The sequence below is a fragment of the Alosa sapidissima genome, chromosome 14 (assembly GCF_018492685.1).
Source record: "Alosa sapidissima isolate fAloSap1 chromosome 14, fAloSap1.pri, whole genome shotgun sequence".
In the NCBI taxonomy this organism is placed as follows: domain Eukaryota; kingdom Metazoa; phylum Chordata; class Actinopteri; order Clupeiformes; family Clupeidae; genus Alosa; species Alosa sapidissima.
The window spans coordinates 23,837,476-23,908,256 of record NC_055970.1 but is presented as its reverse complement, the minus strand read 5'-3'; the positions used below and the strand labels follow the sequence as shown (position 1 = coordinate 23,908,256).

Sequence of the window (70,781 nt, the reverse complement as noted above, 5' to 3'; positions counted from 1 at the left end):
GTGGAGAGCATTACCCTCTGATCCACTCTGTACGCCGGGGCTGCTGAACGATGCCTGTCTGCCTGTTTCTTGAAGGCATCTACTGAGCGCAAAAGCTGGGTCCTGGCCCGAGACCAAGTCTTCTTGCATCGACGTACAAAAGCCCGGGCTGAATGGACTGCCACTTCCTCCTCTTGGGTGGGGAACAGGGGAGGCTGATAACCCAAACAGCAGTGGAATGGGGAGAGACCAGTGGCAGACGTGGGCAAAGAGTTGTGTGCATATTCCACCCAGGGAAGAGCCTTGCTCCAAGGTCATGCACCTGAGAGCTACTTCCAGCTTCTGGTTTGCACGCTCGGTCTGTCCATTTGTCTGGGGGTGAAAACCTAAAGACAAGCTGGGAGAAGCACCAATCAATTTGCAAAACGCCTTCCAGAATTGAGCAGAGAACTGTGGGCCCCGATCAGATACAATGTCAACAGGAAGGCCATGCAGACGGAACACATGAAGGGCCAGCAACTCAGCTGTCTGCTTAGCGGAGGGTAGCTTAGGCAAAGGGACAAAGTGAGCTGCTTTAGAAAAGCGGTCCACCACAGTCAAGATGCATGTATTACCATGAGAACTAGGGAGCCCTGTTACAAAGTCAATGGCAATATGTGACCAGGGATGGTGAGGGATGGGAAGGGGCCTTAGGAGGCCAGCAGGAGGCCTGTTACCTGTCTTGTTCCTGGTGCAGATGTCACAGGCTGCCACAAAACTCTGGACATCCCTCTTCATGGACGGCCACCAGAAGCGCTGTCTGACCAGTGCCAGGGTTCGAGAAGCCCCAGGATGGCAAGCAATTTTGGAGCTATGCCCCCATTCCAACACCTGAGACCGAATAGAGAAAGGTACAAACAGGCAGTTAGCTGGTCCTTTACCTGGTCCTGGTTCCTGATCCTGAGCCTCCCGGACCAGGGTCTCAACGTCCAATAAGGCTGCTCCCACCAGGCAATGGGAAGGAAGGATTGTTCCCGAGGAGGGCGTGTCCTGAACAGAGAACTGTCGAGAAAGAGCATCTGGCTTGGTGTTCCTGGATCCTGGACGATAAGAGAGGGAGAAATTAAAACAGGAAAAATACAAGGACCACCTGGCCTGTCGCACATTGAGGCGCTTGGCTGTTCGCAGGTACTCAAGATTCTTGTGGTCGGTCCACACCAGGAAAGGAGGGTCAGCTCCCTCCAGCCAATGCCTCCATTCCTCTAGAGCCGGTTTAACAGCCAGCAGCTCCCAATTTCCTATGTCGTAGTTTCTCTGCTGGTGAAAGACGGCGAGAAAAAAAAAGAACATGGGTGAAGCTTGTTGTCCTTAGATGATCTCTGAGACAGAATGCCCCCTACCCCAGACTCAGAGGCATCCACCTCAACCACGAATTGGAGAGTGGGATCGGGAACAGCGAGAATAGGGGCCGTAGTAAATCTCCAGATCAGCAAAAGCCTTCTCTGCCCTCTCATTCCAGTGGAAAGGGGAAGTGAGAGCAGTGAGAGGGCCAGCAACCAAACTATAATTCCTGATAAACCGCCTGTAAAAATTAGCAAAACCCAGGGAACGCTGGAGTTCTCGCCGTGTGGAAGGAGTGGACCAGTCAACCACTGCCTTCAGTTTCGAGGGATCCATCTGGATCCAGGAGGGAGAGATGATGTAGCCCAAAAAAGAGACCTTGTGGAATTCACACTTCTCTGCCTTGACAAAAAGTTTGTTCTCCAGAAGCCGCTGGAGAACCTGCCTGACATGGATCCTATGGTCAGCAAGAGAGCGTGAAAAAAATTAAATATCGTCAAGGTACACAAAAACAAAAATATTCAAGAAATCTCTCAATACATCATTTACCAGAGCCTGAAAAACAGCTGGAGCGTTGGTTAATTCGAAAGGGACCACAAGATACTCATAGTGGCCTGTCGGGGTGTTGAAGGCTGTTTTCCACTCATCCCCCTCCCTAATCCTCACAAGGTGGTAGGCATTTGTGAATTTGTGTTGTCAAGCTTTGTGAACATCTGGGCCCCCTGGAGCAGCTCAAACACCGTTGACATGAGAGGTAGGGGATATCTGTTCTTAACAGTGATGTCATTCAGTCCACGGTAGTCGATGCAGGGGCGCAAGGAACCATCCTTCTTCCCAACAAAAAAGAAGCTAGCACCAGCAGGGGATGATGACGGACGAATGATGCCAGCCGCCAGTGACTCTGAAATGTACTTGCTCATGGCCTCCCTTTCTGAGGGAGGAAGGGAGTAGAGTCTACCCTTAGGTGGAGAGGTGCCTGGAAGGAGCTCAATAGCACAGTAATATGGCCTACTTACTGAATTCAGGCTTGAGATCCAAGTACTCGTGGGGAACCTCTGACAGGTCAGGGAACTCCTCAATAGCTGGGGGCAGCTAGGAGAAACAGGAGCGAAAGCAGACTTGAGGCAGGAGGACAGACAGAAGGGGCTCCATCCCAAGATTACATTACATTACATTACATTTGGCTGACACTTTTTTAGCCAAAGCGACAAACAACATGGTAAACAGTTTAAGTTTTAGAGCAATTCTCAACAATTTTAGGACAATTTAAAAAACATTAGAGTACAGTAAAAATAAGTGCATCAGTGAGTGCTGTTTTTAACAGTTACGTGTCAGTTTAAGACAGCTGGTGAGTGCTAGGATCAGCAAGACTTGTTGTAAGTGTTGCTATGAGAGGAGATGTTCTCTAAAGAGCTGGGTCTTCAGGAGTTTTTTGAAAATGGAGAGGGATGTCCCTGCCCTTGTAGGAACTGGCAGTGTGTTCCACCAACGAGGAACAACAGATGAGAAAAGTTTGGATTGGCCTGAGCGTACTGGTGGTAGAGCTAGATGTCGCTCGTCTGAGGAGCGCAGCGGTCTGGAGGTAGCGTATGTCTGTATGAGGGCATTCAAGTAGGTGGGAGCAGAACCAGAGACTACTTTGTAGGCAAGCGTTAGAGCCTTGAATTTGATGCGGGTCGCCATAGGTAGCCAGTGTAGCTGGATGAGCAGCAGGGTAACATGTGCCCTTTTGAGTTGGTTGTAGACCAGGCGCGCCGCCGCGTTCTGGATCATCTGAAGTGGTTTCACTGCGCAGGCTGGGAGACCTGTCAGGAGGGCGTTGCAGTAGTCGAGTCGTGAGATGACTATTGCCTGAACCAGAAGTTGGGTAGCATCAAGATGGTGTTATCTGACCAGTTAACATGGGGATTATGCAAGGACAGTCAGGGGAATCCAAGAACAATAGGGACATGGGGTTTCTCAATGACATGAAAAAATATTATTTCAGAATGGTTTCCTGAAATCCTCAACAAAACAGGAACTGTTCTGTGGGTGATCGAACTCAAACAGCTACCATCAAGGGCCTGGACAGTAAGGGGCTGATCAAGAGCAACTACAGGAATGCCAAAACAGTAGGCCGCAGCTAAACAAATTAAATTCCTATCGGCACCTGAGTCAATGAGGGCATTAAGGACATGGGACTGATTCTCATGAATGAGCGTGACTGGAAGATAGGAGCGCTTAATAGGAGAGTGATGCTGGACTGTGCCCGCCAGGCCCCCTACTCTCACTGGTGGGCATTTACTTTTAACCCTTAAGGCGAGACACGGCAGGTGAAAACATCGTTTTTTCATGCACTGGTCAATTTCGAGATTTTGGGCTAATTTGCTACCTTAGCATGTTTTCTTTCACACTACTACAACAACAAAGCCCGATTTACACATTTAGGTGTTTATTTCATTACATTTTGTCTACATTTTGTCGCGCCTGTATATTTCTCCTAAATTCACCAAAAGTTAGTCTTCTAACGTTTCATGCTCTACCGCGACCGTGCTACAAAACATAACATGTGTAGTACCGTTCGAAAGCTCTGTTTTTCCTGCATGACGTTGTGCTATCCAAATATGGACACTTCCTTTGTAACCGCAACCAATCGCGAAAGTTCAAAGGCGAGTCTAGGCTGAAAACAGAATCTCTTGGCTGTGTTCCAAGGCTGTTTTCTCAAATTGAGTTTCTCATTTTCCAGTAGAAACATCTCAGCCTATGTAGCACCTATGTACACCAAACTTTCCAGATATACACTTAGCAGTGTTCTGAAGATATTTACAGAGGGATTTGTTAATAAATCATTCCTGGCCTGATTTATGTGACATTTTAATCAAAAATATATGGCAAAAATCAATTTTTTAAGGCTATGGACAGTATATTCTGATTTCCTAGGTAATGAAAGCAGATATCCTGAAATCCCTCTGTAATTTTATTTTTATCTTGTATGCAAACAAAAGGAAAAAATAATTTTGTACCTGGCTTTATCATATGTTCAGATCTATCTACCGAAAATATATGCAAATGTGCGCATATTTAATGAGATAATGCCTAATTTGCATAATTAGACATTCGAATTTCAAAAACTTCTAATACATTTTTTGTTCATACTTGTGTAAGTAATCAACTGAGGAAGTTTCATGGTGATGTCTATTATTTTAAAATTTTACCCTATTCACCTGTAGTGTCTCGCCTTAAAGGTGTAGGTTTTTGAACATTCTAAGTTCCGCAACAATTGAAGGTTCTAAAATTCTATGTTGAATTCAATGAACCCAGATATTCTTTAGAATGTTAATTTCCCAATTTAAGGGTTAAAGGACATGCCTGACAAAAATGGCCCACCTTCCCACAGTAGAAGCATGCCTTCATGTCCCGCCGGCGTTGACGCTCCTCTGCTGTAATCCGGGCACGGTCACCCTGCATGGGCTCCACAGGTGGAGCAGTGAGTGAAGGAGAGGCAGGAGATTGAAACCGGAGAGGAGCGGGAGTCCTTTCCCTCACTCTCTGCCTGATGCGGGCATCGATTCGACCAGCCAAATCCATTAGACTAGAGAGATCTGAGGGCAATTCTCTTGAGACCAGTTCATCCTTGACAGGATCAGACAAGCCATTTAAAAAAGCATCCAACAGGGCGTTATCATTCCACCCGCACGACGCTGCCAATGTGCGGAACTCTATGGCATAATCATCAACTGACCGTGTCGGAGTCCCATGATCTCCCTCGCTGCTTCTCTTCCGGAAAAAGAGCGGTCAAAAACTTTCCTCATCTCCTCAGGTACCTGGATCTCCATCATATGGCTGGGCAGCAGGGAGCCTTGGTTCTCTGAAAGGTGACGGAGAGGGAGCTGGACCAGGAGCTGGAGGTGCAGGACTAAGTGGCACTGGAGCCTGAGGAGGGTTAAGCAGCTGCTGCACTTGACCAGCGAGGGTGTTGAATCTCTCGAGGAATGTCACGAGGTTCTGATTCACCTGTACGAGCTTCTGCTGATGAGTGCCTAGCATCGCACCTTGCTTCTCCACAGCGACCCTCAGCTGTTCCATCTCTGCTGGTTCCATGATGGCCAGATCGACTGTCAGGGCCGGTGAGGCCAGGTAAGGGACTGTGGAAAGCACAGTCCAAAAGCAGACTCAGAAGCTGATTAAAGGTTAATTAGGTTTTAATGTTGAAGAACACAAAAATAGGCAGCCAGGCAAAACCACTTGGTAGGCAGTCAACTTAGTAGGCGAAAAAAGCACAGGCAGCAGTACAGGCAAGGCTCAAGCAGATCTCCAGAGTGGCAAAAAACAGGCAGAGTTCGGTACACAGGTAGGCCGCAGGCAGTTAAGCAAAGGGGCTAGGCAAGACTCACGTGTCAGAACAGGCAGAGGTCGGTAAAAAAAGCACGCAAAGTCCAAGCAAAGGTTTCCAAAAAGGTTCAGGCAAAATCACAAAGTCCAAAAACAATCCTTGGTCAAAAAACAGTAAATCCAGCAAGAACATGAGACAACACAAGAATCCACACTGAAAGACGTGACGATCTGGCAAAGAGTGTTCCACATGGCATGGCTTAAAAGCCATGGCTGACGAGGAGAGTCAGGTGTAGCAGAGCAAACACAGGTGATTGGACGCCTCCCTTGTCAGTCAACCAAAAGCCAAGGCAGAAGGAAACCCCGGACCGGAGCAGCAAAGGCATCTCAAGTCACAGGCTAGGAAACGAGGCTTCTGGACCGGGTTGTGACATTTTCTGGTTGGAAAAATTACACCGAGAGCGTACAAAAGTTAATGAGATGCATGAACGGGAGAATGATATGACAGTTGTCCTGTAAAAATGGCAGAAATTAGCTGTGTAAAATGCTAGTTAATGTCTGCAGACTAGTGCTAGCTGACTAGTTTCGTTTACTCATGGCAACAGTTGATAAGGAGGAAAAATGCATGGTTTAAGCCAGAGGTGGGACCAAGTCACTGTTTGGCAAGTCACAAGTAAGTCCCAAGTCTTAGCAGTCAAGTCCAAGTCAAGTCCCAAGTAAATACAGAGAAGGGCAAGTCGAGTCCAAGTCCAAGTCACATCAAAGCCAAGTCGAGTCCAAGTCTAAGTCCCAATCTTTTTCAAGTCCTGAACAAGTCATCAGGTACTCTTCACTTAATAATGCCATTATTAGACTATCGATCATAATTTTAGCACTTCCATCTAATCCACAGTATTTTTTCTATAAATACAGATTAAAATATGTTCAATGTTTCTGTCTTGTAATCTTTTACGACATATGCATGTGCATACCTGTGTAATATACACATGTGCATACCTGAGTAATCTCTACAAAATGGATAGCTACATGACACTCAGCACAGCTGCAAATATATATAATGTTTTTCCAAATTGCGGAGCCCACTGTAAGGACGAGTAATAATTTGACTGATGGTATTTCACTGCGCTAGGCCACAGATTTGCCTGCAAACAATTTATTAGGCTGTCTGCCAGTGGTGACTCATAAGGGAAGTGTCAGACACCAAACAGGACGAGGACCACAATTGCGTCACGTTCAAAAGTTTATTTAAGGGTTGGGGGTTTCAGGGGTTCCGGGGGGGGTACAGGAGTTCCAAGAGTCTGCGTGTGTGTGTTCCCCCAGTAGCCGAACAGCGAAGGCAGGAGCTGGATGATCCGGGAAGTCCTGGGGGAAACACACACACAACAGCAATTGAAACGAAGCAGCAGTACAGTCAAGGACTAGGCGGTATTCGTAGAAGAGGGACGGAAGGCAGGTCAAGATTACCGGGGCTGGAGAACACAGAAGTAGTCGAGCGGGTCCGGGATCACAGGCAAAGAGTCAGAGGCGTTTTCAATAAACAGGCAGGTAACTGGTGCTGGTTGCAGACGATCTGACAAGTGTGGACTGAAAAGCAAGGCTTTATATAGAGGGCATGATGAGTGGTGAATGCAGTGCAGCTGGTAGGTAACGAGGGTGAGGCAGAGCAGAGCAGGAACAGGTGGAGGTCATCAGACTTCAATCAGCACGTGTTACCAGGCAGAGAGAGAGCTCATGACAGAACCCCCCCCCTAAGGGACGGCCCCAGAAGTCCCCAAGAGTGACACCACGTCGGGAGGGCGGAGGGGAGCCGGTGGAGGGCTAGAATTCCTCCGAGCGGTCCGAGTGAACATCCTCATCCTCGGAGGGAGCTGGAGGGTCGTGGACAGAAGACGGGACAGGTACCGAGACAGGGTCAGGGTCAGGCACATGACAGGAAGCCGGGCGGGCAGGACGGTTAGGGACCCCTCTGGGGCGGCCCCTACGGATTGCAGGTTGATCAGGATGCAGACGGTGGAAGTCGGCGATGAGTGTCCGGTCCACAATCCGACTGGCTGGCACCCAGGTTCTCTCCTCAGGTCCATAGCCCTCCCAGTCGACGAGATACTGGAGGCCCCTACCTCGCCGTCTGGACCGAAGCAGGCGTCGAACGGTGTACACCAGCCCACCGTCAACGAGGCGAGGAGGAGGAGGAGGAAGCGGCACGGGGACCAGCGGGCTTTCATGCGTTGGCTTGACTTTCGAAACATGGAAAGTAGGGTGCACCCTCATGGAGGTTGGCAACTGGAGCCGGACTGCGGTTGGGCTGATGACCCTCTGGATAGGGAACGGGCCGAGGAATCGAGGTGCCAGTTTACGCGATTCCACCCGCAGTGGGAGATCCTTGGCTGACAGCCACACCTTCTGGCCAACACGGTAGGCGGGTGCCGGCGATCTTCGGCGGTTAGCCCCAGTGGCATAGCTGACAGCTGACTTGAGTAGCGTGGCACGAGCTTGTGACCAGGTACGACGGCAACGGCGGGCATAGGCGAGGGCAGACGGGCAGGACACATCTCCTTCCTGGCTGGGGAACAGGGGGGGCTGGTAGCCATACACACACTGGAAAGGTGACATACCAGTGGCAGAGCAGGTGAGGGAGTTGTGAGCATACTCTATCCACATCAGTTGTTGTGCCCAAGCCTGGGGTTTGCGAGAAACCATGCACCGCAGCGCCTTCTCCAGCTCCTGGTTTGCCCGCTCGGATTGACCATTGGACTGGGGGTGGAACCCAGAGGTGAGACTCACTGTGGCCCCTAGAAGACGGCAGAACTCCTTCCAGAATGTAGAGGTAAATTGCGGGCCTCGGTCAGAGACAACATCCCTGGGCAGCCCGTGTAGACGGAAGACATGATCAAGAACAGCCTGGGCAGTCTCTCTGGCAGATGGCAGTTTAGGGAGGGGAATGAAGTGTGCCATCTTGCTAAACCGGTCAACCACAGTGAGAATGACAGTCATCCCACCTGATGGTGGGAGGCCAGTTACAAAGTCCAAGGAGACGTGGGACCAGGGTCGTGTGGGCACAGGCAAGGGCTGGAGTAAACCAGCGGGGGGCCGAGTGGAGGACTTGTTCTGATTGCAGGTGGGGCAGGCACGGACGAATTCTCGGACATCCCTTCTCAAAGACGACCACCAAAAGCGCTGGGCAAGGAGATGGCAGGTGCGGGCGGAGCCCGGGTGGCAGGCAAGGCGGGAGTTGTGTCCCCACTGTATGACCCGGGACCTCAAATTATCTGGGACGAAGAGACGACCGTCTGGGCATGCACTGGGACTGGGATGGTCACGGAGGGCCTCTTGAATTTCCTCCTCAACATCCCAGGTCAGGGCAGCTACGACGCAGGGATCGGGCAGAATTGATGCAGGTTCCTGGGAAGGGGTGTCATCCTTATGAAACTGACGGGAGAGAGCGTCCGGCTTGGTGTTCCGAGAACCTGGGCGGTATGACAGGGTGAAGTTGAATCTGGTGAAAAACAAGGCCCAGCGGGACTGTCTGGGGTTAAGACGTTTGGCATTGCGGATGTATTCGAGGTTTTTGTGATCGGTCCAGACCAGGAACGGAACTGTGGACCCCTCCAGCCAGTGACGCCACTCCTCCAGGGCAAGCTTGACAGCCAACAGCTCACGGTTTCCAACATCATAATTGCGCTCTGCAGGTGAAAGCCGGCGAGAGAAAAATGCACAGGGGTGCAACTTGTTGTCCTCCTCTGCCCGTTGAGAGAGTATGGCCCCGACTCCCACGTCTGAGGCATCCACCTCGACAACGAACTGCCGGTCTGAATCCGGCATCTGGAGGATGGGGGCAGTGGTGAACCGGGCCTTGAGGGTATGAAAGGCTGTGTTGGCCTCTGGGGTCCAGGAAAAGGGGTGTTTGATGCTGGTCAGAGCTGTGAGGGGAGCGGCGACGGAGCTGTAGTTCCGGATGAATTTCCGGTAGAAATTGGCAAAACCGAGGAATTGCTGCAGCTTCTTCCTATTCCCCGGAACTGGCCAGGAGGTAACTGCCGAGACCTTTGCGGGGTCCATCTGGATATTGCCTTCAGCGACGATGTATCCCAGGAATGACACAGTCTGAGCATGGAACTCGCATTTCTCCGCCTTGACATAGAGAGAGTTCTCCAGGAGCCGTCGAAGAACCAGCTGGACATGACGGGTGTGTTCGGACAGAGTTCTGGAGAAAATTAAGATGTCGTCCAGGTACACGAAGACGAATTTATTCAGCATGTCCCGCAGCACATCATTCACCAGCGCCTGGAATACCGCTGGGGCGTTGGTGAGGCCAAATGGCATTACCAGGTACTCATAATGGCCGGTGTGGGTGTTGAATGCTGTCTTCCACTCGTCACCCTCCCTTACTCGCACTAGGTGGTAAGCATTTCTAAGGTCCAGTTTGGTGAAAATAGTGGATCCCTGGAGCAATTCAAAAGCAGAGGTGAGTAAAGGCAGAGGGTACCGGTTCTTCACTGTGACATCATTCAGACCTCGATAATCAATGCAGGGGCGAAGAGAACCATCTTTCTTTCCCACAAAGAAGAACCCGGCACCAGCAGGAGAGGAAGACGGGCGGATGAGTCCAGCTGCCAGGGAGTCCCTGATGTAATCCTCCATAGTTTTTCTTTCAGGAGGGGATAGTGAGTAGAGGTGACCTTTGGGTGGAGCAGTCCCAGGGAGGAGATCAATGGCACAGTCGTACGGACGGTGTGGGGGCAGAGATGTGGCTTTGGTCTTGTTGAACACCTCTCGGAGCCCATGGTAACATTCAGGAACATTAGAAATGTCGTGGGCAATGCTGGGGGGTACTGAGCCGGGGGGCAGCGAGGCAGCACGCAAACAGGTCAGGTGGCAGGCATTTCCCCACTCTTTCACAGTTCCGGAGGCCCAATCGAGGTGAGGATTGTGGAGACGGAGCCAAGGGTAGCCCAGGATTAGGGGTTGGCCTGGAGAGCTGAGCAGGTGGAAGCGGATGGTCTCTCGGTGGTTTCCTGACACCATCATTGAGATGGGGGCTGTGATGCTGGTAACTGTGCCAATTGCGTGACCGTCCAGGGCCCGGGCTGGAACAGGAGTGGACAAGCGATGGCTTTCCAAGCCCAGCTGACGAGCAAGTCCTGTGTCAATAATGTTTGCTTCTGCGCCAGAGTCCACCAGGGCTGCCAGGGTGTGGGTGGAATCAGACAGGTGAAGACAGACTTGGATGAGGGGTTTACGGCTGATGGAGGGCTGAATGTTCATTGAGCTCATCCGGATTCCTCCTACATCTGGTGAGCTCCGGCTTTTGCTGGACAGGTGGCGACTCGATGACCATCACCACCACAGTACAGGCACAAGTTGGAGGTGATGCGTCGCTGGCGCTCTGCAGGGGTTAGGGAGGTGCGGCCGATCTCCATCGGTTCAGACTGGTCCGGCTGGCTAGATGGTGTGGCAGGTGCGGACAGAAGGGCAGTTGGGACACTCCGTGTGCTGGTGGATGGACTCTGGCGCCCTCTCTCATGACGGCGGGCCTGGATCCTGCGGTCGATGCGGACAGCCAGAGCAATGGCTTCATCAAGAGTGGGGGGTTGATCATGGGAAACCAGCTCGTCCTTTATGTAGTCCGCCAGGCTGTGGAGGAAAGCATCCACCAATGCTTCCATGTTCCAGGAGCTCCGACTTGCCACGGTTCGAAAGTCGATGGAGTAATCCGCAACAGTCCTTCTGCCTTGGCGAATACTCATCAGGATCCGAGATGCCTCGGCTATTGTGGGTTCCAAATCGAATACCTTGAGCATCTCCTCTGCGAATAGGTTGAAGGTTGCACATGCTGGGGTCTGGCGCTCAAACTCCGCCGTTCCCCAGAGTCGAGCTCGGCCCGTCAGGTGAGTGATCACGTAACCGACCCTCGCCCCTTCAGTGGCAAAAGTCCTGGGTTGCAGGGTAAACTGGACACGGCAGCTCGTCAGGAACGCCCGTACCTGGGTTGGGTCGCCGCTGAACCGCTCTGGATTGCCGATCCTGGGTTCTGGGGCTCCGGCAGCCACGGTAGCAGTGGACTGGGCAGGAGACTCGGGTGCTGGGCCGGTGAGCAGGCTGGCTGGGGCTGGGCCGGTGGGAGCAGGCAGAGGAGAAAGGTTGGTGAGAAGTTGAATGATCATTGCAAGTTGTTGCTGTTGCTGCTGGAACTGCTGACGCTGGCTCAAGCCGGCTTGAAGTAGGGAGGCAATGTCAGCAGTGTTGCGGTTTACCTCTCTCTCTGTCTCTTCCAGGCGTTGCATGGCGGTGGGTGGTTCTGGTTCGTCGGTTTCCATGCTGGTTCGACCGTGCGCTGGGTCCATGTTTGGTCAGATCGTACTGTCAGACACCAAACAGGACGAGGACCACAATTGCGTCACGTTCAAAAGTTTATTTAAGGGTTGGGGGTTTCAGGGGTTCCGGGGGGGGTACAGGAGTTCCAAGAGTCTGCGTGTGTGTGTTCCCCCAGTAGCCGAACAGCGAAGGCAGGAGCTGGATGATCCGGGAAGTCCTGGGGGAAACACACACACAACAGCAATTGAAACGAAGCAGCAGTACAGTCAAGGACTAGGCGGTATTCGTAGAAGAGGGACGGAAGGCAGGTCAAGATTACCGGGGCTGGAGAACACAGAAGTAGTCGAGCGGGTCCGGGATCACAGGCAAAGAGTCAGAGGCGTTTTCAATAAACAGGCAGGTAACTGGTGCTGGTTGCAGACGATCTGACAAGTGTGGACTGAAAAGCAAGGCTTTATATAGAGGGCATGATGAGTGGTGAATGCAGTGCAGCTGGTAGGTAACGAGGGTGAGGCAGAGCAGAGCAGGAACAGGTGGAGGTCATCAGACTTCAATCAGCACGTGTTACCAGGCAGAGAGAGAGCTCATGACAGGAAGCCAAGGTCAACAGTTTTATATTATTTAAAAGATAATAATGACAGTAATTTTGTTTTAAAGTATTAATTTCTTAAGAAATACTAGACATTTGATGCTGTTTATCTAATTTGTAAATGGTGCACGGTCACTTTAAGCCCATTGTGTGCCACTGTCCACACGTTCTCATAATGATCTTTTTTTACCAGCTCCGTTCAAATATAGCCTATGGCTAGTCCACAAACTTGTTTGTGCCACATGTATAGCACAATTTTAACAATGATAAGCATGATATTAAGTTGGCACAAACAGCTTTCATTCCTTTGGAAAGAGAAGCATGTATGACATGATGCTTGCTTGACATTTTCTGTTTGCAATTAAAAGTGAATTATGAGCCTGGTAGCCAGTAGCCACCTAGCTACAGTAGCTGAGTGGAATGCGTTTCAATCGGCATATCATGTGCTTCATGTAAATAAATTATTGAATACTTCAAGACTCACCAGTTCCATTACACAAGGCAAAGACAACTCTTCATAATATTCTTGTCCACTTTCCAAATCACAGTGAGTGCAGCTATGTCATAGTGACCTGGATCTCATAGTTTATAACAGTATAGTAGGCTAGTGAGAAACGGATAAATTCACAATCTCCTCTAATCTCGTATTTTTTTGCCTCCACGATTTCTTTTTATATGTTTCTTATATTTAAAAGAAGATATCAATCATCATCAACAATGACAAGCCAGCTGGAACCTACTCGTTTTCTCTCCCTCTCGTGCGTGCTTAGATGTGTTCTCAATTAAATGCAGTAGCTTAGCATAAGTTTAAGTTGGATCTTAATGGAGAGGACTCGAAAAGTATCATCTTTATGTAACATGCTGTTGGTGCTTTTTGACAAACGTTCTCTAACAAGAGTGCAAATCAGTTTGCAGTAAAGCTACTAGCGATTGGCTAAATGTTGGTCCTTCCTCTGTCTCTTGGTGCCCTACACACAGTGCGTAACGCGTGTGGGGGTAGTGGCAGTAATCTACTGAACTGTGCTCTGGCCGCTTGTCTCCGCTATTTTTTATTTTTATTTTTTTTTAGTCGCGGGAAAGCGTCTCTGGGTTGACTGGTACACGATCAGGAAATTTAGTTTTTGATTCGAGACATGTCAAGTCATCACAAGTCAAAGAGGCAAAGTCCGAGTCAAGTCTTGAGTGAATAGTATTCAAGTCCAAGTCGAGTCGCAAGTCATGCCGCATTTTATCAAGTCAAGTCTGAAGTCATTAAAATCATGACTCGAGTCTGACTCGAGTCCAAGTCATGTGACTCGAGTCCACATGTCTGGTTTAAGCCTTCTCCCCTCTGAACGGTAAAGTGACACGCCCACTTTGGTATGCAGGAAAAAACAACTATTTTCTTGTTCAAGCTCCGAACCAAAGTGCCACGATCCGAACCGTGTTTAGTTTGGTCGAAAATGCTCCAACCGGTTCAAATGTTGGTTCGCTAATGGGAACAAAGCTGTTTTTCTTTTGGTGGAAAGTACCTATATGAGAGCTGTCTTAGCTGATCCAATCACTGACAATACTGTCTGATTTGAGGTTCAGTTGATACATATCTGGCCCAATGTGAATCATATGGGTCAGATCAAGACCGTAACAAAATTAATTGAAAATGGGATGCAATATCACTATCGAAGTCCTCGGAGTGATTAGACCTTTGTTTATGTGTGTGTGTGTGTGTGTGTCTGTCAGAGGTGGACATCCCGGTTCCAGAAAGTAAAAGCCATATATTCATGTGATATCACTAATTATCTGATCTACCTGGCTGCTAATTAGCATGAGCTGGTTTACTAAATGGTTGGATCAAATACTTGGCAGGACTTTTACTTTCTGAACCCGGGATGTCCGCCTCTGTGTGTGTGTTCTACAGGCATAATTTTGTCAGTGAATACTGAGAGGCACATGTCTCAGTTTGGCATGTGGAAATGCTAGAATTAACCTCCAATATGAAAAGAGTCTTATGAGATCTTTTGAAAATGGGTTTACCTTATTGGCTATGTTTGTTTAATTGTGCAGAGTTCGGTTGTCCACTCAATCAATGTTTGAGTTGAGACCAATACACTCCCTCTGATACCATTTCACCAGAGGGGGCACTATTACATGGAGGAAAAACTTTGACGGACTGTGATTTTGGACAAGGTCTACACATTTACAACATTAATCTGGGAGCAAATTCAGTATGGTGTGCATTTACCTCTTACATTCACATTTTAATTATTTCCATGATGGCTATGGTAAAAAGTGTTTTGCAATAAGACAGGTTCACTGTACTTGATGGTATGCCATTTTTTTATTTGACTTCATAAAAGCCAAATGCCACAAGACTGCAGTCTGCTACACAATTACATCATCATAATTCACCATAACATGTTGACCATAACTCTCCACTGGTACCATAACAAAGGAACATTTACACATTTTACACCATAAAAACATTGTGTCAATGTGACATTGTATTTTGAATAATTTCACAGCATTACATTTATACAGTATAGTTTATTCAATTTTGCACCATTCATTGTATTATATATCATAAATATGTTTTCCTTATTATATTTAATTTATTGTATTGTTTCTTTTCTTTTTTATGATTTTAAACAACCTGTGATGTAATGGAAAAATGTTTGTCAGGTTATGGAACATTTAACAGGAAGTAAAAAAGTGATCACTTCAGTGTACACATCAGCACATTACATTCAGCATCTTGCTTTACACAGAGGAAGAGTCTCACACAAATCAGACATGTGCTTCAAGACCATACTTTGGTTTGTCATGCTGTTCAGGACAATATGTAAGTACTTGGAATCATTTCACATGCAATGTAACAGTATGGATATTCTGTATAAGTTATTTCATTGTATTGATTATTTTAATTCACATCACAAGGAAAGGAGTCCTCCATATATGAGGCTATACATTTGGATTGTTACATTTTGAACTTGTTTCCTTATACAACATAATCTCGTTCAAAAGGAATTATAATGACTAATATTTGACATATTTTACTTTTTTAGATGCTGCTGAAGAACTAACGATCCATCAGTCTGACTCAGTGATCACAGCTCAGCTTGGGGAGTTGGTGACTCTTCAGTGCAACTTTACCCAAGGGAGTCAATACATGTTCTGGTACAAGCAAAAGCCAGGGGAGAGGCCACAAGTGATGGTTCGAGCACACGTTTTATCAGACAGTGAGTTTCAGATAGGGTTTAGTGAACTTGATTACAGCATGCAGAGGGGGGGTAGTGTCTTCCACCTGACTATAAAAAACACTACTGCATCGGATGAGGCATCCTATTTCTGTGCAACTAGAGATTCATATGTTACCATATTCGGAAATGGAACGTTTCTGGTATTGAGAGGTAAGCCAGGTATTTATTTTTTTCAGTTCAGTTTCCTCTTTGTTATCCATCCTCATGTATATTAGTTGCAAATGCACTGCATTTCCTTAGAGCAAAATAATCTGTCTACAAGTCGATACTCCATTAAATTGTTTTGTTATGTGTTTCAGAGACATGCTTAATTACATGTACAAAATCAACCAAACAATTGTGTCTATGTAGAAAGTAGACTTAAACTTCTTCTTAACATTCTTGCAATTATTTAACATTTAACAGGTACAGTAACATGGAAATATGACTCAGTCCCAATATTTGTTTGTCGTGGCTTATAAATGATTGCAGATAACAGAAACCACAGATTGGATTTAACAGCAGTGATCCAAACTCCAGTACCAGTCCCAATTCACTCCAGTGACCCTAAGACCGTGGTGTGCACAGTATTTACCGAAACCAGAACCAAAGAGCTCAGTGTGTTCTGGTTCAGACCTGCTTCAGGGGGATCCCATCCCATGAGCATTTACATAGAGAAGAACTGCAGCAATTCTCAGAGTTGTGTCTACAGACTGCCTATGGGACAAACACCTGATTCTGGAACCTTCTATTGTGCTGTTGTCTCTTATGGTCAACTACTATTTGGGAACGGAACAAAACTGGATAAAAAACAAACAGGTATGTCTTCAACATGAATACTTTCCTTCAATCAATCAATCAATCAACATTTATTTGTATAGCACTTTACAACAACCAGTAGGCGCCCAGAGTGCTTCACATCAGAAGCTAAGGATAAAAACAGCATATCAAGCAGTAAAAAGATTGACATGTAGACTTAAATAAATAACTAGAATTGTCACACCACTACAGCATATTAAAAGCCATTCTAAACAAGTGAGTCTTTAGTTTAGACTTGAAAAGACCAATGTCCGATATTGTCCGAATATCAGGGGGTAGCTTATTCCAGAGTTTCGAGGCCAAAACCGCAAAAGCCTGCTCACCCCACCGTTTATACCTGGACCTTGGGACCTCTAACACCAATTGGTTGTGTTTGTTAAAAAGCGGGCAGCAGCATTTTGCACAAGTTGCAGACGTGAGATGGATGTTTGACTCAAGCCAGCATACAAGGCATTACAGTAATCGAGTCTTGAACTAATAAAAGCATGAATAGCCTTTTCTAAATCATGCCTGTTAAGAAAGTTCTTAACTTTAGCCAGGAGATGGAGCTGGAAAAAACTTGTTTTAACCACATTACTGATTTGCTTGTCAAATTTCATGTTACAATCAAAAGTAACCCCCAAATTTGTAACAGCTGGCTTGAGATAAGTAGCCAGAGCTCCCAAACTCAGAGCTGGACCGTTTGGTGTCCCAGCAGTACTGAAAATGATGCATTCAGTTTTGACTTCATTCAAGTTAAGAAAGTTTTGTGATAGCCACAACTTAATGTCGTGAATGCAGCTAAGTAGGGAATCTAATGCTGCGCTGTCATTCAGTTTCATAGGCAAATACATTTGCACATCGTCTGCGTAACAGTGAAAAGACAAGTTGTGCTTTCTTATAATGGCCCCTAACGGTTAGCATGTAAAGGGAAAACAGGGTTGGGCCAAGAATCGAGCCTTGGGGTACCCCACAAGAGAGAGGAGCAGTTGACGAGGAGAAATCACCAAGCATGACAGAGAAGCTCCTGTTTGTCAGATAGGAGTCAAACCATTTAATGTAAGTGCCGAGCCTCGGATGCCTACACAGTGCTCAAGGCGGGAGAGAAGGACTGCATGGTCCACTGTATCAAAAGCCGCTGTGAGGTCCAAAAGCACTAAAACGGCAGGGTTCCCACCATCTACAAACAAAGTAATATCATTATGAACTCTCAACAGTGCAGACTCTGTACTATGATGTGATCTAAAACCAGATTGAAACTTTTCAAACACAGAGTTGTAAAAAGGCTTGTAACTGTCTAAAAACAACTTTCTCCCCAACTTTTTCCTTGTAGACTACTTTCTTTATTCTTTTACATTCTTTGAATTGAACAATACATTATTGAAATGTCAACTTCTCAATATTCAGTAATGTTGTCACATCATGACATACTGTATTCATGGGGGGTACTTTATCTTTTAAATCTAAACTCTCTTTCAGAGCCAATGGACCCTGTAATTGTTAGTTTGGGAGCTGCATTGGCCCTGTGTATTGCAGCACTAATCCTCCTGGCCTATGTAAGATATAAAAAGACTACATGTAAAGACTGCAAAGGTAAGAACATGCTAATTAAACATAAGCGATGAAAACAATAGTGGTTTATGTGTGCGGGAGCTCAGTTTACTGATCATTTTGCGTTTATTGATATTTTACCAGTGAACACCACACAGGGCCACAAGCCTTTGAGGGCACAGTCAATGGGCCAGGTAAAGAAAATATTATGGTTTTAATTAGGTTAAATTTATCATCTATTTTTTGCTCATATAGTTCATTGTCTTATTCTTTATTCTTGTTATATTCTTATTAATATAATCATTTAGATGTAAAACCTGTCCTGAGATGCGTTCAAATTCACAAACATAGCTGAACATTCGTGAACGTTTGCAAACAGCTGTTTGCCTTGAATTTTCCGCAAGGTTTGCAATCACTCATAAACAGTTTGATGACAGTTCACCGCAAACACGCTGGGAACTGGACAAAGGGTTACCATTGAGATGGAATGTTTGCCCCAAATAGTTTAAATCTATCTGCTCAGATGACTCAGGTGACTATGTGTTTCCTAGGACTGTGATGCAGAGATGCTCAACTATGCAGCCCTGCAGTTCACTGAGGGGAGGAGCAAGACTGGCAGAAAGAAGAGACCGCCACCGCAGGAAAGCACCTACTCTGATATCAGATCAACTAGGTCCTAAATTCACTCCCCTTTTCAGATTATTTTCTCAGATTACCAATAGATTATGCTGATGTTCTAGAATGCACTAACAATAACTTAGATTGTTTTTATGTACAGTGTTTAGTCAGGTCATTGATGGAGTATCTGAGAACATTAAGCTCTCTGACTTGCAAGTTCAAATGTATTGCCATATACATGACAATAACAGTCAGTGGGTTGCAGCAGCAACAGGGCAGTTCTTCAGACCACTCCACAACTGGCCCTGAGATCTAGGTCATCATGAGTAGTCTTGATTTCTAATCATAGGCTTTGTTGACTTTGTAGCTGAACTGAAAGAGCATGATGCTAACAGCTGCTGCATACACATGCAGAGTCCAATCAAGTCTTTTTTCCAGCTCCAAACACCCTATTTTAGAGTGCCTCTCAGTATTCACTGTTGCCAGGTTAGCAAAGCTTTCTGCAACCACTTCCATTATGCTCACACTGTTGACATTGTATGTCCTATCTTTCCTCCATTTTGGTTGGCCAGTAAGTTAGCGTTTGCAAAAGATAAACAGGTAGGGAAGAAACATGTTATTGTTTCTGTCTGCACTGAGCTAAATGTACTAGAAATAGGTGCTGCAGCACAAAAAACATGTATGATGGACACAGACCAATGTCAGTGTCAATCATGCAGTGTCTACCTACAAAAAGCGTGCACAAGGCTCTGTGAATTGCATGTTAGAATGTTGATGTTTTTTTTTTTAATTGTATGTGTTAATGTATTATGCTCTGTTGCATGATGAATAATGTTCTAATAAATAAACATTATGAAAGTATTCTTCACTTATGCCGTTTTTGTTGTATAGTGGATGAAATTTCATTCATCTTGATTAAAGTCAGGCGAGGCATTTAGTTCTGACAATGAATGCTTTCAAATCATCACTGCAGCTCAAACTAATTTTGTTTTTAAGTTAAGTTGTACTGTATGGTCATGTAGGAAGTTTCCTACTAGAAATTTCTTCTCTGCATTTAACCCATCCGGGGGCACACACACTCAGAGCAGTGAGCTCACTACGAGCACACCCACACTAGGAGCACACATACACACCTAGAGCAGTGGGAAGTCCTTGATTCGCCGCCCGATTCATGTGCTGGCCACAAAAGGAAGTTACACCTCTGTAACCACAGCCAAACAGAAATATCAGAACCCACACACTGTATGTGGGGCATGTGCATATGCCAGTCCATTTTAATTTTTGGACGATGACATCACCAAAGACAGGTTCCCATTGGTTAATGTCAAGTGCATTTGACTAAAAGAGAACAGGTTAGCGTATTCACACTGCCTCCATTAGGGACTGTACGATATTTCCCGGGGGGGGAGGGCCTAAGAGATTTTTTTAAGCCTTAGGGGAAGGCCCAGGAGAAATTTTTTGGCCTGGGGGAGGGCTGAGGAAAATTATTTTTTCCTGATCCATGATATTTTTTTTCCCTGATCAATGATCCGTTTTCGATATTTTAAAAGGTTTGTAGGCCAAAACATGATTCACGTCTCTTTGACAGAGTGGGCGAGTCCAAAAAGTCACAACCCTACCTGAATCTCCCACAACCCCCCTCATAACATATAACAGTATAGTAGGCTAGTGAGAAACGGATAAATTCACAATCTCCTCTAATCTCGTATTTTTTTGCCTCCACGATTTCTTTTTATATGTTTCTTATATTTAAAAGAAGATATCAATCATCATCAACAATGACAAGCCAGCTGGAACCTACTCGTTTTCTCTCCCTCTCGTGCGTGCTTAGATGTGTTCTCAATTAAATGCAGTAGCTTAGCATAAGTTTAAGTTGGATCTTAATGGAGAGGACTCGAAAAGTATCATCTTTATGTAACATGCTGTTGGTGCTTTTTGACAAACGTTCTCTAACAAGAGTGCAAATCAGTTTGCAGTAAAGCTACTAGCGATTGGCTAAATGTTGGTCCTTCCTCTGTCTCTTGGTGCCCTACACACAGTGCGTAACGCGTGTGGGGGTAGTGGCAGTAATCTACTGAACTGTGCTCTGGCCGCTTGTCTCCGCTATTTTTTATTTTTATTTTTTTTTAGTCGCGGGAAAGCGTCTCTGGGTTGACTGGTACACGATCAGGAAATTTAGTTTTTGATTCGAGACATGTCAAGTCATCACAAGTCAAAGAGGCAAAGTCCGAGTCAAGTCTTGAGTGAATAGTATTCAAGTCCAAGTCGAGTCGCAAGTCATGCCGCATTTTATCAAGTCAAGTCTGAAGTCATTAAAATCATGACTCGAGTCTGACTCGAGTCCAAGTCATGTGACTCGAGTCCACATGTCTGGTTTAAGCCTTCTCCCCTCTGAACGGTAAAGTGACACGCCCACTTTGGTATGCAGGAAAAAACAACTATTTTCTTGTTCAAGCTCCGAACCAAAGTGCCACGATCCGAACCGTGTTTAGTTTGGTCGAAAATGCTCCAACCGGTTCAAATGTTGGTTCGCTAATGGGAACAAAGCTGTTTTTCTTTTGGTGGAAAGTACCTATATGAGAGCTGTCTTAGCTGATCCAATCACTGACAATACTGTCTGATTTGAGGTTCAGTTGATACATATCTGGCCCAATGTGAATCATATGGGTCAGATCAAGACCGTAACAAAATTAATTGAAAATGGGATGCAATATCACTATCGAAGTCCTCGGAGTGATTAGACCTTTGTTTATGTGTGTGTGTGTGTGTGTGTCTGTCAGAGGTGGACATCCCGGTTCCAGAAAGTAAAAGCCATATATTCATGTGATATCACTAATTATCTGATCTACCTGGCTGCTAATTAGCATGAGCTGGTTTACTAAATGGTTGGATCAAATACTTGGCAGGACTTTTACTTTCTGAACCCGGGATGTCCGCCTCTGTGTGTGTGTTCTACAGGCATAATTTTGTCAGTGAATACTGAGAGGCACATGTCTCAGTTTGGCATGTGGAAATGCTAGAATTAACCTCCAATATGAAAAGAGTCTTATGAGATCTTTTGAAAATGGGTTTACCTTATTGGCTATGTTTGTTTAATTGTGCAGAGTTCGGTTGTCCACTCAATCAATGTTTGAGTTGAGACCAATACACTCCCTCTGATACCATTTCACCAGAGGGGGCACTATTACATGGAGGAAAAACTTTGACGGACTGTGATTTTGGACAAGGTCTACACATTTACAACATTAATCTGGGAGCAAATTCAGTATGGTGTGCATTTACCTCTTACATTCACATTTTAATTATTTCCATGATGGCTATGGTAAAAAGTGTTTTGCAATAAGACAGGTTCACTGTACTTGATGGTATGCCATTTTTTTATTTGACTTCATAAAAGCCAAATGCCACAAGACTGCAGTCTGCTACACAATTACATCATCATAATTCACCATAACATGTTGACCATAACTCTCCACTGGTACCATAACAAAGGAACATTTACACATTTTACACCATAAAAACATTGTGTCAATGTGACATTGTATTTTGAATAATTTCACAGCATTACATTTATACAGTATAGTTTATTCAATTTTGCACCATTCATTGTATTATATATCATAAATATGTTTTCCTTATTATATTTAATTTATTGTATTGTTTCTTTTCTTTTTTATGATTTTAAACAACCTGTGATGTAATGGAAAAATGTTTGTCAGGTTATGGAACATTTAACAGGAAGTAAAAAAGTGATCACTTCAGTGTACACATCAGCACATTACATTCAGCATCTTGCTTTACACAGAGGAAGAGTCTCACACAAATCAGACATGTGCTTCAAGACCATACTTTGGTTTGTCATGCTGTTCAGGACAATATGTAAGTACTTGGAATCATTTCACATGCAATGTAACAGTATGGATATTCTGTATAAGTTATTTCATTGTATTGATTATTTTAATTCACATCACAAGGAAAGGAGTCCTCCATATATGAGGCTATACATTTGGATTGTTACATTTTGAACTTGTTTCCTTATACAACATAATCTCGTTCAAAAGGAATTATAATGACTAATATTTGACATATTTTACTTTTTTAGATGCTGCTGAAGAACTAACGATCCATCAGTCTGACTCAGTGATCACAGCTCAGCTTGGGGAGTTGGTGACTCTTCAGTGCAACTTTACCCAAGGGAGTCAATACATGTTCTGGTACAAGCAAAAGCCAGGGGAGAGGCCACAAGTGATGGTTCGAGCACACGTTTTATCAGACAGTGAGTTTCAGATAGGGTTTAGTGAACTTGATTACAGCATGCAGAGGGGGGGTAGTGTCTTCCACCTGACTATAAAAAACACTACTGCATCGGATGAGGCATCCTATTTCTGTGCAACTAGAGATTCATATGTTACCATATTCGGAAATGGAACGTTTCTGGTATTGAGAGGTAAGCCAGGTATTTATTTTTTTCAGTTCAGTTTCCTCTTTGTTATCCATCCTCATGTATATTAGTTGCAAATGCACTGCATTTCCTTAGAGCAAAATAATCTGTCTACAAGTCGATACTCCATTAAATTGTTTTGTTATGTGTTTCAGAGACATGCTTAATTACATGTACAAAATCAACCAAACAATTGTGTCTATGTAGAAAGTAGACTTAAACTTCTTCTTAACATTCTTGCAATTATTTAACATTTAACAGGTACAGTAACATGGAAATATGACTCAGTCCCAATATTTGTTTGTCGTGGCTTATAAATGATTGCAGATAACAGAAACCACAGATTGGATTTAACAGCAGTGATCCAAACTCCAGTACCAGTCCCAATTCACTCCAGTGACCCTAAGACCGTGGTGTGCACAGTATTTACCGAAACCAGAACCAAAGAGCTCAGTGTGTTCTGGTTCAGACCTGCTTCAGGGGGATCCCATCCCATGAGCATTTACATAGAGAAGAACTGCAGCAATTCTCAGAGTTGTGTCTACAGACTGCCTATGGGACAAACACCTGATTCTGGAACCTTCTATTGTGCTGTTGTCTCTTATGGTCAACTACTATTTGGGAACGGAACAAAACTGGATAAAAAACAAACAGGTATGTCTTCAACATGAATACTTTCCTTCAATCAATCAATCAATCAACATTTATTTGTATAGCACTTTACAACAACCAGTAGGCGCCCAGAGTGCTTCACATCAGAAGCTAAGGATAAAAACAGCATATCAAGCAGTAAAAAGATTGACATGTAGACTTAAATAAATAACTAGAATTGTCACACCACTACAGCATATTAAAAGCCATTCTAAACAAGTGAGTCTTTAGTTTAGACTTGAAAAGACCAATGTCCGATATTGTCCGAATATCAGGGGGTAGCTTATTCCAGAGTTTCGAGGCCAAAACCGCAAAAGCCTGCTCACCCCACCGTTTATACCTGGACCTTGGGACCTCTAACACCAATTGGTTGTGTTTGTTAAAAAGCGGGCAGCAGCATTTTGCACAAGTTGCAGACGTGAGATGGATGTTTGACTCAAGCCAGCATACAAGGCATTACAGTAATCGAGTCTTGAACTAATAAAAGCATGAATAGCCTTTTCTAAATCATGCCTGTTAAGAAAGTTCTTAACTTTAGCCAGGAGATGGAGCTGGAAAAAACTTGTTTTAACCACATTACTGATTTGCTTGTCAAATTTCATGTTACAATCAAAAGTAACCCCCAAATTTGTAACAGCTGGCTTGAGATAAGTAGCCAGAGCTCCCAAACTCAGAGCTGGACCGTTTGGTGTCCCAGCAGTACTGAAAATGATGCATTCAGTTTTGACTTCATTCAAGTTAAGAAAGTTTTGTGATAGCCACAACTTAATGTCGTGAATGCAGCTAAGTAGGGAATCTAATGCTGCGCTGTCATTCAGTTTCATAGGCAAATACATTTGCACATCGTCTGCGTAACAGTGAAAAGACAAGTTGTGCTTTCTTATAATGGCCCCTAACGGTTAGCATGTAAAGGGAAAACAGGGTTGGGCCAAGAATCGAGCCTTGGGGTACCCCACAAGAGAGAGGAGCAGTTGACGAGGAGAAATCACCAAGCATGACAGAGAAGCTCCTGTTTGTCAGATAGGAGTCAAACCATTTAATGTAAGTGCCGAGCCTCGGATGCCTACACAGTGCTCAAGGCGGGAGAGAAGGACTGCATGGTCCACTGTATCAAAAGCCGCTGTGAGGTCCAAAAGCACTAAAACGGCAGGGTTCCCACCATCTACAAACAAAGTAATATCATTATGAACTCTCAACAGTGCAGACTCTGTACTATGATGTGATCTAAAACCAGATTGAAACTTTTCAAACACAGAGTTGTAAAAAGGCTTGTAACTGTCTAAAAACAACTTTCTCCCCAACTTTTTCCTTGTAGACTACTTTCTTTATTCTTTTACATTCTTTGAATTGAACAATACATTATTGAAATGTCAACTTCTCAATATTCAGTAATGTTGTCACATCATGACATACTGTATTCATGGGGGGTACTTTATCTTTTAAATCTAAACTCTCTTTCAGAGCCAATGGACCCTGTAATTGTTAGTTTGGGAGCTGCATTGGCCCTGTGTATTGCAGCACTAATCCTCCTGGCCTATGTAAGATATAAAAAGACTACATGTAAAGACTGCAAAGGTAAGAACATGCTAATTAAACATAAGCGATGAAAACAATAGTGGTTTATGTGTGCGGGAGCTCAGTTTACTGATCATTTTGCGTTTATTGATATTTTACCAGTGAACACCACACAGGGCCACAAGCCTTTGAGGGCACAGTCAATGGGCCAGGTAAAGAAAATATTATGGTTTTAATTAGGTTAAATTTATCATCTATTTTTTGCTCATATAGTTCATTGTCTTATTCTTTATTCTTGTTATATTCTTATTAATATAATCATTTAGATGTAAAACCTGTCCTGAGATGCGTTCAAATTCACAAACATAGCTGAACATTCGTGAACGTTTGCAAACAGCTGTTTGCCTTGAATTTTCCGCAAGGTTTGCAATCACTCATAAACAGTTTGATGACAGTTCACCGCAAACACGCTGGGAACTGGACAAAGGGTTACCATTGAGATGGAATGTTTGCCCCAAATAGTTTAAATCTATCTGCTCAGATGACTCAGGTGACTATGTGTTTCCTAGGACTGTGATGCAGAGATGCTCAACTATGCAGCCCTGCAGTTCACTGAGGGGAGGAGCAAGACTGGCAGAAAGAAGAGACCGCCACCGCAGGAAAGCACCTACTCTGATATCAGATCAACTAGGTCCTAAATTCACTCCCCTTTTCAGATTATTTTCTCAGATTACCAATAGATTATGCTGATGTTCTAGAATGCACTAACAATAACTTAGATTGTTTTTATGTACAGTGTTTAGTCAGGTCATTGATGGAGTATCTGAGAACATTAAGCTCTCTGACTTGCAAGTTCAAATGTATTGCCATATACATGACAATAACAGTCAGTGGGTTGCAGCAGCAACAGGGCAGTTCTTCAGACCACTCCACAACTGGCCCTGAGATCTAGGTCATCATGAGTAGTCTTGATTTCTAATCATAGGCTTTGTTGACTTTGTAGCTGAACTGAAAGAGCATGATGCTAACAGCTGCTGCATACACATGCAGAGTCCAATCAAGTCTTTTTTCCAGCTCCAAACACCCTATTTTAGAGTGCCTCTCAGTATTCACTGTTGCCAGGTTAGCAAAGCTTTCTGCAACCACTTCCATTATGCTCACACTGTTGACATTGTATGTCCTATCTTTCCTCCATTTTGGTTGGCCAGTAAGTTAGCGTTTGCAAAAGATAAACAGGTAGGGAAGAAACATGTTATTGTTTCTGTCTGCACTGAGCTAAATGTACTAGAAATAGGTGCTGCAGCACAAAAAACATGTATGATGGACACAGACCAATGTCAGTGTCAATCATGCAGTGTCTACCTACAAAAAGCGTGCACAAGGCTCTGTGAATTGCATGTTAGAATGTTGATGTTTTTTTTTTTAATTGTATGTGTTAATGTATTATGCTCTGTTGCATGATGAATAATGTTCTAATAAATAAACATTATGAAAGTATTCTTCACTTATGCCGTTTTTGTTGTATAGTGGATGAAATTTCATTCATCTTGATTAAAGTCAGGCGAGGCATTTAGTTCTGACAATGAATGCTTTCAAATCATCACTGCAGCTCAAACTAATTTTGTTTTTAAGTTAAGTTGTACTGTATGGTCATGTAGGAAGTTTCCTACTAGAAATTTCTTCTCTGCATTTAACCCATCCGGGGGCACACACACTCAGAGCAGTGAGCTCACTACGAGCACACCCACACTAGGAGCACACATACACACCTAGAGCAGTGGGAAGTCCTTGATTCGCCGCCCGATTCATGTGCTGGCCACAAAAGGAAGTTACACCTCTGTAACCACAGCCAAACAGAAATATCAGAACCCACACACTGTATGTGGGGCATGTGCATATGCCAGTCCATTTTAATTTTTGGACGATGACATCACCAAAGACAGGTTCCCATTGGTTAATGTCAAGTGCATTTGACTAAAAGAGAACAGGTTAGCGTATTCACACTGCCTCCATTAGGGACTGTACGATATTTCCCGGGGGGGGAGGGCCTAAGAGATTTTTTTAAGCCTTAGGGGAAGGCCCAGGAGAAATTTTTTGGCCTGGGGGAGGGCTGAGGAAAATTATTTTTTCCTGATCCATGATATTTTTTTTCCCTGATCAATGATCCGTTTTCGATATTTTAAAAGGTTTGTAGGCCAAAACATGATTCACGTCTCTTTGACAGAGTGGGCGAGTCCAAAAAGTCACAACCCTACCTGAATCTCCCACAACCCCCCTCATAAGCTTGCAGGTCACCCGCGGTTATGAGTCATAAACAAAATATTTTAATGATATTCAGGTCATTTGCCGGCAGGTCAGTTAAAATTAATTAAATATATATTTTCTACAAATAGGCCTACTTAAAATATCACGAGAAGGCTAGCATCAATACAGTAAAGCATCAATACTGTAAAGTCAACAGTAAAGAAGCTGAAGACGCGAGTTAAAATAATAAAGACACCCCTTCAGGAAAAGCGATATAGGCTATTGGAAATATTGGGAAAAGTTCTTAAAGAAGATGACAGTAGTAGGCTACAAGTTATGGTCTATGTAGGCCTACTTCTTGCGAAGCCATTTAAAAGACAGCCGAAACGGGCAGCCTGCAGGAATAAATGTTATGGCACAGACTACACAGCCATATCTACCGGTATGTATAGATTCGCGCATGCATAAAAGTTACCTTAGTTCGTTGTGTTTGTGACTTTAAACAGTGGATGTGCTTTAGTAATAGCCTGACGAGCCAGACCCACATTAAAATGTAGGGTCTGGGCACTCACCGTTCGCAGTGCTCAGTCCGAGGGGCGGGATAATCAGTTGTCTTTCAAATTCCCTCTGTATGCAATAGGACAGTGGCAGCGCTATGAGTCCCATGCGTTTCCCACCAGCGGAGCTAGTTGGCTAGTTCAAACGTTTGCCAACTTAATAAAAGCTTAACTCGTGTCACACTGTTCGCCAGCAGCAACATCCATCTTATTTGTTTTCAAGTAGCAGGGAATTCAAGCCAAACCATTGCAACTCTGCCATCAATCATTATGTTAAGCCCACCTAACGACTCTATACACGATTTCATTGGCCTGATTAAGTTTCGATTTCTGGAGCTCACAAGCCAACGCAGAGTTGCTAGACTAGCCCTGGAAGCAAATGTAATTTGCTGCCGCTAGGGGCGCGTCTAGATTTCTAGGCTACTTTAGTAAAGCTTTGTGCTTCATTCAGCATTTTAAACCAGTTCTTACGCTAACGTTTTGACCAGCAATGTATCTCGCTTGCCTACCTTGCCTCACCATTTCTGTTTTCGAAAAAAAGATGCATGTCCATGGCCAAATCTTATCCTAGTGTTCTAATCCTTGGTGGTTGCGTGCGTGCTTGCGCTCTTATTCTCATTCTCTCTCCTGCGCAAACATTATGTCCTGCATGCCTACTGCGTGTAGTTCTACTGCATAACGTTTCGCAAATAAATGTGTTTGTTTTACAGAAATGGACTACTGTCACACTGAATGCAGGCTATAACCAAAAGCACACATTTTGTAAATAAGCGGGTCGGATCGCGGGTCGGGTATAATTTTGTCCTAATTAATATTCGCGGTCCGAGTTGCGGTCGGGTTGATTAAAATATCGGGTGACCGCGGGCCGCTTGTGACCAAACCCGCGCAACACTGGTGTGTAGCCTACCCGTGTGTGTATGTGTGCTTATGACATTTGCTGGCCGTTTTAACCTTGTAAACGTAATTTTCCGACCAGTTTTATTTGATTCACGTAGGGGGGAGGGCCTAGGAGAATTTTTTTAACCCGGTCGTCTGGCGACCGGCCCTCCCCCTTTAAAGCACTTTTCTAAGAGTTTGAATTTAATAGATATTTGGAGAATAAATAATCCAACTACCAAAAACTTTACCTATTATTCAGCTGCTCATTAAATGTAATCTAGAATAGATTTTATTCTGTTATCATCAAAACTGGGTCAGTATGTAAAATCAGTCAATATATGTCCACGCTACATGTCAGACCACAATCCAGTTATTGCTACTTTTGACTTATTTCCCATGCATAGGACGCCAACAAGGTGGAGATTCAACACAACTCTCCTTCAGAATGAAGATTATCTCACTCAATTAAAACTGAAATTAAGAGAATTCATTGACATTAATATCAGTAGTGTTTCTAACCCCATGTTTGTATGGGCTGTGGTCAAGGGTTTCTTAAGAAACAATGCCATCTGTTTTTGTACACATCTTAAGAAATTGAAAGCAATCCGAATAAAAGACTTGGAGTCAGAGTGTCAAAGTTTGGAAAGGGAGTTGAATTCTAGGTACTCTGAAGAAAAAGATGTTCAACTCAAGATTAAGCAGTCAGAACTAAATTATTTGGTTAAACAAAGAGTTGAATACTTAATGCATGTAACCAAACATAAGTATTATTCGGAGAGTAGTAAACCAAGCAAACTCCTTGCATTGACTCTCAAGAAACAGAAGAATAAAATGTCTATTTCTGCTATCCGCAATCCTCTTAAAGGGACTGTAACAGCACCACCTGTTATAAATGATACTTTCAAGACCTTTTTTACAAACTTATATTCATCTGAATTCTCACCATCCCAGGACCAGTTTGATTATTTTTTTCAAAACATTGAGCTTCCAGGTCTCTCTTGCGATGAACTTGAAAAGCTAGATTCCAATTACATTAGAAGAGCTTCACCAAGCCTTAAAGCTTACTAATAAAGGTCGTTCCCCTGGCATTGATGGGCTCCCAGCGGAATTATTTCTGACGTTCTGGGAAATACTGGGACCATTATGGCTGGATGTGCTAAATTATGCGATAGATAATGGCAGCTTTCTTAAAGATATTAATATGTCACTCATAAACTTGTTAGCAAAGCCAGGCAAAGACCCCATGGAATGTACAAATTACCGTCCTATCTCATTAATAAATGCAGACCTAAAAATATATGCCAAAGCGCTGGCCTTACGCCTAGTAGTGGGTAAGCTGATCAACATGGATCAGACCGGCTTCGTGAAAGAGCGTCTAGCATCTGATAATATAAGGCGGCTTCTTCATATTATTGACGAGACAGGGAAAACATATTCCCCAAATGGATTGTTTTTTCTAGATGCACAAAATGCATTTGACCGATTGGAGTGGAAGTACCTATGGAGAGCCCTGGAAGAATTCAAATTTGGTCCAAACTTTATTAGAATGGTCCAAATTTTATACGCTAACCCATCTGCGAGAGTTTTTACTGGTGAGATTTCCTCTGACCCATTTGGCATATTCCGTGGGACGAGGCAGGGATGTCCTCTTTCTCCTCTTCTTTTTAATCTTTCAATTGAACCCTTGGCCCAGTTTATTCGTCAAAATAATATTTCAACACCAATAACAATAGGTCCTTCACAGCATCATGTATGCCGATGATACATTGATTTACATATCTGATATTCAGACCTCCTTACCAAAGATCATGAGTATGCTGGACAATTTTGGGAAACTCTCAGGCTTTAAAATCAACTTTAAAAAATCAGTTCTCATGCTCCTCAATGTGGACAAAAATGAGCTGACTGTTCCATCTGACATTGTGGTGGCTGACCAAGTGTCCTATTTAGGTCTTCAGATAACATCAATTCTGTCAGCTATTTCCAAGATCAATTATTGCACTATTTTGAAGAAACTAGAAAATGATATCAATAGATGGATGCCACTGCCATCATCAGTACCTAGTCGAATTTCGGTCATTAAAATGAATGTTTTGCCCCGAATTAATTTCATTAGTTCAATGATACCTCTGCCCCCTCCAGTGGATTACTGGAAAAAACTTGATACTCTGCTTAGGTCGTTTGTATGGAATAAGAGGCGTCCACGGATAAAATGGTCAATGTTACAACAACCCAAACTCCAAGGAGGTTGGGCCCTCCCAAATTTTAAGCTATACCATTGGTCCTTTACATTACAGCATAGTAGGCACTGGTTTAACTTAAATGCACAAACCTCCTGGATTGAAATTGAAAGAGCTCTTGTGGCCCCAATAAGACTTCAAGATTACTTATTTTCAGGTATTTCAGCTAGACAATCGTCTTTACGGTGTGGCCCCATTGTATCTTATTTGTTGAAAACCTTCAAAATAGTAGAAAGATATGTGGGTGTGGAAGTAAAATGGCACAAACACTCTCCACTATGGTTAAATCGATGTTTACTTTCTGGGAACAAAACATTTAATCAAGGTCCATGGGTGCATACAGATATACATGTACTAAATGACATAAATGGAGAAGACTCATTGAGTTTTGGTGACCTGGTCTCTCATTATGGTATCCCTACTCATTCACTTTTTCACTATTTTAAGTTACGATCAGCCCTTAGATCCGGTAATGTCCAATGGGGTTCCAATTTACAACTACTGTACATCCTATTGTAGAATTGATACAAAGAGCACCCAGAAGGATAGTGTCATTTATTTACTCACAATTGCTGGCACATCTAGGAACCTCTGACTATTTTGTTAAAGACTGGAAGAAAGATATAGGAAATCTACAGGGAGATATCGATTGGGAAGCCATTGTCACCAGTTCGTCAAAAAATCCGAACCATCAATTTATTCATTTTAATATATGTCACCGCACCTATTTGACCCCCCAAAGAAGATATTTAATGGGTTTAGCTCCTCATTCCTATTGTACCTTTTGCCCACACGGTAATGTAGGAAATTGCATGCATTCTTTATGGAGCTGCCCAGAGGTTTTTTCTTTCTGGAACACTGTAGTTATTACTATATCCAATTTAACAAACATCACATTTCCAATGGACCCTGCATTACATCTTTACCTTAAAGCACTACCTTTACATTAAACCTTAGCGCAGCTGGAATAATGCTTAAGCTGATGTTAAAGCGCATGCGATGTTTAAAGCCATACACAACGGTAAATTGGAACAAAACTAAAGGTAACTTTAGCCTTTATAGAGCTGTACAAAGTTGTCCAAATTAATAGGTCATAATTAGGCGTTGTTGTTGTAAAGATATTGCATGTAGATGTTGTACTATATAGGCTACTAAATTTTTAGGTGACCAATGCACAAACAAAACCGGGAAATGGACAAATATTATCAAGGCAATTATGCCTTGATATTATCAATTATGTTTCCGTCTGTGCACGGGGGTGTAGATTGGTGTGCAACGCATTCATTCATGCAGGCCTGTGGTCATGCATGCGCCCTTAAAATAGCATCTGCATTTGCGCCATAGACTTTAGACCAGGGAGTTCCTGGTCTGTGGCGGAATTGTTTTCTGAAACTGCAAAATATCAACAGTGAACGTTTGCGCCGGAACACGCCCTGTCTTTTCGCTGAACCCCCCCGTGGGTGCAATCGAATTCCCTAATTTACAGACATGTACCTGTGGAGGGAAAATTCCAATATGCGCTGACTGCAAAATAGGAAAGACAAAAGCGCGAGTATACAAAGTCAATTGTGTTGGGACGCAAGATAGAGCCCTAGATCTGTTGTGAGCTTCTGTGTCTTGGCCATTGGTGAACATTTATGAGAAGGAGTGTCTGAATTGACAAGGTTACCGGTTACACGGCCGTAAGGCTGACACATGCATACATCTATCACTTCTTGTAGCCTAAATTCCATACCGAAGTCAAACTCATGCATTAAAAATGAATGAAATTAACTGAAATAAATACACTTTATATAAATACCAATAGCAGCACTGTTTGCCCAAAAACATAATGATATTCCCGTACCGACCAATCACGAACCGGTAATAATATAATCCCGGTCGTCGATACCCATCCTTAGTTGTGAGAAGCGAGAATTAGCAAGAAACACAAAATGCTTAAAATATTCTGGACATACAGTACACACGTCCCCCTCAAGAAGTGGTTAGCCATGCTGGCTAGTTATAAGAGCAAGCAGCGATGGCTTCATTCTTTAGATGTTCATCATGGCAGAGCCAGTGAAAAGACCAAAGAGACAGTTGTGAAATATGCAACCGAAAGCTGTAGGGGGAGCTCCACAGAGAATAATCGAAAAAAAATTACTAGAATTGCAGAGCGGGCCTTATTTATGAAAATAAGATAGAGCTTTCTATTGTATCATTCTTTAATTTAAGATTGTTTGGTGTCTGTGTGTGCTGTGCTCACTGATCCTAGTTAGTGTGTGTGTGTGTATGTGTGTGTGTGTGTGTGTGTGTGTGTAGAAATCTAGACGTGCCCCTAGCGGCAGCGAATTACATTTGCTGCCAGGGCTAGTCTAGCAACTCTCCGTTGGCTTGTGAGCTCCAGAAATCGAAACTTAATCAGGCCAATGAAATCGTGTATAGAGTCGTTAGGTGGGCTTAACATAATGATTGATGGCAGAGTTGCAACGGTTTGGCTTGAATTCCCTGCTACTTGAAAACAAATAAGATGGATGTTGCTGCTGGCGAACAGTGTGACACGAGTTAAGCTTTTACAGTATTAAGTTGGCAAACATTTGAACTAGCCAACTAGCTCCGCTGGTGGGAAACGCATGGGACTCATAGCGCTGTCCTATTGCATGCAGAGGGAATTTGAAAGACAACTGATTATCCCGCCCCTCGGACTGAGCACTGCGAACGGTGAGTGTCCAGACCCTACATTTTAATGTGGGTCTGGCTCGTCAGGCTAATACAACGGCGTAGCACAATCACTTTTTACCCTCCGCAATAGAATATCAATTGTACACTGATTTGTTGTTTTAGGGGTATATTGTTGTTTTAGGGGTAGATCCCCACAGTGTGTGTAAAAGTAATTGTTTTGCCCGCCCCCGCCTCCTTTGAGGACAGTCTGGGTACTACACCACCAAGTTGTGGTTGGTCTCTACAGTTGTCATGTAGGAGGCCAGTCCCCTTTTTGTTATACTATATTGTACTATGTTGTTTTACTATATTGGGCTCCGATTTTACTGCATTGTCTGCCCAATTAAGTATATTGTGTTTGTTTTACTAAATTGTCCGCTAGTTTTAATAGTACATTTCTAGTAAATACTGCACTCATTTTAGAGTAGGAGTGGGACAATGGTTACATTCACATAAATAAGACATTTACATTTAAAACGAAATGCCTTGTCATTCAGCAGCACTGTTTCTGCACATGGGAATCCCAGCAGTTATTTTTGGGATACTGTCATGGTTAGTAAAAAGTGAATCCTTCTGTAACCCTCATTAATTTCACCCGCTTAAAGTGAATAGTCCCTCACTTTAGCTACAGTACACTAGTATTAGTAGTGTGGGTATTGTCAGACACTCCCTACAGTAAGTCCCTCCTCCTAAGGAGAAACAATACTTTTTTCCCTTCTTTTCACTTTGCCACACCCACGCCATCCACCAGATACAACGATTTCCCAAAGATATTTGATAAGATTTATGTCAAATAGTCACTTAGATTAAACACAGAACTCATAGAATAAACTACAAGTTGTGATTGACACCTTGAAAATTTCCAAGAAGAGCTGTTTCGGTTTATTTTGAACTTACCCTGCCTGTTTTTTTCCACCCCCCTGAGTGCCGTGTATGCATCAATGTGGTTTTGAACTGTAAAGTGAAGTGTGTGAAATGAAGTCAGGAAGCAGGAGCTGTTAACAGCAGCATGTCACTGGGTACAAGTCATCTTTTGTGACCCTGTATGTGGATGACTGGGAGGCTTGATCTACTGCTTAATCACTGACATCACACGTTTGTCCCTTCACTGATTGGTTGGAAAATTTAACAGGAAGTAATATTTCTTTTTTTGCTCAACTATTTAAGTCTCTCAAGTCTGGGGTCATTTGAAACTGAGAGTCTGGCTGTGGATGTTAACATTAAATATAACTGGTCTCGTGATCTTCAACATTTATTGAAAGGGACATGTTTTGGATTTTTGGATTCGCTCATCTAAAAATGTGTAAATTCAAATTACTATCTATTTTGTTTTACTATCTGTATTTGTATTCATTTCAAATTGACAGGATTTTTATTATTGTTCATATTATTTGTAATTTATTTTTGGTTTTAATGGAATAGTGTAAATGGAAAATGTATATGTGCACTTTTAACCATCACATTACTGTGTGGTTACTGTTTCACTTCTCTAGACGCAACATCTGAAGTTGTCCAATTAAGTGAATTTATAGAAGCTGATGCTGGAGATACTGTACAGTGACTTTGGCATGTTTTTACTCTTTGAAATACTGTGAAGAAACAAAACACTGGTACCGGCAAATACTAGGACTAAAGCCTCATGCAATAGTTAGACATCGGAGAGGCAATGAGGCATGGAATCATCCGTTTACTGAAGATTTTAAAAGAGGACGTATGACAATACAGCAATCTGAGGGATCATTTAATCTGACCATCAGAAACATCACATCATCTGATGAAGCAACATATTACTGCTCATACACAGTTTTTGAGGAAATTAAATTTGGAAATGGAACATTCTTGGCAATCACAGGTAAGGCATGTGGGCTACAGAGATACATCCTGACCCCTCAGCTTATGTGAAGAGTACATTTCACCTTGAAATAATGACCTCCCCTGATTCATAGGACCCAGAAAGTCATATGAGCATGCAGCATTCTTTTGTGCAGTCACCAACAGTTGGTGTGGACAAATAAGCAATGGAAACACGTCTGATTTGAATAAAGGTATTTTTCGCCTTTTGGTGTTTTAAGCCCCCAACGTTGTCTTCCAGGCAGCACTGCATGGAAGGCACTGGGGTTAGGCAAGGGTTAGGGTTAAGGTTAGGTGCCTTGAAGTCGACAGTCGCAACGCTGCCTTGAAGTTGACGGTGGGGGCTTAAAACACCATAGAGCATATTGTCTCATCACAAATGACTATTCCATTATGTATTCTAGATATTATAAATGTTAAACCAATTATGGTTTATCAAAGATTATTCCACACTGACATAAATACATATTTTGTCATGTGTACATATCACTTTTACATCAGAACTGTAACACTAGACTGTAAGACTATGATATATATATATATATATTGCATGTTATATATAGCATATTATATATGTATAGCATAGCATGTTGTTTTGTTTTTCAGAGAAATCATTGAGTCCTGTTGTTTATAGGCTGATTGCTGTTTTGGGGCTGTGTTTTCTGCTCATATGTTTTCTGGTCCATTTAATTGATCAGTACAGGAAACACAAACATAACAGAGGTACATGTATAAACTACATTCTGTTGCTTGTTTTTTTAATTAATCTGATGGACAAGTTTTAATACTTATAGTATGTATTAATGTATCTGTATGTTTACTTGTTTTTTGTTTGCTTTGTTTGATTAAGACATAGGTTCTCATCCAGTCCATTCAGACCGGACTTTGCGAGAGCCACAAACTACTCAGGTACTGTACATGACCTCCACAATGATAGTCATATGTTAAAGAGTATGCATAATTGTCTTCATTACCAGTTACTTGTGTACAGCTAATATTTAATTATTGGTTGCCCAGGACGCTGAAGAACTGATTAATTATGCTGCCCTGCATTTCTCTGATAAGAAGATGAAAAGAGGAAAGCAGAAGAGGGATCTGCCACGGGAAAGTGTATACTCTGATGTCAGACATTAAGACAATTATATTTCATATTATTTGTATGCTGTATTTTCTAAACAAAAATGATTAAACAAAACACACACACCAGAGTTTAGCCTCCAAATTTAATTAAAACCAGCAACGTTTCGGTTTTAATTAAAAAATTGGGAGCTAAACTCCAATGTGCAGACATTCCTTCTTTATTGTTATACGCTCATATACTTTGTCCAGCACTAAAGAAGGGTGGGATGTGCTCTTTTTTTTTTCTTTAACATTATTTTACTTCATATGTAAATTATTTGTTTGTATTGATGTATATTGCATATGTTAAATTGATATTCCCTTTGTCTAGTGTAAATCACATGAAAATCTGTGTGCCGTCAACTGTAGTGTCTGAATAAAGTCAAAGTAAAATACGTGGCCTTCACAATCATGAAAGGAAATTGTTACAATCGTGCAATAATGCTAAAATATGTTGATCATTCCTTTCACTTATTTGCATTTAATGCAGTTTTTTTTACAAATTGTTTTGAATTTCATATCCAAACCTCACTCAACGCTGCACTCACTTATGGTTTTCACCAATAGCCCTGAGAGATATGCGAAGACAACACAGACATAGATCTGGCAATTTATAGATGACAAATTGCACATTTACTATCTTGACTGATGACGACTATCAGTCATCTGACAACAACATCTTGATGACCAACACAGCATATAAAACCAGTTTGATGGTTGATTAACATGCACATGCGCGCGCGCACACACACGCACACACACACACACACACAGGGGCAGCCATGGCCTACTGGCTACATGGTCAGGCTTGTAACCGAAGGGTTGCCGGTACTACCGCTCTTCCATGCCCACATCCATGGCTGAAGTGCCCTTGAGCAAGGCACCTAACCCCTCACTACCGCTGTAGCAGGCAGCTCACTGCTCCGTGTTAGTGTGTGCTTCACCTCACTGTGTGTTCACTGTGTGCTGTGAGTGTTCACTAATTCGCGGATTGGGATAAATGCAGAGACCAAGTTTCCCTCAGGGGATCAAAGGAGTATATATACAGTACTATACTCACTCACTCACTCATTCACACTCACCAGCAACCAGACTAAACCTGTGGGTGTTAGTGTCTGTCTCCAGCACGAGGGGATCCACTTACTGTACTGCACTGCACTGACTGGTTACTGTTACAACTGCACACGGACACTACCTGTGTGCATGCGAAGATAAACACACACACACACACACTCACAGAAACACAGACACTCTCTCTCTCACACAGGGTTAGACATAATACTCATCTGAACATAGACATATGTGAACACACCACACATAATGTAGCCTGGATTTTCCCATGCTGCCTTACGCACGCAATTTTATTCACGCTGCTAGGCAGCCTGGATTCCATGGACTTCATTTTCACCTCAACGAAGGAACCAATCACAGAACGGAGGGGACACAGCAAGACGATGACGACACACCAAAGCGGTTATGAACTACGTACAGACGCATTTGATAGACATTCGTAGCGCCCAATAAATGGCTCTGGGCATTCGTAAACCACGTTTCAAACACGAGAAAATGAATGTGTAGTTCCCAGACCCCTTCTCAACTTTAATAGTAGTAATTAAAAAGTATATTGGGGGTGGTGTATGTTGTGTGTGTGTGTGTGGGGGGGGGGGGGGGGGGGGGGTATTAGTATATGTACCAAGTGCTACAACAATTAGTTAATAGTAAATTAGCTATTTTATAATCGCTATCTGGAGACCCTCCCACTGAATTTGATTTCAGAATCACCAGAAATCATAATCGGAAATCGGAAATCAATCACAACCACTTTTCTGGCACGGGATAGGCTTTATATGGTGACAGACAGATGACAGACAGAGAAGTGCAGAGCTGTAAGAAAGTTGTGTTTGCTGTATTTTTTTAAAAATAGTTGGTGAGAGTTTAATGTACCAATAGTTTAATTTTACTGCTAGTTATTCCCTCTTGGATAACAGTAGTGAATGGGAGGTCCCCAGACCCATTCAATCTCAATTTACACTTTAGAAGCTGGTGTCAGCCATGCTAGCCTATATTAAGGTTGTGGTATTGTGGTATACTTACCAAATGTGACCTTTGTTTTAGTGGTTGGTGTTTTTAGAGTAGCTACATCACTGCTAGAGATGTTATTAGGGTTGTGGTGTTCTCAGCCAACTGGGTTACTTTAGAAGTATCATTGTTTTGTTTTTTTTTGTTTTGTTTTTTATCTGTGAGTGAGTCCATTGAGCGAAACAAACTCTATTTCCTACTACACTTTCTCTGCTACATGGCCTCGTGGCTCTCAATGTCCCAATGTCCCACATACACACACACACACACTTGCATTAGTTTAGGAAAGTTTCCTAATGGATGCCAGTGCAGTGGAAAACGTGATAAATACTGTAGGTACTTTTACAATGGGATAAACCTGATGTTTCCTACAGGTGCCTTTCTGATTTAAGAAAACATAATCATGAAGTGCCTTCTCAGATGGCACAGCGTCAATATGAAGTGCTAGGAACAAATCCCAGTAAAAGGAGCTGTAGTACCTTACCGTCAGGGATGTATTACTGAATGGGCTTACCAGGCCCAGGCCCAGGGGCACAAGTGCTCAGAGTGCACTGAAACCCAAGTCTCGGTGTGAAGTCACTACCTTGTTCTCCACCCCTCATATCTGAATAGAATCTCTAAATCAAATAACATGGGTGTGATAATTGGGCCCCTCAATCATATACCATGGGTTATGTTATTCACCCCTGATATCTCAATGGGGTCCCTCAGTGAAATAACACAGGTCATACTGTGTGTGATAATCATGCTTTATAATTGGTATCATTACGCCAAGATGCCTTAAATCTGTTGATGGTTGTGTCATATTGTTTATCTCAATCTGTCCATTTCGCCAGAAGTCTGTCAGACACCAAACAGGACGAGGACCACAAAAGCGTCACGTTCAAAAGTTTATTTAAGGGTTGGGGGTTTCAGGGGTTCCGGGGGGGGGGGGTACAGGAGTTCCAAGAGTCTGCGTGTGTGTTCCCCCAGTAGCAGAACAGCGATGGCAGGAGCTGGATGATCCAGGAAGTCCTGGGGGAAACACACACACAACAGCAATTGAAACGAAGCAGCAGTACAGTCAAGGACTAGGCGGTATTCGTAGAAGAGGGACGGAAGGCAGGTCAAGATTACCGGGGCTGGAGAACACAGAAGTAGTCGAGCGGGTCTAGGATCACAGGCAAAGAGTCAGAGGCGTTTTCCTAAAACAGGCAGGTAACTGGTGCTGGTTGCAGACGATCTGACAAGTGTGGACTGAAAAGCAAGGCTTTATATAGAGGGCATGATGAGTGGTGAATGCAGTGCAGCTGGTAGGTAACGAGGGTGAGGCAGAGCAGAGCAGGAACAGGTGGAGGTCATCAGACTTCAATCAGCGTGTGTTACCAGGCAGATAGAGAGCTCATGACAAAGTCATAATTTAAGGGGTTATTTTTCAAACTTTATGAGGTGAACCCTATTCATATCTGTGCCCAGGGGCCCAGTGGCTCATAATCTGTCCATGCTTGATACATAGTAGCCATTTTTGTTTTTTCACCGCTCCCCTTCAAGAAGTCTGAGCCTGCCACTGATGAATAATGATGACCCCTAACTGTGTCAAAGGGAAACTTGATCATTAATAATCCGTTAAATTCATATCATGAAAGAATGCCAGAAGACCACCTCCAGGATTTCGGAAAGGCTCACATTACAGTCAAATTTGTAAAGCTGAAAGCAATCTGAATCTGAACAAAGACTTTTACATTCTCTGAGTTTGGACAGATGAACTGTCCTTCTAACGTTATCTAACACCCATTTCTTTTAACCCTTTCCCTGGATTGGGGTCCTCACAATGTGGACAACAATTTGTGTTTCATACCAAATCAGTGTACCGACACAGAATATGGCTTTGTCAAGATCTGTGGAACTGTGTTTTTACAAATTGAATTTCACATGTTAGGTCAGCTGTTGGTTCAATAGGTCTCATTGACAAGATTATTTTTTAGAACTGTATCTAAAAGCAGTAAAGTGAAAGTGAAAGGTCCTGGAAATGTTGCCAAGTAAAGTATAGGAACAAAATTGCCTCAGACAGTCTCTCCTCTCCTACTGTTTTTTTCCGATGCCTAACAAGGTGTCCAAAGCTACCTCCATTACTGTGGTGTTGCACCTTCCATCACATTGCTTGTGCATAGAGTGACAGCAGCAGCACACAGAATCAGGAATTCTGTGATGACAGCTGTCATCAAATCACTCCAAATCGGGATTGCAAATCAAGGACGCACAGGTCTGAACAGCGCAGCAAACGAGCGCGGTAGGATTGTAACAAGTAACGCCACTGAGGGCAGAAGGGGCGAATGTAAAAATGCAGAGCCCAGGTCCACGCGGAAGCCTGAGCTAGGACGTCAAAGGCAGCGTACTGAGAAGCAGAAGCAGTGTTAGGTGGTACATATTTAAAGAGCCCACTGAATTCCTATAGGCTAGCGCTGATTGAATGAGTGAATGATCAGATTGCAGGGCTTTCCCGAAAGTAGGCAACGCTAAGATTGGCTCCGTGTAAGCATGGGAGGAGTAAGCTACACTACGAGTCTTCCTAGTAGAACTTTCGCTGAAGCTATCATATCCAAGGCCTTTCTGTGATGTATTGTATTTTTGTGAAAATAAAGACATATTTAGAAACATGAGTATTTGCATAATATCTTGAACTGATAGAATGGATTATGTAGACTGTAATAAATAAACATTGTATCGTTAACCTCCGAATGGCCTGTTTGAACAACACTGCCATCCTATTCTGATTTTACTACTTTTATTTGTTTTAGATTTTCAATGCCTTTTTTTAGGGGTCCAGGCAGAGAAGTTGCTGGGACGCTTTTGTTTTTGTTCTTGTCAAATTCTAGAAAGAGCTACAAGTGATTAGGCAGTAACACCATCAGGCCAAAACCCACTGAAAGGGTGCAAGATAAATTGTATTAGTAAATTTTATCTGCTGGGTGAAGACTTTTGCCTTTTTTGGTACTGCCTTATCGTCCAGAATCTAAGAGGTCAATTGAATTTTCCATTCATCTGTAATTGAATTTAAATTGTCCTAAAATTGTTGAGAATTGCTCTAAAACTTAAACTGTTTACCATGTTGTTAGTCGCTTTGGCTAAAAATGCGTCAGCCAAATGTAATGTAATGTAAAGTAATGTAATGTAATTGTCTGGCAGAGGGTGTGAATCAAGGGCGTAGGTTTGGTCTCAGCTTTGGTGGGGACATCCAATCCCCCCCCCCGCCATCTCCCAGAAATATGTGCAGACGAAAACAATTGTTTAAACGTAAATAAATGTTTGACCACTAGATGCCATTTTTGTTTCTCAGATAACAGAAGCTAAGAATAGCGCGACATATGCGACCGTGCTGCTGCTGCACACCCCTAATCAATACTCCTGACCTTGGTTGAAAGATTACAGAAGCTAGGTTTATCTTTAACAATATCCTGGGTAACATATGCTATCAGCAGTTAATACTATTTTTCCACATAATAGAATCTGCATAATTTGAAAGCCTGGTCACTACCACTGTGTGGCTAGTTATTTTGCTTACTTACACTCTGCTTCATGAAAAAGCTTTGTATGTCCCCTTTCTTCTTCTTGGGTGGCATAGCTGATCTACAAACCACAAAAAGGGGTTTGTATGTATGCTGAAGGGAAAAGGGAATATCAAAATGTTTCACTCTGGCCTTTTATGGGGTAGGCCTATGTATTGACAGATAGCCCTGGTAACTGTTGTCGTTGACACACCCGCTCGCTTGACTACCAGTGCAAGAATAAAGCAAAGTGTGTGCAGCATGCGTGTCAGATAACCCTTCCCCCTCCCCCTCGGTTTTTCAGCCAATCAAATGACGACGTTTCTTGTACTGTCTTTCTGGCTGTCGGACTGATGAGCAGCACAAATGAGTTCGCTAAAATATTGGTGGGGACAATTTTGTCATCTTAAAATATTGGTTAGGACTAGTCATGAGCGTCCCACCCTAAATCGACGCCCATGGTGTGAATCCATTTCGCTCTCATACTCCCGTGGCAATTAATTGTTTATCATTGTGGAGGCAGTCTCAGCTGGGCGCAATCACCAAAACGTGAAAACAGACACGTTCAATCACACTAAAGTCTATTCACTTTATGCCGCCACGCCCATTTTAGAAATATATTTTCTTCCGCCTTGTGCTCAACATTTTGGTCGGCTAGCTTTGTCTGGTTAGCTTCATTGGGATAACACAGCAGAAGAGGATGGAGAGGCAAACAGGAGGAAACAAAAAATGCCATCAGGAAGTCAGATTGCAACATTGTACTGTGTCACCCAGCCTCCAAACATCCCAACCAGTCTGGGTTCAAAAGTGGCCACTCCACTGAAACGGCTCTGTTGTCTGTGACTGAAGCCTTAAAATCTGCCAGAGCAGCTACTCAGTCCTCATCTGCTTGACCTATCAGTTGCTTTTGATACAGTCAACCACCGCATCCCACTGATACTCTCAAACATGTGCATTTCAGGCAAAGCTGAATCCTGGTTTGAATCCTACCTCACCAGGCATTCATTAAATGTTTAATGGCTAGAACACAAGTCTGCATCTCATTGCCTTGCCACAGGGGTGCCCCAAGGCTCTGTGCTGGGGCCCCTTCTTTTTGCCGTCTATACTACCTCATTGGGCCTAATCATCCATTCACACGGCTTCTCATATCACTGCCTACAAACTAACCTTCTCGGACCATGTTGGCTCTGTCACCTGGTCGTGTAGGTTGGCACTATTCAATATAAGCACAATCAGACTGTACCTAACCAAGCATGCCACTCAGCTCCTAGTACAGACCTTGGTTATATCTATATCCTATATTATATCTTCCAGCTTGTGTGGTAAAACCGCTACAGATGGTTCAGAATGATCAACCAAAAAGGGCACATTACCCCACTGTTCATCGAGATCCAGTCGCTTCCCTTAGTCGCCCGCATCAAATTCAAGTCACTAATGCTTGCATATAAATTGATTGCTGGGTCTACACCCACTTACTTGGGTGCTCTCATAAAAGCTTACAGTATGTTACCCCTCGGCCGCTGTGCTCCTCCAAGGAACGTCGTATGGCACTGCCACCCCCACTTCCACGGCAATCCAGACTTTTTTCATTTGTAGTCCCCCGATGGTGGAACAATCTGCCAAGCTCCATCAGAGCAGAGGCGTCCCTCTCTATCTTCAAAAAACTCTTGAAGACTCAACTCTTCCAAGAATACCTTCTCTCCTAACGCTTCTGACAACCCCACACACCTAATACGCAATTACCACACTCTTCCCCCTCTTCACTCCAACGCCTAACTATATTCTCCTCTGCACTGTAGTCAATTGTTATTCTAACACTGTAGCCCTGTAGCTTAAATGTTAAAATTTAAATGTTAAAAGCTTATTTTTTATTCTATTGCTGTAGTGTAGCTCTGTAGCTTAAATCTAAAAATGCTTAAATGTAATAGCCTAAATGTTATTCCATTGCTTTAAGTCCCTTTGGACAAATGCGTCTGCCTCATGATTAAATTTAAATGTAATGTCATATATGTCTGCTATACAGGCACATGAAATGAAACACACTGGCCTCAAGGTGGCGTTGTAATAATCAAGTTTACATTTCCACAGGTATCTCCAAAACGGCTTGATCAACGGTCAAATTCCCTTTATTGTGCTAACCTTTGAAGTCTTCTGCAAGTTTGCTGATAGACATCTTCAAAAAGGTTAAAATAAAATTAACTTGGCTGAGGTCATTTAATCGATTCTCATAGAAATGTCTCTACAAACCATGCAGACAATATTTCCCCTTTCAGAATTCTCCCTATTCATTGTTCTCTTTCAAAGTTACGTTACGAACAAATTTAGGGCCTGGTCTGTAATGATAATATAATTTGATAATATAATCCAATCTGGTTTTAAGCATGTTTTGTATATATTGCCTGAAGAGCTCTGGCTTTATACATGTTTTGTATAGTGTCCTAATATCACTCCTGTTCACCACTCAGGCAGGTGACTCTGGAGCACTGATGTACACAACGCTGCATTTCTCCAACACAGCAGGCAAGAGAGGGAGGAAGAAGAAGAGCTCTCCACCACCACAGGATGTTGTCTACTCTAGTGTCAACCTGACTTAGTGGAAGCTTTCTATAAGGCCAATGTCTTACCTGTTGGGCAGCACAGACTTCTGTTCTCTCTCACGTGTCATATGTCACTGGATACATTTAGTGTTGTTGTGCTAACTTTAGAATAACTTCCTTGGAAAATAAGAACTTCTCTTTTTTTGGCAGGGTTTTATTCTGGTACCACTCTTGGTTCTGTCATGTCTTACTTTTTCTTCTCTTATGTGAATTAAATGTGGTGAAAAAGAGGTCTGACAAATTAAGTTTGTCTACAGTATATCTATGGGATTAACTTCATGCTAAAATAAACTGTGAATGAACATTGCCTTATAGTTGTTCTGTGGATAGGACTCTCTGTAACCACATATACAGACACACACAAGTGCATGCACACACACCTTCTGTGTGTAAACCAGACTGCCTGAGTTGGTGTGCTTCTGTGTAGGGGAGGGCCATCAAATGAATATGAGGTGAGCATGTGTGACTGAAAGAAAGAGCAAGAGGGTTGTACTATATCTTTTTTCTTCTAGTTGACAAGTGTTGACAAGTGTTCTTCAACAAACATTATTTATAATAGTGGTAAGACAAGAACTCCACAACAAATAAGGCTGATAAGTAACAATGTTTTTTTATTATTATTATTATTATTATTATTATGAATATACATTGGTACATCAACATACATAGTACAACTTAAAAATCACAATGGTACCAGATAACTAACAATGTAAAAAAAAAAACCGACATGTTCTCTGAGGTTGCACATAGACTACACTGTCTCTGCTTTCCGAACGTATTGGTGAACAAGACCACTGGTAGGCTATAGTGGGCTGCAGACACACACACCTTGCTAGAAAATAGCAATCAATTATAATGAAATGTCTCATTAATATTGGTATAAACTAGGCCTAGATAAAAATGAAAACATTACATAATGCAAATAATAAACTGTTTAATGTTGTAAATTGTGTGTAAAAATAGCAACAGGAATAGGCCTATAAGCAATATTTTGGGCGTGTCCTCATTTTTGTCCATTTCTCCACAATTTTAGACACAACCCTGCTGAAAAAAACAGCCTGACCAGCTAGAGGTGGTTTGCTTGTTGACCAGCTTGTTTGACTACCCTATGATGGTTGACCAGCAAAACTCTTGCTGGTCAACCATTAAGGCCAAAGTCTCTAAGGACTTTGGCCTCAATTAACGAATGCCCTGCCATTTCCCAAATTAACAAGGGGAGCATTTCTCAAAGACATCCCTGTACAATGCCCACGCTCTCTGTGTCTTCCTTTTTAGAGTCTGGTCGGTGGTCACCCTACTTATATCATGCATACACACACACACACAGCTCCTTTTAATATGCTTGGTAATGAAATGTGTATTTTCTAATGTGAATATAATACCTACATTTCTGTCAATTGAGCACATGCATATTTAAGAGTATGTTGACAGTGAAAAACAAATAGTAGTTTTTGACTACTAGTTTGCTTGGGCCTGGCGTAATGAAACTTGCTTGGGGCCATCCTTAATTTGCAAGGTAAAAGGGCATGATCAGTGTCACAATCTGCTGAGTGCAGTGATCGGCAGTGTTACTTGCTTCAGGTGCTCACGCTTCACCAGCACATACAGAGGTGGTCTGAGAAGCATTAGATCACATGTTTTGTAGTGTAAACACTGATGCGTTCTGATGCGTCCCAGACATTTGGAGTTCTAATGAATGTGACATTGGCAATAGCTAAATCTAAACATAAGTGGTCAGTAAAGTCTCTGTCTGTACACCTTAAATACATGTTGTGGTGGAATGAGAGAGTCACAGACACCAGTGATGTTCAAAACCCACAGGGGTTGCTCTATTAGTAAACAAAACACAACAGTTGAGGTGCTCTCTACTTGACGTTTTCTAGGTCCTTGCCTAGAAAACCCAATTCTAGTGCTAAAAAGCAAAAGAAAAGTCTAATCTTGTTTGTAGAGACGCAGGGTCAGGTAGCTCAGCGTTCGTTGCAGCTCTCTCAGTCCACATCTACAAAAGAAAGCACAATACATCAATTTTATGGTCGCTGTGACAAGGTCCCTCTGCCCTGTGGCCCATCCCCAGGCCATGAGGTTGGCAAGGTAGCACCTCCCCCTGGCTGCAAGGACCTGGTGTGGTGTTGAGGTTTAGATATTGAGGTTGTCACAGGCCAGTGGGGTTGGTGCTGGATCCGCTCCTCTGTGTTCCTGCCTCTGAAATGATCTGCCAGGGAATGTGTGTGGTATAGCTCAAGTATGGAGTCTAAATGACCCCGAGGGGCTACCAGATCTCGCTGCTCTCCCCGTCTCTCGGTGGTGTAGTAAAGAAGACTGTTCTGGATCTGGAAGTATTGGGTGGGGAGTCGTCCTCATACTTGTGTTTTCCCTTTTATCGCTGCTACTTGGCCCCAGCAGTTCTTCAGCCTCTCATCCTGCTTCTGGTCCTGGCCGAAGCAGACCTGACTGAAAATTTCAAAGAAAGAGCAATGGGACCAGTTGGTGCAGTTGGTGGAAACAGCTCTGAGGAGGGCTCTCAGGCATTGATCCATAGTCACATGTTCAACCACCTCTTTGGCTGTATGGCGCTCTGGATGTAGCCATCGTTGGGTCAATTGAATGAGCTGGGTTAGTTGGATCTGGACCGGTACCTCTGGGTGGTATACACAGTAGGGATATTGCTGGACAACTGTCTTGGTGTCACCCCCAGCCGGGTGAGGATCTCCAACTTAAGGGCTTGGTAATCACAGGCAGTGGCCCAGGGCAGGGTGTGGTAGGCTCAATGGGCCTGGTGAGGTAGGAGGCCAGGATGTGCGTCCACTCTGATTTCGGCCACTTCTCTCACATAGCCACACATTCAAAGGTGCCCAGATAGAATTCAACATCGGCCTTGGTCAGTTTTCAGAAGATGCAGGTGGACTGACCTCTCTCGATCACGGTTAGGGTCTGGTGCAGGCTGGAGGAGTTGCTGAGCTGGAGCACCAAGAGCTGGTTGTTCTGGTGATTCTACAGAGAGGCTTGTAGAAGTTGCTGGAGGATTTGACTCTGAGGGGGTTGAAGGTATCATCTCCATTCTGCCTTCGTTCTCCATCACCATGAGGCAGTCACAGACATCAGTAACTTTCAAACCTTGGAGGGGTTGCTTTATTAGTAAACAAAACATCAAAGTCGAGGTGGTCTCAAATTGAGGTTTTCTAGGTCCTTGGCTAGAAAAGTACCAATTGTCTTTGTAGAGGCGGAGGGTCTGGTGTAGCTCAGCTTTAGATGCAGCTCTCTCAGTCCATGTCTGTAAGAGAAAGCACCAGATATCAGTTTTATAGTCCCTGTGACGTCACGGCTGACAAATCAACCACACCCTCTATAAACAGGCTCTTAAGCAGTAGACAGCATATTCAAGACCACTTTGCCAAGCACTGCGGAGCATCAAAGCCTCACATCAAAATGTTTCTGCTGTTGATCATTACATTCCTCTGTAAAAATTGTAAGTAGTACTCTGTATTATATATGCTTGTTTTTTGGCTATAGATGTAAGCAAGATATGTGATGGGTTTGTGATAATCCTCTACTGTAGTTGATTAAGCTACACAGTTTGAATTTCTTTGCTACCGTTTGAGTATGATTATATCTCTTGCTTGACAATTTTGTATTCATCTTCTGATATTTAATATGCAACTTATGGTTTAACTCTGTTGCAGACATATCAGGAACTGACATCCTACCATCACCAACTGAAGTAATTAAAATAAAGTTTGGTGACAACGTAACTTTGAAGTGCTCTTTCCCAAAGGATCAATTGATAAAATATTTCTTTTGGTACAAGCAAGTGTTTGGGTACAGGCCTCGACCCATTGGGCTGGTGAAGACTCATTTGACTGTTATTTATTACAATGAGTTTAACAATACACGTTTCAGGATCATGGAAACTGACCACAGCGTGCAACTGACTATTTTCAAGACAATGTTATCTGATGAGGGAATGTATTTCTGTGGGTTTGAAAAGTCACACTATATTGAATTTGGAAATGGAACTTTTTTGACATTTGAAGGTAATTTCTTCTTAAGATAAGGTAAAAACTTTTTAAGATATAGCCACGTAAGATTATGGAAAATCAGAGGTAAACTGCATGCGGTTGGTCTTAAATGCAGCAGAGTTCATTCTAAGAATAAGAGCTGGGTAAATTAAAGAGAGGAATACAGCCATGTAGGCTGTGGATTTAGTCAGTTGAAGCAGATGTTTAATAAAAACATTGTCAGAACCTCAGCTGCCAGGATACAAATGATACAGACCATGCAGAATTCATTTATCCAATATTAAGCACAATGAATTGAAAAATAATCAAATTTTTATTTGATGTTGCTAATCCCTTAGAGAATGTGAAGACCTCGAGCATCGTGTCAGTGGTCCAACCACCGGTATCAGACCCAGTTTATCAAGGAGACTCAGTCACACTACAGTGTGCAGTGCTCACTGACACCAGAATCAACGACCTCAGGGTCTTCTGGATCAGCACAGCTTCAGGAGGCGATCTCCATCCTGGAAGCATTTATGTACACAAGAACAGTAATTCTCAGTGTGAAATCACCTCAGAAAAGAGCTGTACCAATGAGCTCTTGAAAAGCCATGTTGGCCTTGACGATGCAGGCATGCATTACTGTGCTGTGTCCACATGTGGACAAATAGTACTGGGAAACGGCACCATGCTGAAAATCGGTTTGTCATTACATTAAAAACTACATTCATGGTAGCTGTGGAAACCATGTTAACATACGTATGTATTGTGATCAATTGTTTTGTCTTCCCACAGAAAGCAGTTTGCATCACTTGGTTTTCGGCTTGGGACTGGCACTTGTGATGAGCCTGGTGGTTATAAATGTTCTGGTCTGTGTGATTTACCATCGAGTAGGATCCCACAGCAGTGAGTAGCAGACATCTTTCCTTAATCGACTTGCACGTCCTCTATTTTATGCTACATTCATTTAATCTTTTTATCATTTCTAGGCATTAAATGTGGTCAGCAGGTCAAGCAAAACACCTCTCTGTCAGTAGCCTTTGGTGATCAGGTAACGGTTGAACATGAGGCACTACATTTAAATCACAAGATGACTGGGAAAGTGTTTAGCGAATATTTGTATGCATTTCAGTTCAGTGTGAAATTAAATAGACTGATTAAATCTATACCAAAAGGTTTGTTATAGGATACTGTTTGTCATTGTCATCCATATGTTGCCCAACAGAGGATGGAAATGACCTAGTATACAAATACCACACTGCTAGTAGCAGCTGTTCTGAAAGTATAGATAGAAAACTGAGTACAGGCCTGACTTCTATCTACTGTATACTTCTGTCTTCTAATACATTACAAGTCTGTAATACACATTGCCTGAAGAGCTCTGGCTTTATACATGTTTTGTATAGTGTCCTAATATCACTCCTGTTCACCACTCAGGCAGGTGACTCTGGAGCACTGATGTACACAACGCTGCATTTCTCCAACACAGCAGGCAAGAGAGGGAGGAAGAAGAAGAGCTCTCCACCACCACAGGATGTTGTCTACTCTAGTGTCAACCTGACTTAGTGGAAGCTTTCTATAAGGCCAATGTCTTACCTGTTGGGCAGCACAGACTTCTGTTCTCTCTTTTACATACATTTAGTGTTCTAGTTCCAACTTTAGAATCTCTTCTGAAATGTTTACTCTAGTATTCTGGTATGCTGGCAGGCTGCCTGAGTTGGTGTGCTAGATTAATAGTTATTGTTAATTATGGGTTTCACCTAATGCTCAAATAAACTGTGAATGGACTCACACACACACAAACACACATGTCCGCTTACACTCACACACAGAGTTGGTGTGCTAGTGTGTAGGGGAGGGTCAACAAATGAGCACCACGAGAGCATGTGTGACTGAGGGAAAGAGAGAGAGAGAGAGAGAGAGAGAGTTGTGCTATGATTGTTGTTGTTCCAGAAGTGTGTGTGTGTTATTCATTTCTAGATTATCTAAATTAATTAATATACTTTGCCAGTATTATATCTGACTCACACACAGCTCTTTTGAATATGTTTGATAATAAAATGTGTATTTTATAATGTGAATACCTGGATTTCTTTCAATTGAATATATGAATGTTTAACAGTATGTTTGTAGTGAAAAAACAAATAGTAGTTAGTGACCTGTAGTTTATGCATAAAAAAGATTGAGACACAGGGATGGAGGGTGCATGGCCACATTATCTTTGAAGGAGGATGGATGAAAATAATTAGCCAATAGGAGAGAGAGGGAGGAGACAGAGGGTGGAGACTGCATGCTGTGTGTGCAGACATTTCCTGTAAAACTATAATCTTACACACAAAGACACAAAGTCTACTTCATGGGGCTCAATTTCAATAATAAAGTATAGCCTGTATTTGTGCAAGTGATTTTTATTTTTAATTGTTTGTTCCGCTGACATGTTTATTGAATATTGCTTGTATATGTTGTTTAGTTTATAACTGTTTAAACTTATTATTCTAATTAAATTTTATTTAGTGAAGTAAATTGTTATTAGTAGGTTATTACAAGTTATTATTACTCAATAACCAAGGAAGGAGGAGGATAGAGCAAAAGCCTAAGATCATTAAGAATAAAGATTTGATTAACGACCACACTTAGATAGGAAAAACGAATAGGCCTACCATGCCTATCACAAAGATATTGGACTCCTTAATCAAGTCTAAAAATAAGTTAATCCCCTTTACAATATCGTCTGTCCAAAATAGTGGAGAAGGACATTACTGTACATAAATATTGTTTGGCTTTAAATATTGTTTGCTACATATTTAATCTGAAATATTACAAATTACAATTAAGGTATACACTTCAATTATATACCATTAAATAGTCCTTCAGTTATTTGTGTCATATTTGTTATTCTGGTATTAGCATGAATGATCAATTAATGCCTTCATGTATGAGTTTTGAATGCCTTTAACTATATTTAGATTTAAGGTCTGCGTGTGTGTTAAACCACAGTCATGTACCTGCTGTAGCCTATTCTTCTTGATGTTTTCCACTTGAGTGCAAAATGTTTGTGTTACTGACCAGGCCCCCTTTAACCACCTAAAGGTGCAGATTTGTGCTCATTCTTATATTCCATCTTATTGTTGTATCCTTTTCACAGGCTTTTCAACATGTGTGATTGTAAAATGTTATCTATTTACATAGTATAAAATACAATTATAATACTTATAATACTTTCTGCTTTGCAATTTAATTTTTCTGTTCTTCATTTATGCAGACAGTTACACAACCAGAGTATTTACTCTGTCACTTAAGGCTCTACTATTCAAAATGGGTAAATAGTTGCATTTCTGTGTATAGGAATGCACTTCCAAAAACAGATATCTGCATTTTTACAAATATATATATATTCCAGGTCATATAAATAAAATTGCAGTTTTGTTGTATCGATTAAATTAAATATACATACATATATATATATATATATATATATATATATATATATATATATATATATATATATATATATATATATATAAATAAATAAATAATCAAAGCAACCCAATTTCTATTTTATTTATTTTTTAACAACCCAATTACATCTCAACAAACAATTGTTATTATTATTGTAAATAATATGTTTACTTCTGTTTTTGCCAGGTGCACTTCATTAGGCCACTATGTTCATTTCCATCAGCCTGTAAAAAGCACAGTGTACTGCTGTACTTCACAAGGTGCACAGTGGTCTGTGCACCACCCTGTACAAACCATGGCCGCTGAGTGGAGGGACTTGCCTAAAGGGACTTTGGCCTGGTTAGGTTATTTTGTATTTAGGCCCACTGGAAAATGGACACTCATTGTATTGTGTGTGTGTGTGTGTGTGTGTGTGAAATGTGCAACTATGTGTTGCGTACCAGTTACCTGTGCCACACTAGCTTAGAGCCTTGTGGCTATTTGTCGATCTCTCTCTCTCACACCCGACCCCAACCACCACCACCCCACACACACACACACACACACCTTCCACCCTGTTCTCTTGTTTGTTTCTCAGGGCGCTGGATGCTGTGCATCACTCCCACGCCTTCAGCAGTACGGCTGGACCGCAGAGGTTTCTTACCCACAATGGTATACAGGGCCGTTATTTCCCGGAATCAGCCTCAACCCCCCAGCCCCCAGGACGGTTGTTTGTGCTTTCAACATGATGCATCAGCCCTCTGTCCACAGACCTGCGTGCACAGAAATAGATCAAAAGAGTTTGGCAGAGGACACCAGGGCCAGTGTAACAAACAACAAGACAGAGAAATCTGAATTAATTGCAATCAACTGAAATGATCAGAGCTACTAAGCTGTAGTATCTGGGTATGCTGCATATGCAGTGCTAAATACAGTGACTTATACAGGTGTAAGCAGTGCTAGTCCACATGTGTGAATATCATATGCATCTGTACTTACACTCTTAATGAGCGCTGCATGCTCATGCAACACATACAAAGTTACATAAAAAAAACAATACTTTTATTTAGTGTCATGCACTTGCAAACACCCTGAGGTATATGTTGGATCGTGTGTGTCCAAGCCCGTGTATGTCCGTGTGTGTATGCATGTGAAAGTGTGTCTGTGTGTGTGTGTGTGTATGTTTGCGTATGTATTGCATGAGTAACTTAGATTAAACACACTACATAAAATGTTCTTTTAGACTTGCTATGCATTGTACATCCTTTAGTGTACTGGTTCAAAGGAAGAAGAGAAGTGTGTGTGTGTGTGTGAGAGAAAGAGAGAGAGAGAGAGAGAGAGAGAGAGAGAGAGAGAGAGAGAGAGAGAGAGAGAGAGAGAGAGAGAGAGAGAGAGTGTGTGTGTGAGTGTTGGGGGGGGGGGGGGCAGTGAGCAGAAAGACTCTGGTTCACACCTCAAAACCACACAGGGTCTAGAAGTTTCCAGCCACCGATTCTCTCAACATCAACAAAGCTATTCATATCATGGTGTTGCAGCGGATTGGTCTCAAGACACTAGTGGAAACTTCACACCCCTGGGCCACCTCTTATTACAGAGTCACACCAGGACCGTGCACTCATCCCTCACCCTACAGCTCAGGCCTCACTGAGCACATCGCCCTGGACCTCTACCTCTGATTCTCCCCCTTAGTAGAGTTTTAGATAATTTTATATGCTGAATTGTGTATTTTGTGTAAATCTGCTTTTGTTTTAGTGGTTGGGACAGGATGGCTTCACATTATCACTATTTATATTGTTTATATTTGTGTAGGAAAGGACAGCTATGCATAAGTATTTATTATTCTTAAATAACATCAGTAATTTAGCAATTTAAAAATGTACTGTTTTAGAATATTTTTTTCATTAACGTCTACATGAAATAGCGATTTTGTGACTGTGCATTAAGCAAGTAGAAGAGGCAGCCTTCTGCCCTGGCCTGTACGCTGCTCTATGCTGTCTTCTTGGGACTTTTCTGTACGCAATTCATTTGCTGCAAGTGCAGGCTTGTTTATTTATTGTACTATTCTATTTTAAAATGACAATTTACATGTCAAGTGGAAATATATTAATTAATAAATAATATATTTAAGTGATAAACAAGCCTATACATTAGGAATTTAGTATATACACATGTGTAAGTAATAATGTATATGAATTATAAAATATATATTATATAATATAAATATAATTAATTATTAATTTACAGTACACTTTATATAACAGCATTAAGATTCCATTTAAAATATAATAAGTGTATGTCCATTGGAACTGCATGTGAGCTGAATTGATCTTTTTGTTATTTTGAGGAGAGGATGTTAAGAGACAGCCTATGTCTCTCTATACATACTAGGTGTGTGTGTGTGTTTATTTGAGAGGAGAGACAGCCTATGACTCTGTACACACTAGGTGTGTGTGTGTGTTTATTTGTCTGTTTGTCTCTTACTCCCTCTCTCTCTCTGTGTATGCATGCGCATGTGTTTGTGTGTGTTTATTTGTCTATATGTGTCTTAAGGTGGCTATGTGTGTGTGTGTTTGTGTCTTTTTGTCTATCTATTAGAACAGATATTAGGCAGACACAGTATGAATTCTAGAGTACTAGTACCATCATGTGGAGTAAGCAACTCTGGGTGCTCTGTTCTTTACCTCTAGCGCCATCTTGTGAAATCAACACTAGTTGTATTTGTCCAAGATCACATAACTCTGCTTCAGTATTCTGGTAGTCAGAACAAATCACCTGTACTCAAAGGAGGCCCAAGCCCTTGTGGGGCCCTTATTGTTGGGCCCACACAACCTTGGTGCCACAAATAATGTCAAGGGCGCGGGAAGGTGGGTGCTGAGGGCGCTGCAGCACCCCTTGCTTTTTATCAATATATAGGCCTAGGCCTACAAATTCACAGTTTGTCATTATATTTATTTGTATATCAAATAGGCAAATAGCAAAAAAAGGTTATGGATGGCTTTGAATACAGCTATCCATAGATTAAACATTATAGAAGTGAAAGTGACGTGACTCGCTGAGGAGAGACATTGCAAGCAGGCTAGTCAAGAGCGTAGGTTTGGTCTGAGCTTTGGTGGGGACACCCACTAACCCCCCCCCCCCCCCCCAAAAAAAAAGAAAAAGCCACAACTCTTTCACCAGCCACTACAGATATATAAAATGATTAAACTTATGTGCTACTGTCCAACTACTATCCATGATTAAAATGTGCTACTGTCCAACTTGATCTAACTATACTGGGTAGAAACTTAAATACATGCATGCTTAGCATTTTGTGAAAAGAAATCATTAAGGCTACATTGACAAACTCTTAAACATGAGCTGCCTGTATATTCTCTGATTCTAATATTTACAGATATCTAGGCGATGTAAGCACAGCTCAGTTTTAAGAAATGCCGAAAGACCATGTTGAATTTTGCTACAATTTATTTCAAAACCGGATTACTCTGGAACAGCTAACTATACACGGGAATGCATTACATCTTTGTGTTCGGTAAGGTCTGCTGTTTATTCTGATATATGATTTGTCATGTGGTGCGTGAAGAGTGTGTAGGCCTACGATATTCCACCGAGACGAATGGATGTGGAGATGGGCGCAGAGAATAATTATTAAATCTCTTGAAGTTATTTTTCTCGCGAACTGTTTAGCCTATCACAGCAAATAGTGCCTAGCTAGCACCGTTTAAAAGCTGAGAAAAGGCTCTTTCATGTGACACATGTGTGATGAGTAACCTACTTCTCGAGGAGTTCAACAGAGAAGAATGGGTGAATTTGGACGCACTTCATATGCCTTTTAGTGAAGTGAAGCACTGCGCCATGCTGCTCAGGAGACTGCGGCTCACTGGCGTTTATTATAGGTAACTTCAAATCAGCGAGATTTACCCTTATAGGCTACTGCACATTACAAGATTTGTAAGAGATGATCCGCAGCACTGAAGTGAGAAATTATTTAACTCTTTGTGTAGCGCATGTGAGTGCTTTTTTCCCCATTTGAACCTGAATATTGGTGGGGACATTTCAGTCGTAATTTGACATTGGTGTGGACACGTCCTGCAGTCCCCACGCAAAACTACACCCCTGAGGCTAGTTGACTTTGAGAAAAGAATATTAGGCTACAGAAAAGAATAGGCTACAGGTTTTTTTTCTCTCCCGGCAGTAAAGACAGTAGATTTGTGTTCAAAATGTAAATGCAAACTTAAGGTATAGGCTAACTATGCATATGACCATCCAGAGGAGGCTGGTGATCTGTCAAGAATGATGAAGATCAAGATGGTTTTATTGTTGCTGTCATTAGTACCACAAACACAAATTGACGACGAAACCATGGCGATCGTGGGTTATATCTTGCCTGCTTATTAGGCCATGCACAGCCCTGTCAGAACTCCGTGTAGCATGCATACTGGCAGTTTTCATAGACCATCAACAACTAGTTCGCACTTTATCGTTGGATTGTGAAAAGCCCAATTTCGAATACTTAACTAGGCTACAACAGATGAGGTAGGATGCATCTTTTGCAATTAGAATTTCGTGTTGGTGAGACCTGTTGCCAGTAGACAGGTCATCTCGAGTTCCACGACAGCTTAGCTAGTGCCACCGAAATATGACACTGAAATCCTTTCACTATTGGAGTCGCTCAGATAGAAACCGCTGTAACATGGTTAGGAGTGGAGATGCCATATAGCCTGGCCTTGGCCTGCCTGCGTACTTCCGGTCGATTTCTTCTCCCTACAGTACTCCCAAAGATAATGAATGCGTAGCAAGATGGGTCATCCTAGTTCATGTCTATGAGGGCAAAGTGGAGTTCAGTCAGAGACGGGCTCTGGTTCAGTTCCTGCCTGCACAGGGGCGTGTCACTGACGTATGACTTACGTTTGAACGCCTCGGTTCCACGCCAGACAAGCCAGAGTACAAAATAAACTTGGTGTACACCTTCATTAATGTTGATTTTCTCCCGACTGGAGGGTCATACTATCGACATTCTACTGAAATAGGGAGGAGGGTTTGGAGATCATGATACCGTGTCCGAAATGTGCATCCATTGCTCAGAAAAATAAGGCTTTGACAAATTCTGGGAAATTCTTGGATTCTGCCATAGACCTCAATGTTAAAAAGAGAGCCCGATCACTGCATAAATGTGCGGGGGCGTTTACTGCTACAGTATGTGCATAAATTTCCAGGGACAGGAAATGGCCACTCATGAAGTATCTTCGTAATCAACCATCTTTGGTACTCCGTCTGGAATAGGTTGATTCGCGCTCGTTTACTTCGGCAGTTGGGCAGCCGACCAACCAGCGAACAGAGGGCGTCCCTGAGAGCGATTACGTACCCAGGCATGGCGTTTCAATTACTATGTCCCCGCTCCTGAAGCAGATCGCTTAGAATACATCAACGTAGGGAGCGAAAAGGGCTTATACTTACGAAATCTTTGAGCAAATGTGAATAATAGTTTAGCCTGTTAACAGGAGTGTCACGAACAAAGTCACAGTGGAGTAGGATGTTATATTGTCAGCTAAACTTCAGTCATAGATTTTGTCACTTGAAATAGGCTACGAACGTACCCGAGTCAAACTGTAGTTTAGTAGGCTACACGGTCTAGTAAAAATAACGTTATGTTAATAAAAATATGTTCCCGCGCGCCTGAATAATATTGAATATTGTCACCAGTAGACAGTTAAAAGGGGTCATCCCTATGTTCCCCGCTCGGGTTAGGGTTATGGTTTTAAAAAAGGGCCCTATGTTTTACGCTCCCCAGTAAAATGGGCATAGTCGAAATGTCAGAGAAAAAATTTATACTCTATCAGAGTGACAGGTGCTCCGACTGGAGTGAAACAGACTCTACCTACCTATTTTAAAAAACAGAGTAAAAATATAAGAATATAAAATTAATGCACCACCGTATTTCACAGAATTTGTAATATAAAAACTTCCCGACAAACACGTGACGTCCCCCGGACCTTATGCGGACATTCACGACGTCCCCGATTGGTCCCGAACGTCATGTTCTACCGGATGTTCCGGTGACCTTATTGACATCCGGAGCAAGTTATCCTTTGGTTATTGCGCGACGTCCGGTGCATGGGCGTAGATTTGGACTAGTCCTAATCAAAATTTTAAGATGACAAAATTGTCCCCACCAATATTTTAGCGAACTTATTTGTGCTGCTGATCATTCCGACAGCCAGCATGACAGTACAAGAAACATTGTCATTTGATTGGCTAAAAAACAAGGTTTTCTGACACGCACGCTACACGCACGGAGAGTGTCAAAGCACAGGCTACTTTGCACTGGCAGTCAAGCGAGCGGGTGTGTCAACGACAACGGTAAGTTACCAGGGCTGTCTGCCAATACATAGGCCTACCCCATAAAAGGCCAAAGTAAAACATTTTGATATTCCCTTTGCCCTTCAGCATGTACATGTTTGCCCCTTTTTGTGGTTTGTAGATCACCCAAGAGTACCCAAGAAGAAGAAAGGGGACATAAAAGCTTTTTCATTATGCAGAGTCTAAGTAGGCATAATAACTAGCCATACAAACTGGCGACCTGGTTTTCAAATGCGGATTTTACTGTGTGAAATAACATTAGCTGTTAGGATAGAAATAAAAGATAAACTATGGTGCAAATAAAGGAACATTTCGAGACACCAGATATCTCTTCTATTATCTCATCCCAGAAAGTAATCATGCAGATCATAAAATACTATAAATAACTAGACTGCATTTCCGGCGGGAACTGCGAAAGTGTGCTTGCCCTGGTTCGGTCACCAATGTGAGCAGACAGTGACATACGCTATTCTGAACCTGGCTTGATCCAAGCATTCTAACAGTGCCTTTCAGTGTTGGAGCAGTGGCAATACCTCAAAAGCTCTATTCAACTATTGCCTTGCGGGGTGAATGCGGTTCGTTGGATTTTACCTGTGGCCTGCCTTCGAATTTAGCTTCTATGACTAAAATCAAATCAATAAAATAAGACAACAGCAGTGATTGGCTGCAAAAATAAATAATGTCACGCGTCTTGCACCTCTCAAACTGGGCTATCAGGTAACCTAGAGAAAAATGTGAAATTATGAAATATGACTAAGGCATTAAAATGCTGCTTGTTTGTCAGGATACTTTTTCACTGATTTATTTTAAAAATATGAGCTATGAGTGTGAATGTTATATATTCCATCCCCTAATTCTGTTTTACTGGTTTATTTGACAAATAATCTATATGGATTTGCTCTATAAAGACCTTATGTCTGTTTGGGATTGTTTTGAGAGCCTATTGATGTATCTCAGAATAAAGGAATGTCCACAACATTAGTGATGTTTTTTTGTGTGTGTGAATGTATTTTACTTAACTCATTGAATGTAACTGGATACTCATGAACGCATGTCTCTAATAGCCACAATAGGAGTAATTTTAACAACACTGTATTTTGTGTGGCCCATAACGACCCAGTGGATCATGAAAATGTGCCAAAATTCACATTCCTTGCTTGCTGTTGGTACATTAATCCCATTCAGATTGCCACTTATCTGAGATGTAAGAGTTCAGTATAGGTTTAAGGTCTGGGGCAGGGATTTGACATTCTGTGACTTCTCCATTGAGGGCTTGCTTATCAGCACTGTCAGCTTTCTCTTTTCCCCTCAGACCAACATGGCCTGGGACCCAGCAAAAAACTACACTCAAGTTCTGGTTCTTTAGACGTTCTAGTTGATCAAGCTCAGCTTTGGTTGCACTTTTTGCGTGACATTAAAGCCTACTGGAAAGATTTTTAATTGCAATTTAATTGAATGCAATTTACTTTTACGATTAAATAAAATTAATTTATCCCTCTCACCCATAGTTTTCTATTTATTTACAAATGTACATAGGCCTACTGTAATTACATTTATACATAGTTATTCTACTGATCTTTATACTATTCATCCTGCACATAGACTTATTCTTACTACTCTTATAATGTTGTTTCTGCACTACAATGACACTGTTTCCACACTGGACAAAAAAGAGAAAAAGTCCGCTTCAAGCAGGGTTTTCTGCTCCCACTTGTTTTTATTTTTCCGTGACGTTTTGGGTAATCACCCTTCTTCAGACGTCTACTGTTTCCACACTGCACATAGCTGTATGTTATGTACATATCTGTTATATATTTGTCATATTGAATATTTATTCTGTTTTTATTATATTCTGTTAATACACTGCATATATCTATATTATTATTTCTACTATTATAATGTTACTGCTACATCTACATACATTATTCTACTCAGGGACGGATTAAACAAATAAAAAAGGCCCCCCTGACCGCGACGCGTGCGGGCGAGTTTGTGCATGCGCGTGCAAGTGACGTGCGTGTGCAGCCAGCGCTTCTCTCTTTGCTTTCGCTGTGCAGGCTGGTGCACAATTTCACACAATGAAAATGTAGTACATTATGTCATATATTATAACTCAGGCAGAAATGAATTCCAGCAGCTGTTCTTATTATTAGGCTGTAATCTCCCTTTGCTGTCCAAACAGTCTACAGCAACATTTTTTACTAAACGGACCGGACAACAGTTGTCATATTTCTGACGGACCGGTAGCAGGGACGTTGATAGTATTTTGTGAGAGGTGGTGCTGATCATATTACGGGGGTTTCGGGGGTGTCTCCCCCGGGAAAATTTCGAAATTCTGGCTGTTAAATATACCCTTTTAACGCAGTTTGGAAGGGGCATACAAACTTTAACAGAGCAAGCAGGGCCCGTTTTCTGTCTGACTCAGGTGATGTGAACATTGGCTACCTGCATGATATGGTTTTCACTTCACTGCTGCTTGACACTACTTTGCAAGGAGACATATTTTACGTTAACAGTGGAGATGTTAGCAAAACTATAGCGTTTGGTAAATGGAGATGCGGATCATCTCCCTAATTATTTTCTTTGCGCTACAGCCCACAATCCCACATTATGCACTCACTCCAGCGAGACGAGTGAAATAAGTGTAGGCCTATCTGTCATCGGCATCACCATAGGCTATTTGCTACGATATAAGCTACTGTTAGGCCTACAACAAGTCGCGATTTATTAGGCTATCCAATCGCTATGCTGTTTTCATGAACATTGCAGGAATCCACTTCATTCACCTACCCACGAGGTCACTTTCGCAAACATGCATACACATTGAATGAGCACTCATAGCCTACCACTTCCACCTAATGTTATGCCTCTATATTTTATGAATTAAGAAGTATTTATTGATCAGGAAAACATTTAGTTTATTTTTCTTTCGATCCGCGGTTCCATAACACCATTCAGTTGTGTCGCAAATTAACAGACAGAAGCACCGGGCATAATCTAGCCTAAATTTTTTTTTTAAATCCGAGGGCCCCCCTGTGCACGTGCACACTTGGCACAAGCCATGATCAGTCCCTGATTCTACTTATTGTATTGTGTGAGATAACTGCTAATACACTGCACATATTTATATTTAATTCATATTACTCTAAACCACCTTCTGTAAATCAACTATATACTACTGTCTACATTGCACTATATTTCTTGACCTGTCTCTGTATATTTCATCACCTTTCTATACTTTGCATCACATTGCATGCATACTGTAGCTACATGAATCACAGCTAAGATCCTTGGTTGCTATGAAGGCCAGTTGTTCTCAATGGATGGTTGCTATGGCCAAAGGCCAGTTATCTCTGCCGTTGTCAAGCAGGCATATCCTAACTTTATCTTATTTTAAACATCTCTATTTTACTTAGCCTACTTCCATACAGTGAGTCCCATTAAGAAGTGGCCACTTCATTTGCGCTTACCGTGATTCACGCAGCAACATTATTAAAATAATCTGTCACCATATGCCTATGCCAACGTTTGCAAAGAGGAGAATCTTTTAATTTGATTCACAATGAAACGTTACATTTAATGTACATGTAAACAATGAGTAGGCTAGTTTTGGTTGTTGTTGGTGGTGTTACTGCATCCCTTAGTTATGCCTACAATGCAAAATTGTTCCCTCGTGATTGTTAGACGCATTTCAAAACATCATTGTGTTTCTCATTACGTCTGTAACTCTATAAAACACTTACTTGCATAAAGGAAGCACACCATCCAGCACATACACATGGAAACCGATATTTTAGGTACTTGGCCACGAACTCAAAACGTGTCTCTCTGAAGCTCTGTTCTAGAATCTTTGCCCTGAAGTCTGTTCCAGTTGCTAGGCAACATCAAATAAACAAAATGAGAGTCTTTTCAAGGTATTAAAAGTGTACATGTGATTACGAATGGATGTGTGTGGTTTGCAATTAGAATAAACAAGAAATAACATTTCCAATAATTTCCCATGATAAATTACATAATATTTGCACCTTCCTTACTTGTGAAGCTCACACCGTATTTCAAGTACACTAGTGAAATGTAATACAACGTTGCCACCTAGCGTTCAGATGTAGGCTATTTAACATTAACGCGACATTGCTTGCTTATTCTTTCGTCAACTCCATGCTTTTAGGAAAACAATCTTTTTATCATAGTTCCCTCTTCAATGAGCGATTACCAGCTCGTTTTTGTAACAGAGATAGCTGTTTATTGTCCCTAGGTTTACAGAAACACCTATTCATATTAATACGTAGCCTATGGAGTGCTGCCGACCACTGTTCATTACGGCCCAGAATGCCTTGCATGTCTTTATAACAAAACAACACAGTAAAACCTAAATGCCCGTAAACATATGCATTTGCATACTTGTAACATTTTTAATAATACTTTCCCATCATGATATTTAACAACTAGATGTACCGCATAGCGGTACAAAATATGACCGCCGCTCAGTCCTGTACATCCATTCCGCGAAAATAAATCACACTTCAATTTGTCTCCATCTTTTACTCCATCCCCCACTCTTGAAACTTTTGTGTATGTTTGTTTGGCATGCCTGAGTGTGTGTGTGCGGCTGCACAGAAAGTAGCCTACTGGTGCTGAAAAGGTGAATAGATTGTAGAATAGCCAAAGAAGATGTAGCATTGTTATAAAACCTTTAAAATCTCTAAATCACAAGTAGGGCAGTTCATCACAGTTCATCCATTGCAACTGGATTGATGAAAGGTCACTTACACCTGTAGGCTACATTGTATTTGGGAAAAGCAAAAGGTATCAGCATAATGTTATTTATTTATTTATTTTTTATGTATTTATAAACAAAAACATCTCTGTCAGGTCCATGCCGTTTTCAACAGCTATCAAAAACAAAGGTCATTTTTGGATGGATGGATTTTTTGTGAATGTTTCTTCTTCTACATAAGAATTTAGTCATCTTTAGTTCATGTAATACTTTATTGTCAATGCACAAATTAAGTAACAGTAGTCTGAAACGTTATTGTTAATGCACAAATTAAGTAACAGTAGTCTGAAACGAAATGCTGTTTTACATCTAACCAGTGGTGCAAATAACTGACATGTCCAAATGGGTCTTGATGAAATGCGTCGCTAGACTGTTCATACACATTTTAAAGGTCACATTCACTGAGAAACCGTTTAATACTTGTTACTTTCGAAATACTATAGCTCACTCCAAGTTGCATATGCATGCTGCACGTGAAAATGATCTTCTACCCCCATTGCCCGCATTAGCCAATGAAAAAAAATACACGGAAAAACAAGCGAATCAGAAAGAGCCCTTCCCAATGACGCCGAAGGGAAACTGACTATTCATGGCCTCGCCCACCTTGGCTTGTGACCGCCTACAGGAAGACTGGAAGATTTTGCGGCTAGGGGATTGTCTCTCTGCAGCTAGTAGGAGCTAACAGCAAGTTGCCAACATGGCGGGAGAAAAAATCGTGCCCGTTTTATTTTTTTGGCAATAACACATCAATGTTGCATGTCTTGCCTTAGAAACATGAGTTGAGAAAGAAATGGTTCGGATTTATCGTTGGAACACCACCACCGAAGTAGTGCAACATTAGTTCTGTGTTCCAATCATTTCGACCACACTCACTGCCTTAGAAAGTGGTTTTGCATCGATGTTCTGAAAACCTGGTTCTGTACGGTCATGACGATCGACCACCAGCTCACAGGCTGTAAGTACAAACAAACTTTTCCACCTAACGTCTGTTACAAAATAGCATGTTCATATTCTTCACGTTAGCATGCATGAAAAGGGTACAAGCTAGGCTTAGGCTAGCCTATATTACAGGAAGCTACACCAGGCACGTAACTGAAGTGTTCTGTTCGCGACGTGTAAAATCAGAGAATGCCTAATAGGAAGGGCTCTGGTAAAATCCATTAGAGGAATGGTCTATTTTCCCGAACGTAGCCTACAGGCCACTAACACGCCAGGTGTAGCTACTTCCATTGATTAGGCCTATTGGAAGCTAATGGTTGCAGTACATAACGCGAACGGAATGCTTCAGTTACGTGCCTGGTGTAGCTACACTCATAAGAAACTGACCACACCACCCAGAGATTTAGCTTGTTGAACCTATAATCTTCTAACCTAAGCGTTAAACCACAAATAATAATATTAGCAACAATATTTTATGCTCAACTAAGTACGGGTATTGTTCTAGTCTAAACAGGGAAAATCAAAAACACAATACCCCTGCACTATTAGGCTAAGTTCCTATCACTAGAGCTCAGGTATTTACACTTCAGTCTAATTTATGTCTTCTTGCCATTATTACATTGACATACAATGATGTTTTGTTTGATTACTTGCTGTTTACTTAGTGTTTTGTATGTCTTCCAGAGCACATCCTCATGTCGGGCTACACAGCTTTCTAGCCTACATTAGGTCATCACGTTAGAAGCAAAGGTTTGTGATCTAACTTTTATTGTTGTGCTAGTTAGTTTCTAGAAGTCATTTTCTAGTAGGCTAATACAGGTTCTTATGTGCTCGTCAATGTTTTGGAAAGTCAATTCATGGGTTTCTTCAGGTCACTTTCCACAGGTGTATAAAATCAAGCACCTCGATTATGAATGCAGACTGCATGGTGCTTGATTAATACACCTGTGTAAATGGACCTGATGAAACCCATGAATTGCATAACAGATAGAATTGATATTACCGAATGTCTTCTTGTGGGTGTGCTACTTAGTACATCATACACCTTACCACAGTCACTAAAATATTTTTGTTTCCATTGTGCCAGTACAGTTTTGTGAGATAGTGAATGTCCTGTGTACTATTAGTATCTTGTAACTTGACAGTAATACACATTTATTTACTTTAGGTATCCAAACAGAATACTTCATGAAAAGTATGAGTATTGATACAAGCACTTCGGATACACCATGGGCATGGGGGCCTGCTACCTCTACTGCCATCAAGCCTGTTCATCCAAGGCCAGCTAGAAGACCTCGGGTTGATCAAGAGGAGGAGGAGGATGAAAGCGACATCTCCACAATAACACCTGATGGCTCCACCTATGGCCCAGCGCAATCAAAGAGCAATGTAATAAAATCATCACAGCCAACGAATGTGTTTTGTGTGTTGTCCCTTCGGATCCCCAGGACAATACAAACACAACAACTCAGACCTTTTTCCCTAAATAATCCCAGCACTATTTTACAAAGGATCTGTAGGCCAGATGTCTGCATCATCTGGCAAAAAGAGGACATTGTTAATTCTGTGCATAGTTCTTGTTTTGTGTTTGCATTATTTTAATAGACTGCAATATTACTATTTGTCAGTGTTTCACGGACCACCTAGCAAAAAAAAACAAAAAACAGTAGACCTACTTCAACAGTATATCACACAATAGGCCTTCTTACTGAACCACCTTGCTTATTGTCTTTGCACCTTGCTTATGGTGTCAGAGGATTCGTATGATTTAAACTGGCATAGGTTACATCAGTGTTGCAGAACTGTTTGGATTTACATACAAGTTGGTTCAATATTGCAAACAACTCCTCTATTATATTTTACCACATCTACTTGTGGAACACTTGAGAGAGCTTGCGGACCACACTTTGAGTACCACTGCTGTATGTAAATATAATAAAGTTGTTTATAGACAATTGACCTGTTTTGTATATTTGTTTTAGGAGTTTCATCAGTTTTTGTCCCTTTTAAGCTAAAGGTTTATCTTACCTTTCATATATTCTGTCTCACAGAGGGCCATAGTCGTCATAGTCGAATGTTTAGTGCATTTTGAAGGGAGTACATTATGCTAAGGCAGACTGGTTCTAATCCTGGGTACAGGGTCATACAGACAACAGGGGTACTGGTGTTGCACATTTTTCTAACCACATGAGCAATCCCCTTACGAAAAAGTAGTATAGGAATCTTATAGTATTTGGGACAAAATATTATAGTAATCTTATAGGAATAATTGGGACATACTGTAGAAGTACTACTAATAACTCTATAATATCCTGTAACCGCTATAGTTTTTCTATAGTAGTCTTATAGTACCTATAGTATGTCCAAATACTATAGTATTCCTATAAGATTACTGTAATATTTAGTCCCAAAATACTATAAGATTCCTATAGTAGGCTACTTTTTCTGTCATACGTGACAGAAAACAACTTGAGTAGGCTAACCTCTGCCAATGTCAGGCTATCAAAGCCATAGTTCTCATTACCGGAGAAGTCTTGCAGCACACATTCTCTGCTTCTGTAGGCATTCTGGTACAATTCCAGTAAAATATAGCTAGGTAGGCGTGTTTGCATTTAGATCTATCTATATATTGGGCTATGACCAAGTGGTCTTTCAATGATAGTTATGGTTTGAATTCCATGATACTATCTAGCTATTCCGATAGCATTAGCAGGCTAGGTCAGTGGCTGAACTGCATTTAGGGTGCTTACCTGTGTTGTGAAGTAAAATATCTACTAGGAAGATTGCAAAGACTTTTGACTGTGTAAAGAAATAGGTCTTTATTTTAAAACGTTTCCAACTGTTTATTACTTGAAAGCAAGATGATGATTGTCACAAACGTTTACCTCTTTTAGGAGAAATTTTAAGCTGACAGGCAATTGTTACCATTCTATTAAACCAACGTTCACCGACAAACGATCAGGAAGCGGTTCTTCTTCCTACTCGAATACTAGGATCAAACACATGAAGTTGTATCTCCGAAGACATTTTGTGCAACAGTTTTGACTCGAGTTTTAGCCAGGTTTTAGCACTGTAAAGTTGAATATGGAGCATAGCACAGGCAGAATCGGATGAGGACGCACTGGAGGAAGCGTCACAGTACTGTTAGCCAATCAGAGGTGAATTTATTAGCATGTCATTAATATTCATGACTAGAGGCAAAATCCAGTCGTTCCTCCCCGCCCACCTTCCCCACCAAACTAGAACAGCATGAAACAGACGCAGGACAGCATTTTTTCCACCAAAACCGGCTCACAGGGCATTCATCAATACTACAGACCACTGCAAAATTAATGAAAAAACGATGAGATGAGACCTTTAATGGGCCAAAGTTGAAGAGCTGTTGTCCGTTATTGTTCGTGCAAATATAGGCTGATTCATGTTCCCTTGCATTGTGTAACTGATGTCCATGGCTAGTCTGGCTTTCACCAGACCAAGCTCAATCTTTTAAGAAATCAAAAAATAAATAGCGGGCAGATCAGGCTGGGTTCACCCAGCCTAGTCCATAGGCACCCGATATTGTTTCATTTTCCGATTGAGATATCCACGCTCTGGCTATTCTAAATGCAAAAATGCATCAGGGAGTTATGACAAAACTGTAACTAACAAACTAGATCCTAATAGAAAGCTGTTAGCTTCCCTAAGCTACAGGTAGGCTTACAAGGTAGGCCTATTTAAAACATAAATTGTCAATAGGCTATGCTGGCGACACAAATAAAATCTTCTTTGGAAACCAATGGCTTACACCTTACAGTATCAAGCGGACTTAAACTGCCATATCGTGGCGTTGTTGTAATAAAATTCACGCAGCTCCATGAGTCAAGGAAAGCGCGAATGAAGTAGCCACTTCTAGATGGGACCCACTACACAGTAGCTTAAGGTGTTTTGCTAAAGCAGCCATAATGAAATGAAGGTGTCATTGTTTGGATACTTCACACACACGTGCTTTTTAATTTCACAGACTACAACTACCAAGCTGTAATCAAAGCACATCGATTCCCCTCTCACACCCTGCACGCACTTAAAACAAAATAAACAGGCGTCTCAGTCTCACGCATGTATAGGCAAAACTGTATCAGACCGGTGTAATGTTGGTAAATCTTCCATTGCACAGAATGATTTTGTAGCACGTGCAATAAATGACAGTCGAAAGATACAAACAGTGCTGCTATCAATTTGCTTGGTATAACCGCATTTATAGTTTTCTACAAATGCAATCAATCAAATGGGCCTCCATCACTCAACCAACGCTAACGGTAACATTACCTAGGTCCTTATTGATATTACAAGATTAACGTACCTGCAGTAAAAACCAAGCATGTCCGATAAACATCCTCACTTCATCCTCACTTACACTTCATGTGAACATCGTCCTGTCCTTATTAGATGTTCGCTGCGGTAAATTACAGTCCTTGTAGGAAGTGTCCATTATTTTTTCAACCCACTTTTAACTTCCAAAAAAATTACGTCTCACTGCAACGATGCGCCATCTAGTGGACAAACGACTACTTATCGCCAATACTGAAAATGCAGCCATGATGATGATGATGAATATTTTGGCTTTCTTTTGATCCTATTGAATTTGTAATTATGTATCGGCCGTTCTAATACCGATAGTATGTGGGTGCCTGTGTGTGTGCATGTTTATATGTGTGCACCGCCATTTACAGGCCAATGAGTGTACAGTCACTAAATGTACACATAACCTAATTTTTGTAGCCCCCTCCATGGATGAAATTCTACGAAACTTGGCATACCCCCAGACCCCCAGAGAATGCCAGGTCAATCATACACATAAAATTTGGTGCAGTTCTGAACATCTTAACTGAAGATAGGGGCGATTAAAGCAGAATAATATTGCATTTTCATTTTTGACCGGGGGGGGGGCAAATCACAAATGAGTGATTATGAGCCAGGTTGATGTGGGCCCTTGAGACCAACATACCATAAAAGATTCACAGAGAACTGTGTCTGCCCTACCCTCCTTTCGGGGGGTCCAGTCCAGCGGGGGGGCTGCAGATCAAAACGAAAAACGATGGTTCCATGCTATCCATGTGGGGTTACATGCCCACCAAGTTTTGTGTACCCCGGTCTTTCAGTGTCCCGGGAATCCTTGTTGGTGTACGTCACTAAATGTACACATAAATTATTTTATTGTAAGGCCCCCCATGAACGAAAGTACACAAAACTTGGCATGCATTCAGAGGGTGTCATAATGATCCTACACTTTTAATTTCGTGCAGTTTTGACCTTGTCAGCCAGAGATATTGTGATGAAAACACCTAATTTTTTGCTTTTTAATTTTTAACTAGGTGGCGCTATACATGAAATAAGTGGTAATGGGATGGGTTGACATGTCCCCTTAAGACCAACATACAAAAAAAAGGTGGACCTCCTAGGCCCTACGGTTCTCGAGATATTCACAGAAAACTGTCTCCGGCCACCTACAGGCCAGTTGGTGTATAGTAACATAAATTAATTTATTGTGTGGCCCCCCATGAACGGAATTCCACAAAACTTGGCGTGCATACAGAGGGTGTCATAATGATCCTACACTTCCAATTTCGTGCAGTTTTGACTATGTTAGGTCACAGATACCTTCAATTACACCACCTCATTTTTACTTTTTTGTGTTTAACTAGGTGGCGCTATACATGAAATGAGTGGTTATGGAATGGGTTGACATGGCCCCTTGAGATCAACATACAAAAAAAAAATGGTCCTCCTAAACCCTACGGTTTTCGAGATATTCACAGAAAACTGTGTCTGCCCTACCCTCCTTTCGGGGGGTCCAATTCAGCGGGGGGGCTACAGATCAAAACGAAAAACGATGGTTCCATGCTATCCATGTGGGGTTACATGTCCACCAGGTTTCGTGTACCCCGGTCTTTCAGTGTCCCGGGAATCATTGACGGAAATTTGGGCATGCGAAAAAGAAAAAAAAGAAAAAAATCTGACTAAACCTATATGACCGCCGCTTCGCTGCGTGGCGGTCATAATAATGAAAAATTTAATTTGAATACCGTCAATATGAAAACTAGATGTACCGCATAGCGGTACAAAATATGACCGCCGCTCAGTCCTGTACATCCGTTCCGCGAAAATAAATCACACTTCAATTTGTCTCCATATTTTACTCCATCCCC

The 70,781-nt window shown here is 42.1% G+C and overlaps 3 protein-coding genes and 2 long non-coding RNA genes across 8 annotated transcripts; 4 read left to right on the top strand and 1 right to left on the bottom strand.

Moving 5' to 3' along the window:
* Positions 1-15,195: 15,195 nt before the first annotated feature.
* Positions 15,196-19,554, top strand: LOC121681792. Of its 2 annotated transcripts, none has more exons than XM_042061718.1 (6): positions 15,196-15,329; positions 15,553-15,897; positions 16,219-16,545; positions 18,061-18,117; positions 18,220-18,269; positions 18,627-19,554. In XM_042061718.1, exons 1-6 carry the CDS (start codon positions 15,281-15,283, stop codon positions 18,753-18,755), a joined length of 957 nt encoding a protein of 318 aa, XP_041917652.1. In that variant the 5' UTR covers positions 15,196-15,280; the 3' UTR covers positions 18,756-19,554. The 2 variants fall into 2 exon arrangements, with proteins under 2 accessions (XP_041917652.1, XP_041917651.1); XM_042061717.1 differs by having other exon boundaries at positions 15,197-15,329; positions 18,004-18,117.
* Positions 19,555-21,523: 1,969 nt separating this feature from the next.
* Positions 21,524-40,153, top strand: LOC121682215. The gene is made up of 3 exons (XR_006022469.1): positions 21,524-21,640; positions 38,395-38,400; positions 40,144-40,153. It is a non-coding gene; the product is annotated as an uncharacterized LOC121682215 (long non-coding RNA).
* Positions 22,440-26,308, top strand: LOC121682212. Of its 2 annotated transcripts, none has more exons than XM_042062265.1 (6): positions 22,440-22,572; positions 22,796-23,140; positions 23,462-23,788; positions 25,304-25,360; positions 25,463-25,512; positions 25,870-26,308. In XM_042062265.1, exons 1-6 carry the CDS (start codon positions 22,524-22,526, stop codon positions 25,996-25,998), a joined length of 957 nt encoding a protein of 318 aa, XP_041918199.1. In that variant the 5' UTR covers positions 22,440-22,523; the 3' UTR covers positions 25,999-26,308. The 2 variants fall into 2 exon arrangements, with proteins under 2 accessions (XP_041918199.1, XP_041918198.1); XM_042062264.1 differs by having other exon boundaries at positions 22,441-22,572; positions 25,247-25,360.
* A 5,626-nt stretch (positions 40,154-45,779) lies between the features above and the next one.
* LOC121682213 lies at positions 45,780-62,658 on the bottom strand. 2 transcript variants are annotated; one of them, XR_006022468.1, is made up of 3 exons: positions 62,624-62,658; positions 53,091-53,296; positions 45,780-48,361 (listed from the first exon to the last, which is right to left on the bottom strand). It is a non-coding gene; the product is annotated as an uncharacterized LOC121682213 (long non-coding RNA). The 2 variants fall into 2 exon arrangements; XR_006022467.1 differs by having other exon boundaries at positions 53,188-53,296.
* Positions 48,483-51,451, top strand: LOC121682211. The gene is made up of 6 exons (XM_042062263.1): positions 48,483-48,556; positions 48,771-49,121; positions 49,445-49,786; positions 49,881-49,991; positions 50,075-50,136; positions 50,523-51,451. Exons 1-6 carry the CDS (start codon positions 48,517-48,519, stop codon positions 50,649-50,651), a joined length of 1,035 nt encoding a protein of 344 aa, XP_041918197.1. The 5' UTR covers positions 48,483-48,516; the 3' UTR covers positions 50,652-51,451.
* Positions 62,659-70,781: the final 8,123 nt, after the last annotated feature.

Excerpts from the sequence above, each read along its gene's own strand:
- LOC121681792 (XM_042061717.1), top strand. The coding sequence starts at position 15,281 with ATGTGCTTCAAGACCATACTTTGGTTTGTCATGCTGTTCAGGACAATA. Across the intron at positions 15,898-16,218 it reads AACGTTTCTGGTATTGAGAG|ATAACAGAAACCACAGATTG; the intron begins GTAAGCCAGGTA and ends AAATGATTGCAG. Across the intron at positions 18,118-18,219 it reads TACATGTAAAGACTGCAAAG|TGAACACCACACAGGGCCAC; the intron begins GTAAGAACATGC and ends ATATTTTACCAG.
- LOC121682212 (XM_042062264.1), top strand. The coding sequence starts at position 22,524 with ATGTGCTTCAAGACCATACTTTGGTTTGTCATGCTGTTCAGGACAATA. Across the intron at positions 23,141-23,461 it reads AACGTTTCTGGTATTGAGAG|ATAACAGAAACCACAGATTG; the intron begins GTAAGCCAGGTA and ends AAATGATTGCAG. Across the intron at positions 25,361-25,462 it reads TACATGTAAAGACTGCAAAG|TGAACACCACACAGGGCCAC; the intron begins GTAAGAACATGC and ends ATATTTTACCAG.
- LOC121682211 (XM_042062263.1), top strand. The coding sequence starts at position 48,517 with ATGTTTCTGCTGTTGATCATTACATTCCTCTGTAAAAATT. Across the intron at positions 48,557-48,770 it reads TACATTCCTCTGTAAAAATT|ACATATCAGGAACTGACATC; the intron begins GTAAGTAGTACT and ends ACTCTGTTGCAG. Across the intron at positions 50,137-50,522 it reads CAGTAGCCTTTGGTGATCAG|GCAGGTGACTCTGGAGCACT; the intron begins GTAACGGTTGAA and ends TTCACCACTCAG.